Source organism: Chenopodium quinoa, unplaced genomic scaffold, assembly GCF_001683475.1.
Source record: "Chenopodium quinoa cultivar QQ74 unplaced genomic scaffold, ASM168347v1, whole genome shotgun sequence".
NCBI lineage: Eukaryota > Viridiplantae > Streptophyta > Magnoliopsida > Caryophyllales > Amaranthaceae > Chenopodium > Chenopodium quinoa.
The window spans coordinates 1,870,955-1,943,043 of NW_018745395.1; the positions used below are offsets into that span (position 1 = coordinate 1,870,955).

Genomic DNA, 72,089 nt, shown 5'->3' on the forward strand with positions numbered 1-72,089 from the left:
CCCACTTGATGGAAAAATTGCAAGAGGCAAAGACCTTCTTCCATTCATGGCGCCCCATCTTAGAGAAGCGTTTTTTCCTTCTCACAAAGCAATTTGGAGTGTATTTTTCAACATTGTCTGGAGGACTAATTAATTCTAGTCTTTCCATTAGCCACATCTTTAAAAAAATTCAATGCAAATAAATTAATATTATTATATAAAAATATGTTTTTAATTTCTGTAATTAAAAATTTTATTTTTCTACCTGTAATAAAATTGGAGAGCCCTTAAAAGGTGCTTTTGGATTTTTCTTTAATTCATCTAGACTAAGCATAGTCTCTCCAACGATTAGTGGCATTGGATTTCTCCTAGATTCAATCTGCTCCAAAACAGTTGATATGATTGCTTGACCCTCATTAGCTCTACCACTAGTAAGAAGATATTGATTAAGCATGCAAAAAAGAAAAACCCTTCTTCTATAAACATGAAAAGACTCAGAATAAGGTCTATCAAAATAATGGCGAGAAAATTCTTTCAAATTAACTATGCTACCATCTACTATATTTGTTAGATCCTTGTCTTTTAAATTAAAGAAGGGCTCAAAATTCTTATAATAATATTCATTTATTTTAGGGATTACTACAAGATCTAATGCAGGGAAGCCTAGGATAGCACCGAATTCTTCCGGCAAAGGGCTAATTTCATCACACCCTAATCTAAAACAATGAGTATCCACATCCCAATATTCTAAGGCGGTATAAATAAAGTCTACATCAAGATCTACGCCCTTGACACCATAAATACCCCATATGAAAAAAGTCTAATTCTTTTCTCTCCTTGGCAGTTAGAGACAGACACCATTCATGAGTGAAGTTAGTAAAACTCTTAGAGACTAAAGATATTATTATTATTATTTTTTCAAAAGCTAAGGTTATATTTAATCTGCTGAAATTATGAAGAAAATCGGCTAAGCATGGGGCTATTTATACATAAAATCGGCACAGTTTCAATCCAGAAAGGATTCGAAGTCAGCGCTCATAAGCACCAGATGCCAGAAACTGGCGCCTGACGCCAGAGCCTGGCACCAAACGCTAAGAGTTAGCGTCTGGTGCTAACCCAAAACGCGTGGCGCCAGATGGCGCTGACGTGTCTTATCAAACGAGTTTTTCCAATAGCCGCGTTTTTTGGCCTGACTTAAGTCTGAACAATGACTTTACGATCTTTTATTCTTTTTATACCCTTTTTCTAATTATATTTTTCCCTTTTTTCTTCTTAATTAATATATCAATCATATTAATTATATTTTTTTTTATTTGGATTTTATTTAGACTTAATTTTTAAATTTTTTGTACATCCAATATTTTTTTATTTTTATTTCTTATTTTTTTCATTATTCTTTTCGGGGGAGAAATTCAGATATCCTCCTTAATAATAAAAATGACGGAATTTTTGCGCAAAATTAGTAATTATCACAATTCTTTGCACACACAAACATGCACATAAAAATGAAAAAAAAATGAATAAATGCTACATAAAATAAACTCATAGTAATATTTAGATACAAATATGTCTAATAAATGAGTCTAATAAAGGCAAAGTTCTATACAAATTCAAAAAAATAAAAAGCACAAGCATAAACTACGGCGCCGGAGGACGCATATGATGAGAGATGCCCATCACATCATAAAACTGCGCAGTACAAGGAGTAACCTCTCCACCAGCTCCAGCTCCAGCTCTAGTCTCCTTAGTAGGTGGAAAACTCAGCTCAGGACCCGTCCACCCAAGATCAACCTGAGGCTGATGAGGCTGCGGAGGCTGCTGCAATGACGAGTCGAACTCGTACATCCCACCACCTCTGTGAGCCGAGGTAGCCTCTCCTTGGCCTACGGGTGCAGCGTGTGCTCCCTCAAATGAAGAGCCTGAGCCCTCCACCGCCTCGGTATGGGCATCCTCAGAACGACCACCCCGACCACCAGAACTAGTACGGCGAAGTCTCGAGCTAGACCTCGCCGGTTCTCTCCGCACCTCAGGTCTCGTCCGGGTACAAGAATGAATGGTCTGACCCTGCTAGAAGAAACTAAGTCAGAAATAATCAAAATGGAAGCAGTAATGCAAAAATAAGAAGGGAAACTACCTATTGAACGACGTCGTCACGACGACACGTAGCCACATTCCTCATCCAAACGAGCTGGCTCCGGAAGGCATATATGCACCGTGTCATCGCCGTGACCACCTCGCGAGAGAACTGTCAAGGAAATAAAGTCAATAATGATGCATAACATACATAAACAAAAATTGCAAATAAATAAAGCTTACCCGAGTCTGGTGACGAGGGATCGACAGCTCCACGAAGCGCTCACCCTCAGGATCTAGAGGAATCATCTCCTCGATCGGCCCGTATGTCCCTTGATAATGGATGGACATACGAGGTGGCACGAATTCAGTAGGTCCATCCCGACAAAACCAAATCAAAGTCAGTAAAACATTACTTGAGGGCTACTTAACGGAAGGTAAAAGATGAAAATCACCTCCTCAGCCAGTACAGGGACTGGAGCTAACAACGGCAGTATCTCCTCCTCATAGCACCGCCCAGGGATCTTATAAGATCGTCGAGGGGTACCAGCTCTCTCTGACATGCTCACCAACCTCGTGCCGTTGAACATGTGACGCGGTGGAGGAGCAAGAACGACAAAGGTGTCTGAGGAATGCTGAATAGCAACCCTCTCTCCAAGATATGCAACTTGTTGATCTTAAGTTTTGATGATGACTCAAGGAACCTAAGCAAACCCATAGGGGCTTTAACTTTTGTCTATTAGCTTTGATGTATTGACAGGTTTTATATGCAACGAAGCTCTAGAGTTAGAATGGAACATGGAACAAGTCTAAAGGATGAGCTATGGACGAGCATAGAAGACAATCAGAAGCCAAGTTCCTTTAGTGAGGAACTGAAGCTCCAGAGTCGAAGCTTCACTGTGTTCCAAGGAGTCTATTGTATCTTTATTATTTATTTTAGGCTTTTTGTATATATGTTAAGTACATTGTTAATTGATAGGATTTAATTGGATTTAATTTCAGTTTATAAAGATTTTATTTTTCCTTTCTTTAACAAAGATTTAATTTTATTTCGGAAAAATATCTTTTAAGTAAAAATATCTTATTTATTAAAAGATTTTCTATTCTGATTTTATCCTAACATTTTGGAAAATCTGACTTGGTAAAACTATTTTTTAAACAGCTTTTACTTGGTAAAGGAGGTTGATAAAATATAGGAACCACTTCCTTACTGTGTGCTTCAGCTTGCTGCCCAAGCATCCACGAACTGCACTTCCTTATTTCATGGAAGTTGGTATAGTGGGAGCTAAGGAAAACGTAAGGTTTTCAACTGCTTTCCTCCTGTATAAATAGGATTAGTTTTCTGTTTTGAAAAGTACACTTGAGCATTACGATTATTAGCTTTTCTAAAAGAGTCAAAAATCCACTTAAGTCCTTGAGTGTCTTTGTACTTAGCATCTTAGTAGTTTTATATTGAGTTGTATTGGGGTAGAGTTTGGGTAAACTCTAGAGTGTGAAATTGCTTTGAGTGATTCGAGAGCTCAACTGATTGAGGGATTAGTTGAGGGGGAACTTAAGTTCATAGAGGAACTTGAGTTTAGAAGTCTTAATTTGTAATATGTTGTTTGCCCTATTATTATTAAGAGTTGTGATAAAAATCCCTTGTGGTCGTGGTTTTTCTTCTTGATTAGGGCCAAGAAGTTTTCCACGTAAAATCTCTCTTGCACTTTAAAGTTTTGTTTAAGTTTCTTTAAGAATTCCGCGAAAATTACCCTAGTTCCTCAACAATACAATTCACCCCCCCTCTTGTATTGTTCATTCGAGTCAACAATTGGTATCAGAGCTGGTTCCTCGAAGAAATCAGGAAACCCTGACGAGTTAAGTTCCTGGAATCAAGATGAACAATCACGAGAAACTGGAAGAAGGTTACTCTACGTAGCGTCCTCCTATGTTCAATGGAAAATTCTACACCTATTGGAAGAACAGGATGGAGATTTTTATCAAAGCCGACAACTACCAGGTTTGGAGAGTGATCGAAGTTGGTGATTTCGAAATTACCAAAACTACTGGTGAAAATGAGGTAGTACCTAAACCCATGTCTGAATTTGATAAGGAAGATTTTGAGAAAATAGAAATTAATGCACTTGCTGTTAAATTACTTCATTGTGGACTTGGACCCAATGAACACAACCGTGTTATGGGTTGTAAAAATGCTAAAGAAATTTGGGATTTACTTCAAGTCACTCATGAAGGAACTAACGAAGTGAAACGCTCTAAGATTGACTTGTTTATGTCAAAATATGAACGGTTTGAAATGCAACCAAAAGAATCAATTCAGGAAATGTTAACTAGATTTACTAACATTACTAATGAGCTTGTTTCTCTTGGAAAGAAAATCCCTATTGATGAGTGTAGGAAATAATTTCAAGCCTTTAAAAATCCCACTAACTTGAACCCCACTGTGATCATACACTAAAGTACGGTGGCGTCAAAAAGGGAAGAAGATAGAGCAAAAGTGTCGCCAACAAGTTTTTGAGGAACTTGTAAACCATCACGAGGTGAAGGTTACACCCCTTAACGATCCAAGAGATCGTCAACTCCATAAGGTCATGAACCAAATAAAGGTCCGGGGATGATGGTACAAATCCAACCTAAAAGAGATTGAACCTGCCTTAATAATAGGCCTCTACTTTATTCTGCTCGTATTCATGTGCGCTTTCTGACAAACATACAATCAATAGGATTAACCCTAAACCTGTTTAATCTATGTTGGTTGAATTTAATGCACAAACAAACTATTATTGGTGATCACTTGAATTATAATCACAATTAACCCTAAACAAGATTATTAATTATCTTATTAAGCGTGATTACAAGTACCAAATTCCCTTTAAACATGCATAAAAAGGTGTGATCAAGCAATAAATAATAAATAGCATATCAAGAAACATAATAAATAATCAATATCATGAATAATAATTATAATAATAATATCATCATAAATTAAATAATTATAAATTATAACAATTATAATCATGTTAAAGCATAGCAAGATCCTAGGCATGATACTAACAAGATTAATAACAAACCCTAGCATGTCACTAAGCTATAAAAATCAAATCTTTAGCCCTAACATGAATTAATATTAGGAAGAGTATAAAAGGCATCATAGCAATCATATTTAATATTAAAAATACCCTAGACATGATACTAGGAATCATAATAACAATATAAACATGATGTCTACATCATAAAATCAATAAATCAATAAAGTACTTACTTGGATGCCTCGTACCTCTTTCTAATAACAAAATACACACGTTAGTAACTTCAAGGAAAATAATAAACAAAGCAATTAAATTAAATAATTGAAAGAGAGATTTGGGACCAAACCCTCAGAAATTAAAACCTTTCACGTCTAGGGCGAAGGCATCTTCGAATATGGCTAGGTGTATCAAGATCTTGCGAATGCGGAATTTTATATTAAAAAGCAAAGTTTTGAAAAGGAAAGAGAGAGAGAATAATCAAGAAAATCTTGATGAGAGTTGGTGAATGATTAAGAGAGAATTAGAGAATTAATGATTGCGAAAGAAAACTGATTGTTGATGAATCAAAACGGAGTTTTTAATACGATATTTATAGAGAAAATCAGCCAAAAAGATAAAATTAACAAAACAGAGTCTAGCGCACGCAAAACGAGGTTGGCGCCAGGCATTGGCTATTGGCGCCAGGCGCCAATGTCTAGCGTCAGGCGCCAATGGCTGGCGCCAGGTGCCAGGTCTGATTCCAGGCGCCAAGCCTGTTTTTAACGCGTTTTTGTTTTTATCATATTTTTGATCCGGAAGTCCAAATAAGGCATATAATATGTCGTTGGAAAGCTATTAAAGTCTACTTTACAACCCAATTAGAATCAGATTAAAATATTCTGTAGATTAAAAGATATAACCGAAATAGTGAGACGGTATTAGTTTTGGATAGAGTTTGATATCTTATTCATATCTTTTTCGTTATAGCTCGGAATTATTATTATAATATATCATTGGAAAGATAATTTAAAGATCTATCCAACCATATAAAATTTGGATAAATATTATAAGGAACGAAAATAAAATCTGAATATATTCCACTTCGTACAAAACAAGGATTCTTAATTAAAAGGAGTAGTTTTATTCAATTTCAAACTCTTTAAAACATAATTATCAATCCTAACTACATTAGGATTTAAAAGAACCTTCTAGAATATTCTAGAAGACTATAATCAATCCTAATATCTTTAGGAATGATAATTAATAATAGGCCCTCCTCTAGATCATTGGGCCGCATATAAAGCTCAAACCGGGTCCAGTTTAGTATTTTGGCCATAACTTCCTCAATATTCATTGGAATTGGGCTAATAATATATCGTTGGAAAGGTCTTTGCAAACCCCATCCAACTAAACCACTATTGGACCCATATCATGGACCAACCAAACTAGATTGGTTGTTTTCTTTAAAATAAAGTTTTCAAAAACAGAGAGAAGAAAAAAGAAATAAAACTTTCCGCAACACTAGACCTTCCACACTTTCGTTTCATTCGATTGATTCGACGCGAAAGGCACTCATCACCGGGTTTGGTTTTGGGGAGACACAAATGGGTGTCTACAATGAGCAGGTCAGAAAAGTTCTAAGAAGCCTCCCCCAAGATGAGAGATGGAGGCCAAGGTAACAGCCTTACAAGAAACAAAGGACTTCACAAAGTTCAATATTGAGCAACTTATTGGTTCCCTCATAACTCATGAGTTGCACCTAGGAACAAGCAACAGTGAAGGAAACCAAGGAAAAGGCTTGGCTCTCAAAGCTGGAGATCAAGAAGACTCTAAAGTCGATGAAGAAGAGGCTGTTATGCTGGTGAGAAGGTTCAAAAGAATGTTCAACCGAAACAACAAGTCAAGGAACTTCACCAAGAAACCCTCTACTTCAAAAGCTGACTCTGGTTGTCACAAATGTGGATCTCTAAAACACTTTATTCGTGAGTGTCCACTTTGGGATACAGAGAAAGGTAAAGGGAAGGAAAAGGAACAAATTAAGAGCAACTACAACTAAACTCCTTTCAATAAAACAGACATTAGGAAGGCTATGATTGCTGCCTGGGGAGATTCTGAAAGTGAGGATATAGAGAAACAACCTGAAAAAGAAACAGCTCATCTATGTCTGATGGCCAAACGTGATGAAAAGGCTTACAACGATGAGCTTGCTAAAGAGGTATTCCTTGATCCTAATGTGCTTAAAACTTATACTAAAGATGCCCTCGTTGATTTAGTATTTGAATTGGAAGATGACTGGACTCACACTAGTATTCGTCTAGGTGAAAGTCAAAGAGCTCTCAAAGTCTGCAAGGAACACAGTACGTGGATTGAGAATCAACGAACTGATGTTCAAAGTAGATTTTTTGAACTTTTTGACAAAAATGTTCTCTTAAAAGAAATGAATGAGAAACTAAAGTTTAAGAATATCATGGTTAATGTGGAACTTACTCAATACAAACTTGCTAATGTTGAAGTGTCTCCAAGTTCCTCCTTTGAATCTTTGCCTAAATTTAATGAGGATTTTGAAAAATTAAAATATGATCTTGACGAGTTAAGAATTTAAAAGGCAAAATTAGAGAAGGAACTTGAGCTTCGAAAAGAAAGAAGCATTAGCTAGTTTGGAATTCCTAAGTGGATAGAGAATGCTCAAACCAAAAGAACTGAAGGTTTAGGATTCATACATTCTAAGCATAAGGGCAAGAAAAAATATGTAGACCTGCCTAGTTATAAAGTATGTACCTTCTGTGGTAAAACTGGTCATCTTGTTGCCACGTGTTACAAGAAGGAACAGTCTGTTAGTAAGAATGTTAGGCAAGTTTGGGTAAAGAAATCTGATATTGCTTCAACGTCCAAGGAACCCAAGGAAACCTGGGTTCCTGAATCTAACCAATAAGTTATTTTGCAGGTCCTAGTGAGGGGGAACAACACGTGGTACCTCGACAGTGGTTTTTCAAAGCATATGACAGGAGATAAATCAAAGTTTCTCTCACTAGAGGCCTATCCAGGAGGAACTGTGACCTTTGGAGACAACAAAAAGGGTGAAGTAATTGCTAAAGGAAAAGTAGGAAGGTCTAGCTCTTATTCAATAGAAAATGTACTTTTGGTTGAGGGTTTGATGCACAATTTTCTAAGCATATCACAATTTTGTGATAAAGGAAACTTTGTAAGATTTACCTCTGATTCATGCAACATCATTAATGATAAAACATGAAGGGTTGTTCTTGTAGGAACTAGAAAAGGGAACACATACATTGTGGATCTAAATTCTGTTCCAAGGAACAGCCTTACCTGCTTGAGTGTCATTAATGATGATCCCTTATTATGGCATAAACGTTTTGGACATGCTAGCTTCTCACTCATGGATAAACTTAGAGCAAGGAACTTGGTTATAGGGCTTCCCTCAGTCAAGTTCCTCATGCAACATATCTGTGATGCATGTGTAACAGACAAGCAAGTCAGGTCTTCTTTTAAAAGCAAAAACATGGTCAACACCACAAAGCCATTGGAGCTAATTCATATGGATTTGTGTGGTCCCATGCGTGTTCAAAGTAGAAGTGGAAAGAAATATGTTTTAGCTATTATTGATGATTTTTCTAGATTTACTTGGGTGATTTTTCTGTCTAGCAAGGATGAAACTTTTGATGAATTTGTGTCCTTTTCCAAAAGAGTACAGAAGTCAAGTGGAAATCAAATTATCCACATTCGATCAGATCATGGAACTGAGTTTGAGAATTCAAGTTTCGATGACTTTTGCAAAGAAAATGGCATGGATCATAACTTTTCAGCCTCAAGAACCCCTCAACAGAACGGAGTAGTTGAAAGGAAGAACAGGACTCTAGAAGACATGGCAAGAACTATGCTCATAGCAAGTGGTCTTCCATGAAACTTCTGGGCTGAAGCTATTAATACTGTATGTTATATTATTAATAGAGTTATGATGAGACCAATCATCAATAAGACTCCTTATGAACTGTTTAAGGGCAGGAAACCCAATATTTCTCACTTTCGAGCTTTTGGATGCAGGTGTTTTGTTCATAATAATGGAAAAAGGAACATAGGAAAATTTCATGAAAGAAGTGATGAAGTTGTGTTCCTTGGCTATGCATCAAATAGCAAAGCTTACAGAGTTTACAATAAAAATACATTGTGTGTAGAAGAAAGCATTCATGTGATATTTGATGAATCTAATATGTTTATGAATGTGCAGGAACAAGACAATAATGATTATGAAATTGGCATGATTAGAGACAGGGAAGAAGATGAAGAAACCTCCAAGCAAACCAAGGAAGTAAGAGAGGAACCTGAGCAGGAACATAAAGAAAATGCTGAAGTTCCTAATCAAGAAAACCTGGAGGAACAAGATCATGGAGAACCTGGCAACAAGGAAAATGGAGAAGAAACTGAAGAAGAAGTGCCTCAAATAGGAGTTCCTGCCAGAGAATTTCAACCAAAGCCATTCAGATATCGAGGCTCTCATCTAACAGACCTTATTATAAGTGATATTAGTAGAGGAACTCAGACCAGATCACAGTTGAGGAACTTCTGTGCCTTTCAAGCCTTCCTATCCATTATTGAGCCAAGGAATCATGATGAAGCACTAAAGGATGCTAACTGGATAATTTCCATGCAAATTGAACTCAATGAGTTCAAAAGGAACAAGGTCTGGCATCTTGAAGAGAAACCTAAATACAAAAAGGTTATAGGGCTCAAGTTGGTATTCAGGAACAAGCTGGATGAATATGGAACAATTGTGAGAAACAAAGCAAGACTTGTTGTGAAGGGCTATAATCAGCAAGAAGGTATTGACTTTGAAGAAACTTTTGCTCCTGTTGCTAGATTAGAAGCTATTAGAATCTTAATTGCTTTTGCCTCTTTTATGGGTTTCAAACTATATCAAATGGATGTTAAGTGTGCTTTCCTAAATGGTTTTCTTGAAGAAGAGGTGTTCGTGGAACAACCTCCTGGTTTTGAAAATCCCTAATTTCCTAATCATGTCTTTAAGCTTGATAAAGCTCTTTATGGGCTGAAACAAGCACCTAGAGCTTGGTATGAGAGGCTCTCTAAGTTCCTTCTTCAAAATGATTTTAAAAGAGGTAAATTAGATAAAACTTTATTTTTAAAATCTAAAGGAACTGACTTACTAGTTGTTCAAATATATGTTGATGATATTATTTTTGGAGCAACTAACGAAAACTTGTGCAAGTACTTTGCTGAGCTAATGAGTGGTGAATTTGAGATGAGCATGATGGGGGAACTCAACTTATTTCTTGGACTACAAATCAAACAAACTGAAAGAGGTATTGCAATTCACCAACAAAAATATGTCAAGGAACTGTTGAAGAAATATAACCTTGACCAAGCAAAGACCAATCATACTCCAATGGGAACATGCACAAGGTTAGATGAAGATCTACAAGGAACTAGTGTAGATCAAACCAAATACAGAGGTATGATTGGATCCCTTTTATAATTGACTGCTAGCAGACCTGATATTGCATTTAGTGTTGGCTTATGTGCAAGGTTTCAATCTAATCCTAAGGAGTCACACCTTAGAGCAGTAAAAAGGATCCTACGATATCTCAAAGGAACTGACCATCTTTGTCTCTTCTATCCTAGAAGTGATACTTTTGATTTAAAAGGTTTTGCAGATGCTGACTATGCAGGAGATTTAGTGAATAGGAAGAATACTTCAGGAATGATTCAGTTTCTCGGGCCATGCCTAGTTTCTTGGGGATCCAAGAAACAGAATACAGTGGCCTTGTCAATTGCTGAAGCTGAATATGTGGCAGCTGCTGCCTGCTGTTCTCAAGTACTTTGGATAAAACAACAACTAAGAGATTATGGTATGAAGTATAATTGCATTCCTATTTATTGTGATAATACTAGTGCCATATGCATTTCAAAAGATCCAGTTCATCATTCTCGTGTGAAACATATTCACATACGGCATCATTTCCTTAAAGATAATGTGGAAAAAGGCTTAATTAAGTTAGATTTTTGTGAAACTAAAAATCAAATTGCTGACATTCTTACTAAGCCTTTGAGTAGGGACAAATTTGAAAAGATGCGCATGGAACTTGGTATGATACAATTGAGTTAAGAAGACCTCAAGTTCCCCCAAGGTATAAGTCAATCATGCATGCACTATATATATCTTACACAATATGAATATGTGAAAACATAGTCCTAAGCATTAGAATGTATGGCATTACATATGGGATTGTGGCTGTATGTGAAGAAATCAAATTGCATTTGGCATGTCTATGTTATAACAAACTATGTTGATTTGTTTCTAGTTCCTCCAAAATAATCTATAAGATTTTGTTCTATCTTTTGAGAATTATTTAACTAATCAGTTGATTAATTTTATCTCTTAAAATCTTATCTTTTATTTTTTGAATTATTCCTCATTGCTTATCTTTTAAAATTCAAATTCATCTCTCAAAAATTGTTGATTAAATACCCATGACTGTTTGCATTCAATTCAAAGTTTCTGATAATTTACCTAGACCTTTCATGTCAAATCACATTAATTCTTTAAACTGACCAAGTTAAAAGTAATTTCTCTATCCTTTATCAAACGACACCTGCACTATTCAATTAACCTTCCACATTCTTCCACCGACCCTTTTATCCCTTAAAATTCCACCTCTATAAAATGACACCAAACCCTACACACTGTTCCTCACCTCCTCACTCTGTAAAATACACCCTACATTTTACCGATTCAGCAAATTCACCCATGGATGTTTCACCAAAACCTCAAGTTACCCCTCAAAAAGATTCACCCATGGATATCGAGCAAGAGAATCAAACAAAACCCTCTGTTGAAAAACCAAAGAACTTGCCTGCTGAGTCAAAGAAACGAAAGCTGGAGGAACTTGAGGATCAGGGCTGGGAGGAATTAGGAGAAAGAATTCAGTTGGAAAAGTCTCCATTTCAAAAGAAAGTCGAAGCAAGCTCTGAACGCTTCATTCATGGTTTCTGCATCAACTTGCCATGGTGTGAAGTAAGTAAGTATTCTGAATTACTTGAAATCTTAGAGGCTCAAAATTGGGTGCAACTGTTTAGTGAAAGTTACAATAATGTGCTTGCTCATGCTCCTTTGAAAGAATTCTGTGCAAATTTTAAGAATTATGATGGTGTTTGTGTATCAAGAGTTAAAAATAAGAAAATTAGTTTTGATGCTGATTATTTATGTGCTATCTTTGGAACTCCGAATGAGGGGTTTGATAAATATTTTAAAGGAGCTACTGATAAAAGTGTAGGTGATGTGCCCATAAAAGATATTGTGGAATCAATTGGTGGAAAGGTGTCTAAAGTTCAAACTAATCATAATCTGTTCTCTCCCATTCAAAAACTGTTGTTTATCTTTGTGCATTTAGTCATTGTTCCAAGAACTCAGCACAAGCATGAGGCTAAACACCTTGATGCTATGCTGATGTACTGCCTTGAAAACAAAATCCAAATCAATTTCCCTTCCATCATGATAAAACACCTCGTCCACTGTCTTGCAAACCATTTGAAGGTTGGATATGCAAATCTGATCATTACTCTCATTGAGAGCTTTGGTATTTCTATGGAGAACTGTGAACATATCAAACTACAAACCAATCATTTTGTTCAACCCAAAACCCTTGAAAGTAGAAACTTGCATGTTGTTGATGGTATTACCCAATTCCTTCCTAAACAAACTCCTAAGGCTAAGGAAGGAGTTAAGGTTCTGACTGAGGAAGAGGAGTTGGACAAATGGCTGGAAGAAGAGGAAAGTGAGGGAGAGGAAGAAAATAAGGAAAAAGAATAATGTTCTGAAAAGAAGGGCAGGAAAGGTAATGCTTCTGGTGGTAGGAAAAGGAAGAGCATTAGGTTGGTTGTTAAGCCAAAAGCGAAAGTTGAGGCTCCAGCTGCTTTTGTGGATCTCAGTGAAGAGAAAGCCTTTGTTCAGGGGGAACAGGGCATATTTATGCAAGAATCTATCACTCGTTCTGCTCCAGTAAGTGTAGATACAGGACTTGCTGCCTTTGGTTCTGTGAGTTCCACCTTGGAACTGAAGGCACTCAAAGATGCTGTCAAGCTGTTGTCTGATGCTCAACCAACTCTGCTCCTGAGGATTGGAGCTCTTGAGAAACTAGTAGGAGACCTGGTGCATGCTTCTAAGGAACTCACCTCAGCAATGAAGGAAAGCACTTCAATTCTCTCTCGAGGCCAGGCTGAGTTATTGAAGAAGCTGGAAGAGATTGTTGTTGAAGAACAAGTTGCTGAGGAAACAGAAGAAGAGAATAAGACCCCAGCCACTACAGCCTAATCCTATTTTCTGCCTATCTCATATATCAAACTATCTTTTGATCTTGGTCTGTATTAAACTTGGTTTATTTTGCTTCTTTTGGTATGTAAACAATTAAACAGGGTATTTTCTTTTGTTTTTGATGTTCTGGAGGAACATCAGTTTGTTTATATGGATGTTGCTTGCTTGCTTTATGACTATTTGCATACTATTTCTGCCTATATGTGCTTTGTTCTATGCTTTGGACACAAACCGATAAAATGGTGCTATGTTTAGATATGTATATTTGTGTGCATTAATTTTGATGAACGCCAAAAGGGGGAAAAGAAGGCAAACTCAAACTCAATTGTTGACAAGCTCTCCATCCATTTACAATAGAAGGTATAACTATAAATTTCATTCAGTTCCTTGTTTAAATTTAGCTAGTTCATTTTTGTTTTAAGTTTTTCGTTTTCTGATTGTCTTTCAAATTTTTTATTTTGTTAGTTTGCTTAGGTTTGTCATTCATCAAAAAGGGGGAATATTGTTGATCTTAAGTTTTGATGATGACTCAAGGAACCTAAGCAAACCCATAGGGGCTTTAACTTTTGTCTATTAGCTTTAATGTATTGACAGGTTTTATATGCAACGAAGTTCTAGAGTTAGAATGGAACATGGAACAAGTCTAAAGGATGAGCTATGGACGAGCATAGAAGACAATCAGAAGCCAAGTTCCTTTAGTGAGGAACTGAAGCTCCAGAGTCGAAGCTTCACTGTGTTCCAAGGAGTCTATTGTATCTTTATTATTTATTTTAGGCTTCTTGTATATATGTTAAGTACATTGTTAATTGATAAGATTTAAGTGGATTTAATTTCAGTTTATAAAGATTTTATTTTTCCTTTCTTTAACAAAGATTTAATTTTATTTCGGAAAAATATCTTTTAAGTAAAAATATCTTATTTATTAAAAGATTTTCTGTTCTGATTTTATCCTAACATTTTGGAAAATCTGACTTGGTAAAACTATTTTGTTAACGGCTTTTACTTGGTAAAGGAGGTTGAGAAAATATAGGAACCACTTCCTTACTGTGCGCTTCAGCTTGCTGCCCAAGCATCCACGAACTGCACTTCCTTATTTCATGGAAGTTGTGGTATAGTGGGAGCTAAGGAAAACGTAAGGTTTTCAACTGCTTTCCTCCTGTATAAATAGGATTAGTTTTCTGTTTTGAAAAGTACACTTGAGCATTACGATTCTTAGCTTTTCTAAAAGAGTCAAAAATCCACTTAAGTCCTTGAGTGTCTTTGTACTTAGCATCTTAGTAGTTTTATATTGAGTTGTATTGGGGTAGAGTTTGGGTAAACTCTAGAGTGTGAAATTGCTTTGAGTGAAGCAAGGAGAAAGAGAGAGATTCGAGAGCTCAACTGATTGAGGGATCAGTTGAGGGGGAACTTAAGTTCGTAGAGGAACTTGAGTTTAGAAGTCTTAATTTGTAATAGGTTGTTTACCCTATTATTATTAAGAGTTGTGATTAAAATCCCTTGTGGTCGTGGTTTTTCTTCTTGATTAGGGCCAAGAAGTTTTCCACGTAAAATCTCTCTTGCACTTTAAAGTTTTGTTTAAGTTTCTTTAAGAATTCCGGAAAAATTACCCTAGTTCCTCAACAATACAATTCACCCCCCCCCCTCTTGTATTGTTCATTCGAGTCAACACAACTGCTCCATATGTCCCTAAAAAATAGTGACGCTCAGCAGTATACTACGCAGCTAACCCAACTTAGAACTTTTCGAGTCTCATCCACTCATTCTAAATCATTGCCGAAATAAATTTCAGGAATTAAATTAGAAATCCTCCCCAGTGGAGTCGCCAAAAACTGTAGGAAATATTTCAAGCATTATCCCAAACTTGAACCCCACTGTGATTATACACTAAAGTACGGTGGCGTCCAAAGGAAAATAAGCTAGAGCAAAAGAGTCGCCAACAAGTTTTAGGAACTTGTAAACCGTTCACAGGGTGAAGGTTACACCCCTTAACGATCCAGGAGATCGTCAACTCCAATAGGTCTGGAACCATGATTGGTAGTTTGAGGATGAAGGTACAAATCCAACCTAAAAGAGATTGAACCTGCCCTAATAATAGGCCTCTAATTTATTCTGATCGTATTCATGTGCGCTTTATGACTAACATGCAATCAATAGGATTGACCCTAAACCTGTTTATCTATGTTGGTTAAATATAATGCACAAATAAACTATTATTGGCGATCACTTGAATTATAATCATATTAACCCTAAACAAGATTATTAATTATCTTATTAAGCGTGATTACAAGTACCAAAATTCCCTTTAAACATGCATAAAAGGTGTGATCAAGCAATAACAATAAGCAAGCAACATAATAATCATCAAAATAATAGTAACAATTATAAAAATAAATCATGATAGTAATAATAATCATGTTAAAGCATAACAATAGCAAGATCCTAGGCATGATACTAACAAGATTAACAACAAACCCTAGCATGTCACTAAACAATAAAAATCAAAGCTTTAACCCTAACATGATACTAACATGCTATTAGGAAAGAAAATATGAAGCATCATATAAATCATAATTGATATAAGCCAATCACCTTAAATATCATACTAAAGAAAGGATCCTAACATGATACTAGGAACATCCTAAACATGATATTAGGAATCAATAAAACATCCTAACATGATACTAGGAATCAAAATAACAATCTAAGCATGATTTCTATATCATAAAATCAATAAATCAATTAAAACACTTACTTGGATGCCTCGTATCTCTTTCTAATAACAAAATACACATGTTAGTAACTTCAAGGAAAATAATAATTAAAACAATTAAATTAAATAATTGAAAGAGAGATTAGACTAAATTTGGGACCAAACCCTCAGAAATTAAGACCTTTCACGTCTAGGGCGAAGGCAACTTCGAACAATGCTAGGTATGTCTAGTGCTAATGTATGAGGAATTGTGTTTGTAAAAAGGGTTGGTTTAGAAAAAGAGAGAGAATCAAGAATTCTTGATGGGAGTTGATGAGAATAAGAATTGATGAGAATTGATGATTGAAAACAGAATTTTAAGAGGCTATTTATAGAGAAAATCAGTCGAATGGATAAAAAAACGAATCAAAATTTCAACGAGAATAAAACTCGATTAGCGCCAGACGCTGGTCATTAGCGCCAGGCGCCAAGCCTTAGCGCCAGGCGCTAATGCTTAGCGTCAGGCGCTAATAATCAGTCTCATGTGTTTTTGTTTTTATCATATCTTTTGATTCGGAAGTCCAAATAAGGCATATAATATGTAGTTGGAAAGCTCTTGAGGTCTACAATCCAATCCAATTGAAATCAAATTAAAATCTTTTGTAGATAAAACGATATGGCCGAAATAGTGGAAGGGTGTTAATTTTGGATAGATTTCCATGTCTCATTCATATCTTTTTTGTTATAACTCGGATTTAATATTATAATATATCATTAGAAAGATAATTTAAAGATCTATCCAAATAAATAAAATTTGGATAAAGATTATGAAGCATGAAAATAAAATCTGAATATATTCCACTTCGTACAAAACAAGGATTCTTAAAAAGATTAGTTTTATTCAATTTCAAACTCGCTCTTTGAAACATAATTATCAATCCTAACTCCTTTAGGATTTAAAAGAACCTTCTAGAGTATTATAGAAGACTATAATCAATCATAATAGCTTTAGGAATGATAATTAATGATAGGCCCTCCTCTAGATCATTGGGCCGCATATAAAAACCAAATCGGGCCCAGTTTAGTATTTTGGCCATAACTTCCACATTACTCATCGGAATTGGGCTTATAATATATCATTGGAAAGGTCTTTTCAACCCCATCCAATTCCACCATCTTTGGAAAGGTCTTTTGAACCCCACTGTGATCATACACTTAAGCATGGTGGCGTCCAAATGGAAAGAAGCTAGAGCAAAAGAGTCGCCAACAAGTTTTAGGAACTTGTAAACCGTTCACAGGGTGAAGGTTATACCCCTTAACGATCCAGGAGATCGTTAACTCCAATGGGTCTGGAACCAAGACTGGAAGTTCGGGGATGAAGGTACAAATCCAATCTAAAAGAGAAAGAACCTACCCTAATAATAGGCCTCTACTTTATTCTTTTCGTATTCATGTGCGCTTTTTGACTAACATGCAATCAATAGATTTACCCTAAACCTGTTTAATCTATGTTGGTTGAATATTAATGCCCAAATAAAACTATTATTGGCGACCACTTGAATTATAATCATATTAACCCTAAACAAGATTATTAATTATCTTATTAAGCGTGATTACAAGTACCAATTCCATTTAAACATGCATAAAAGGCGTGATCAAGCAATAACAATAAATATATATCAAGCAACATAATAATCATTATAATCATAATAATAAAAATTATAAAGATAACAATCATAATTAAAATAATCATGTTAAAGCATAATAATAGCAAGATCCTAGGCATGATACTAACAAGAGTAATAACAAACCCTAGCATGTCACTAAACATAAAGATCAAATATTTAGCCCTGACATGATATTAACATGATATTAAAAAAGAAAATAGGAAGCATCATAGAAATCATTATTGATATAAGAAACTCAATTATTACCCTAAACATGATACTAGGAAGCAATAAAACATCCTAACATGATACTAGGAATTAATAAAATAATTTTAACATGATTTCTATATCAAAATATCAATTAAACAATTAAAGCACTTACTTGGATGCCTCGTATCTCTTTCTAATAACAAAATACACACGTTAGTAAATTCAAGGAAAATATAAAATTTAATAATTAAATTAAATTAAACAATTGAAATATAGATTTGAGACCAAACCCTCAGAAATATCAGACCATTCACGTCTAGGGCGAAGGCAACTTCGAACTTGGCTTGGTGTGTCTTGATCTAATGTGTGAGGAATTGTGTTTGTAAAAGGCTAGGCTAGAAAGAGGTAGATAAAATCAAAAAATTCTTGATGAGAGTTGATTGTTTGAAAAGGAGGAGATATGACTTTTATTTATAGAGAAAAAAGAGGGTCAAAGAATAAGAAAAGAATTTGAATTCGAATCGAAATAAAACTCGATGGACAGCAGTTTTTGCGGATTTTGTTTTTATCATATCTTTTGATCCAGAAGTCCAAATAAGGCATATAATATGTCGTTGAAAAGCTCTTGAAGTATAATTTCCAACCCAATTAAAATCAGATTAAAATATGTTGTATATAAAAATATATGGCCAAAATAGTGGGACATTGTCAGTTTTGGATAGAGTTTCATATTTCATTCATATATTTTTAGTTATAGCTTGGAATTAATATTATAATATATCATTGGAAATATAATTTCAAGATCTATCCAGCCATATAAAATTTGGATAAAGATTGTAAGGAAGGAAAATAAAATCTGACTTTCTTTGAACATCTTTAAAATCGAATAGAATTAGGATTTAAAAAAAAGGAAATTTTTTATAAAAGGAAAGTTTTTATTTAACTCAAATTCTTTAATCTTATCTTTTCAAAAATGATAATTAAGATCTTTCATAAACTTATAGAAGCTTCTAATTAATCCTAATTAGTTTAGGAATAGGATTGAACCTTTGGACCCTTCACATGATCATTGGGCCGTAAGTAAAAATCGGTTTTAGCCCAGTTTAGTATTTTGGCCATAACTTCCTCATTATTCATCGGGATTGGGCTTATAATATATCGTTGGAAAGGTCTTTTCAAGCTCCATCCAACTACACCATTATTGGACCCATATCATGGACCAAACTAAACTGGAATGCACGTTTTTCAAAAATAGGGTAAGAAAGGAAATATTTTCAAAAACAGAAAGAAGAGATATTTTAATAAAAACATCCTCATCACTAGACTTTTCACACTTTCATCTCGTTCGATAATCAAATGACATGAAAGGTATTCATCACTAGGTTTGGTTTTGGGGAGACACAAATGGGTGTCTACACCATCTCATCAATGACAATTGATGCCCCTGGTGTAATTCTGAGGTTGAGACATTCAATCACGCTTTTGTGGGGTGTGTTCGTGTTCAGGAACTTTGGGAAGATTGCTCATGTGCTGAAATGACAAATTGGGATGAGTTTGAGTCCATCTGTGATCTTGTTGTGAGCTGGAAAAAGTTAGACCCCAAGGTTGTGCAACGTGGGATGTATCTTGCGTGGTGCATCTGGGGGGAGAGGAGTGGCAAAATATTCCAGAACAGAACTACCCCAAACACGATCATTGCTGCTCGAGTTGCTAGGTTTGTTGAGGAACAAGAGAACTATACTAAACCTATCTATGGTTATGTGGGTCTGACTGCCTCGCCAAGCCCTGATTACTGGTCAGCCCCCCTGTTAATATGGTTAAGTTGAATGCCGATGCTTGTCTTTTGGATGAGGGGTGGGTGGGACTCAGGGCTGTTTCTAGAGACCACGAGGGAAAGGTTCTTGTTGCTGCTACAAGAAGGTATCGTGCCCACTAGACGCCTGAAGTTGCAGGGGCCAAAGCGCTGTAATTTGCTCTCAAACTTGGCAGAAGATACATCTTCAACGAGGTTATTCTTGAGTCAGACTGCAAGGTGGTTATTGAAAGGCTTTCGAAGAACGCTCACTCACTAGACAACTACATAATTTGTTTAGCGTTGATTACGCATCGAACGAGTTTCCCACTAACCTCCCCCAATAATGAAGTTACTGACACGGGAGCTAACCGTGCCAGCATCAAATAACCACTCGTAAGCGACGGAATTCCTGCGCATAATAATAATAAAAAAACTGTAATCCAATAGAAGTTATGGTTGAATATAAAACCCCATAACTCCCCGTCATATGTTTATACTTAAGGTATATACGTTCCAAGAGTTTTGGTGCGTAATCTCTTTCACTTTACGTTTTTTACAATTTATTAACTTGGTGATGACTCACAAAACATAACAACATCAAACATCATGATTACTCAAACAACTAAACACTTAAATTTAAATCTTGAATAATTAGTGACCACATAACATTTAATGTTGAATCCTTTTTAAATCTACCTCGGTGTCAATGACACCTTAAACGCTTAATGCGCCAAAAATCATATCCCTCGGTGTTAAAAACACCTTAAGTGCACTAAGGCACCAACATACATTTTATTCCCCGTGTACATAAACACATACATAACTCCTTTCTCATGCTTAAAGCACCAATAAAAATTCTATGAAATATAATAAAATTCTCTTTTAATATTCCAAGCCAAATTAAATTAAACATTTAGTTTAATTAAACATGTTTTCTATCATACCATAAATAAAAGTGTGGTTCATATACAATATTCCAAACTATTTTTTTCCAACCATTAATTCATCACAAATAATTCATGCTTCATAATTCAATCATCAATAACAACCAAATCATAATTTAATTTCCATTCCAAATCTAGCATAATACTACTTGTAATCAATTAAACACATTTAGCATGCTACTACATCAATAAAATTATGCTAAGTACGCGAACATACCTTGTATACGATCTTAAAATAGCCACGACTAATAAGATTCACTCATTTCGAAGTCTCCTACAATTTAAAATCAAGAAGAGTATTAAAATCTTCTCTACACAAATTTTCAGCAATATATACTATTATTAAACCCCTTATAATTTAATTAAAATAAGCTGAAATTATATTTAAAACATTATACATACTTTAATCCCAATTAATGGGTAATTAAAATTCCTTAAAGAAACTTGATTTTTAATGCACAATCAAAAATTCCAACATTATATTTTAATGAAAACCTATTGTAATTAGGCCTTAAAACACTTAAATCAAAGGTTTGACCCATCCTATATTATAATACTTCAATAATTAACAATTTATGAATCTAGGGTTTCAAAAGTGGGGCTTCTTAATTAGAATTAAAATCTGAAAATTAAATTACATGCTACTTATAAACAAACATAATAATTTATTCACAAAACTCATATTAATAATTAGATCTAGGATTAAATAAATTTTTAAAAAACAATAGATTAATTTTTTTTTGTTTGTATATCCGGCCAGCAGCCACGGCACCACAGCCGGATGCCGCCGTGCTGCTGGTGGCGCCGCTGCTGCTACCGGCGCTGCTGGTGGTGGCCGGTGATGGTGAAGGCCGAAAAAAGGGAAGGGGAAAAGGCAAGAAAAAGAAAAGAAAAAAAAGGAGAAGGGAGAAAAAGTTTACCTTGGGTTTTCTCCACTCTAGGCAAAGTTTGATTTGCCTCAAGTGTTGAATATTTATACCCTTTCTCTAGAAACCCTTCTTCCTAAAATTTCCCTTTTACACTTTCCTAATCCCTTTCCTAATAAAACTTTACTAAAATAAAACTTTCTTAAATTAATTTCCAATTTAAATAAAATAATTAATTAATTAAATAAACTTTCCTTTTATGAAATAATTCTAAATTTATTAAAATAAATAAATAAAATACTATAAATAAAACATTTCAATTTATTTAAATACTTCCTTAAATACTTATTTTAAACAAAATACGTATAAAAATACAGAGTATTACAATACTACTTTGAATTAATTATTCAAAGCCTAGCATGTTCCTACATCATCAAATAAATAACAAGTACGCGAACGTCCCTTGAATACGATCTCAAAATCGCCACAACTACAAGAAATCACTCACTTAGAAATCTCCTACAATCCAAAATTACGAAGAGGCATTAATACTTATTCCATACAAATTTCCAGCAATGTATATACTCTTTAAATCACTCATAACTCCTTTAAAACAAGCTAAATTTTAATTTAAAATCCTTACATAAATACCCAATTAAATGGGTAGTAAAAAATCCTTTCAAGAAACTCAATTATGGCTTATATAAATACAAAAATTCCATCTTTGTTAAATTATCAAAACTTGCTATAAATGTGTTCTAAAACACCTATTTCAATAATTTAAATCACCCATAATCAATTTCCATCAATATATAATAATTTAGAAACCTAGGGTTTTCAATTTGGGGCTTTCTAATTCAAAATAAAATCTGAAAATTTATATACATCATACTTATAATCAAACATCATAAAATCATCACAAAACCTAAAATTAATAATTATATTAAGTAATAAAATATAAAGAATATTTTTTTTTCGAATGAACACCACCGGTGCGCGCACCAACCACCATGGTTGGCTTCTCCCACGCCGCCTGATGGTTGCAGCTGTCGGCGTTTGCTGGTGGTGGTGGCCGTTGATCGGCGGGCTGTCGTGGTGGTGGGCGGTTGTGGTGGTTAAATAAAATAAAAAATAAAAATAAAGGGGAAAGAGAAAAATAAGAGAGAGAAAGAGAGAGAGAGAGAGAGAGAGAGAGAGAGAGAGAGAGAGAGAGAGGGAGAGAGAGAAAATAAGAGGAAGAGAGAGATACCTTGAGGTATTTTCCACCTTGGACAAAGTTTGATTTTGCTAATATTCCAACTACTATTTTGACTTTCCTTTAAATGTCATTGATTTTAAAAATTACCTTTCATAAAATCATATGCCCCAATATCTTTAAATTATAAAATAAAGTATTTACAAAATTATTAAATAAATAAATTGGATCTTTAATAAAACTCTTTAAATTAATAAAACCTCATAATAATTTGATTTCAACTTATTTAAATAATTTAAGAAATACTATTTAAATTAAATATACGTAGAAATACGAGGTATTACAATATCGACTTGTATGTATACAATAACTTAACGTGGTTAAGAATCTGTTTCATTCAGCTTAGCTTCAGTTTAGTTCAGTTCAATTCAATTATTTTCTTTTGCTAACTTAATTCAATTCAACCCCAATCAGTTCAGTTCCAATCAATTCAATTCAGTTTAATTCAATTATTTTCAGTAAATCAGAACAACCCCTAAATGTGATATAAATTAAACCTGATTCGACCTTATGAAATCCGACTTAAATACTTGAATTGACACTTCTAATGTCAACCAAATACAAATAAATGAACTATATATGATTCACTAGTGACTTGCCTTTGAAAAAGAGACAATTAAAATTTAAAATATCACCAACTTAGAATTAAGTCCACCCTTTAATTAAAAATCCAAAAAGTTTGTTCCATTACAATTTACAAACCTAGCTAATCATTGTGCGCAAAATTCCAATTAAAAGGCTGAGAGAGAGCGAGAAGGTGGAATAGATGCCATGCATATTTACATTTGTAAAGAAGATATTGCCATTTCAATCATTTTCTCTAGACGATCCTTCTCCTTTTCACCGGCCTAAGAAACAACATATAAACCAAGTGAGACAAGAGAGATATTGCAAATTATGAAAGAAACAAGAAAAATAAAGAGAATTTCAAAGATTAAAAGTTTTGAAAAAAAATAATAATAAAAAAAGTTAAAAAAAAAATAGTAGAAGCATTCATATTGGGATTTTAAAAAATAAATAAATAAATAAAAACAAGCATTCATATTGAACCATTTGACGTATTGTTTCCAACTTTCCATGCTATAGCTCTTCGAAATTAACACATTTATAGAAAATTCGTGTATCTATATATCTATATCTATCTATACTATATACTAAAATAATCATCAAATGGGACACTTGGCATAATTTTGTGAAAAAATTTCCCTCCAAAATGCAATTCATTTATTTTCCTTAAAAAATTTAAATTCTTTTAATAAATTTTATTTGTGCAACACATATTAATTTAAGAATTTTAAAGATAGACATTAATAAATTCAAATTGAAAAAAAAATAAAATAATTACATAAGTCATTTTATTTCAATTAACTCTATTTAATGTAAATCAACTATAATTATTAAGAAATCTTAATTTATAAATTTGTGCATAGCACAGGGCCAAAAACTAGTATGTCTACTAACTATTACTAAAATAGAAGTTGTTGATGTCATTATTGCCCACGTGTCGCTTTTTCAATAAAATAAATTCCCGCCTAAATGCAATGACGATGTCATTTTTTTAATTTTTAATTTTTTTTTCTTGTAGAGCTATCATGTTTAACATTTTGAAATTTAAATATTAGAATCTCTACATTACAACTAAAGCATATCAATTTATCGTAGATAATTGAAACAATTTTTAATAGCACACTACTAAATGACCTCCTATATTGAATAATGAATTAGACAACGTTAAACGGATACTATATCATAATTTTGATGAAAATAAAAAAAAAATTAAATTACAAAATATACGTAATTCTTATTTATATTCATGTATAATAGCGATTTATTTTTAAAATGTACAAATTAAAAATAGGTTTTATATAAACCGTGCATTGTACGGTTTCCACCCTAGTATACTAAAATAACAACCGCTGATATCATCACTGTCTACGTCTCACTTTTTTATTTAATTTTTTTTCCTCCAAAATGCAAGGATGATGTCATTTTTTTTTCCTTTTTTAACTACTCTATTTAACATCGCTTTAAAAATTATATTTCATTTGAATTTTTAAATTTTAAATTTTAAATTTTGGGTTTTCTACACATGTTATGATATTTATTTACGAGTTGTTAACAATAGTTAATAATATAATTTTATTGAAATTTCCTAATCAAATATAAAAATTTGCACTTTTGAAATTTGTGTTTTCATATTTAATTAGAAATTAGTTAAGAAAACTGAAGAAGTAGTTATTTTCTTTCGCTATGTGTTAAATGTCTATAGTTCAATTCTTATTTTAAAACCGTGCATCGCATGGGGTTAAGCTAGTATATAAATGTAATTAAACCAAATAAAAAAAATAATAATAAAAAAAAAAAAAGAATCATGTTTATTTTCTTACATAAACTATAAACATCAATAAATAGCTGGCATAAATGAAATGTGATGATATTTTGGTATATATAAAATACCAAGTAGTGAAATTGTGATGGTGACATACACTTATCAGTAGTGTGGATTGTGGAATATGTGCATGTAATGCTGAAAAAATGCAGTGATTACGGAGTAATGTCAAACTTTTTTATGTTATATGGATTATGGTCTAATAGAGTATTATTGGTTGATCGCTAGAAACTCCCTAAATCACAAAATCAATAAAAGTAGGTTTAAAGTGGAATATAATCAATACAAAAAACTCTCTAGTGAGAGAAAGTTTTTAGTGAGAGGAAATTCTCTCTGTTTCTTAAGTTGATAAGTTTTAGTTTCCTTTGCTTTTCTTTGTCAGTCATTTCTTTTCTTTAGTTCTTGACCTTTCTTTCCAAATTTCATCATGAGTGACCGTATCTATCCCAACACCTTTGTCTATCCTCATCGGATTGGGGGGTTTCCGTTTCCTCCTCCGGTGTTTGAAACTAGTGATATTAATTGGGACTACTGTATTATTGGGCGTTTTTGGGACGCTCGTGAATTTTCTGTCGAGTTAGTGCAACGTTTAGTTTCCAGGTACTGACATATCCGGCTTCCCGTGGTGGTGTACCAGTACGATAGGGACTTTATTTTCTTCTGTGGAAATGAGGAGGACGTTGTTGACTTAGATAATCAAGGATGGGTTCATCTTAAGGGAAGTATCATGGTAATTCAGCGTCTACGGGGGCACTCAGTTCCGGAGAATCTTAAACTCAACCTAGCTGATATGTGGGTGTCTGTTGTCGGACTTCCTATTCGCTACTCTACCCCGAGAGTAGCAGCCTCGGTATTAGCTCATGTTGGTGATATTGATATGGAGGAAGAACTATGAGGTAACTTTCCTATTCCTCGCCCTAGAATTAAATTGTTAGTGAATCTTTCTTTGCCTTTAATAGCAGGTTGTTACTTTCCTACCTATGACAATCGAGCTACATGGGTTCGCTTTAAGTACGAGGGTATCTATAGATTTTGCAAAAAGTGCGGGTTTGTCGGACACGGTCAGGATACGTGTGCTAAGGAACAAGATGAAGTGACCTTCCACTTGGAGCGTCGTTTTCGTAAACTCCACGAAAGCGGCGCACGTGTTTTATTTGGCCCTACGGATGTTCCTTTATACTCAAATACTATTCGTGGTGTTCATCCAAACCCGGAGATTTGGTCTACGGAGCTTGTTTTTGGGGAGCATGATGATGAGAATACTTCAGATTACTCGGGGGATTCCCATCCATCGGATGGAGATTTGTTTGGTCCTGGAAATTTGGAGTCTCCATCTTCAAGACCTATGCCTACTCGGTCCTTGCCGGATCTTTTTCCTCGGGTAATTCCAGGTACTTACAGGAATGAGCAAGATGAGGTTTGGAGGAGGAATTTGGGGATCAACCGCGCAATCAGAACGGAGTTTGAAGCTCCGGCGGCGCGTGAGGAACCTGCTAGAATGACACGTGCGTAGTTGCCTCTTACTTTTTCCCAAGCGGCAGACTATCAAGGGGGGTGGCAGCATGATCCGCCACCTGTTAATCATGCACAACATATTTGCTCCTCTAGGTGTAATTTGACAGCACGTGCAACCTTGCCCTTACCTCATCAAATATTTCATCCTCATCAGATGGAAACAGCTGGGGACATGACACATGGCAATGGTGTTACCTTCTTTGAGTTATCCTTTTCTTACTCCAGCTCGGACTCGAACTATCAGGAATACTCTCCTCAAGGGAATTCTTGGCCCCCATCACAATTTAATATTCCACATGTGGGATTTAATCAGTCTGGCCCACCTTTAATGGACTTAAACTTGACTCAAGCCCATCAAGCTCCTCAGCCTTATTTGGCTACTGCCACAGCAACTGGGACTGGGTCTCATATTGACTTCCGTTTAAAGGCCCAAGTTTTTTATGTTCAATCTGGCTGTGCTCTTCCTCATTTAAATGAGACGAGCATGTTTCCTCTGCTAAACTCGGATCCATATGCTATCTATAAAAGCTCGGTTATGACGCCTAGTATGGCGATTCCGTTACGGCGGTTTTCTCGTCCGCCTTTAGGGCTGTCAGGTCCTCTGTTCCCCGACCCCTTTGGAGCTGGACCTAGTAATTGGGCGGATCCTTCGCCGATACCGCCGGGTATGATGCCGGTTTCGACCCCTTCTCCATCTCCGTCTTTAGCCGTGTCTTTTCCGACTCATACCTCTTCTGATTCGGGCTATCAGGATGATTCATCAGCAGAGGGATTTACTTTCTCCAATGTTTCCCACCATTCTCCTGAGGCTGATATTGAAAATGTTTTTGGGGATCATATTGCGAGTTCTAATAGAGTGGTTCCCATGGATTGTTCCCCACCCATATCGCTGTGCTCCTCGCCGGCATCTTCTCCAGCATCGTCTTCTGCCACTCCTTCTGATAGGAGGTTGTCTGACAAGAGTAAGGGTAAAAACCTCTAACTTCTAAATTGACTAGGAAAGGGGATCAAATGTGTAACTGGGTGAAGGATGCGTGTCCTTGTAAACGGAGATCAGCTTCAACAAATGACCCAGGTCAGCGGCTTCAAATCTCGAATGCAGGTTCGGTGTGTCTGTCTTTTTTGAAGCCTTTCAAGAAGCGTAGGTGTAGTACTGGTTCTTCTGGTGATCTTATCCTGATGGTGCTGAGGGTATGGTGGCTCCCCATAAAGAGTCACCAAGGCATCAGTGAATATAGCAGCTTGGAACTGGAGGGGGCTTGATACGGCGGACTCCCCTAAAGTTCCTTATGTGGTTTCAGTAGTCCGCTCTTTTGCTGTAGATATAATGTTCTTAATGTAGACGTTTGTTTCTGTAGACATGGCTGCTAAAGAATTAGCGGTAGTAGGGTTTGATGGTTTTTGTGGTTCGGATGCTTTAGGCCTTAGTGGGGGGGTTGGTTGTTTTTTGGTTTGCCCCAGTGGTAGTTGTTCCTATTTCTATCTCTCCTCATGTTATATTTTGTAAAGTGGAGGTTCCTGGTAAAGAAATAAAATATATTATATTTGTGTATGGCTCGCCTCATCCTACGGATAGATATTTGGTTTGGGATGAAATTTCTACTATTTTACAATCAACCCCAACAGCTGTTCTTTTAGGGGATTTTAATCAGGTTGAATATTTAAGTGATAAAATAGGGGAATCATTGGATATTCCTGGCCGACATTTATTTCAGGACTGGAAAATTAATTCTCAGCTTTTGGATATCCCATTCTCTGGACCTTTGATCACTTGGACAAATGGACAATTACAGAATCCTACCTATGAAAGAATTGATAAGGGTTTTGCTACTGGTTTGTGGTTGGACTCTCATCCTGATGCGGTTATCTTTCACCAGCCGATCTTGTTCTCGGACCATGCAACAATTATTTTACGAGGAGATGGTGGTTATATTCCACGAAAGCGTCCTTATAAAATTGAGAATTGGTGTTTGGGTATGTATGAGGTGTCAGGTCTGGTCACGTCCAAATGGAAGGATTTTCGTCCTGGTTCTCAAATGCTTTTAGTTTCAAGGAAATTAGAAGATCTGAAACGCTCCCTTCTGTCATGGTGTGTTAGTCATAAGAAACAGTGGGGTATTGATTGGAAGGACTTACAAGCCTCTATTGATGTTGGCTCTTTTCCATTATGTGATTCCTCTAATCGAGAATCGTTTCTAAGACTTTGTCAGCAGAAAATAGTTCAGGCTCAAACTGCCTTTCTTTTTTGGAAACAACAATGTAAGACTAGGTGGGATGCGTTAGGGGATACTCATTCCCGTCTGCTTTTTCGATCGGTTCAGACTCGTCGTCGGAGGAATAAAATTATGAGTCTTAGGGATGAAAAGGGTGTTTGGGTTTCAGACCATGCGGGTATCTCCTCTACTTTGGAGAGTCATTTTTCAGGAATTTACAATTGCTATAATTCCTCTCCTCCACCGGCTATCTGTGATTGGGACAGACTGGGTATCCTATCTTTATCGGCTTTGGATTGTCAATTCCTTTTGGAGCCTTTTTCTGCCTCTGAGATTATAAGAGTTATGTTGAGGCTGTTCAGTACTTCTTTGCTCATGGTTATTTACTAAAAGAATGGAACCGCACCTTTTTTGTTCTTCTGCCGAAAGTGGAAAACCCAGAATTTCCTTCTCATTTTCGTCCGATTGGTCTCTGTAATGTGGTGTATAAATGCGCTGCATTGCTAAATGCATGACAAATAGACTTTGTCGTGTTTTGCCTTTCTTGATTTCAGAGTCTCGGTCAGCTTTTGTTCCAGCTTTTGTTCCAGGTCGGCTAATGTCAAATAACAGTCTCTTGGCTCATTAATTGTTATCTTATATGTCCACCTCATCGTCTAAGCTGTGTTATGCGGCTTTGAAATTGGATATGAATAAGGCTTATGACAGAGTAAATTGGAATTTTCTGTGGGATATACTTCTCCAATTTGGGTTCCCTCCTTACTTGATCCATCTTCTGCAACAATGTGTTACAACGGTGTCTTACCAAATCTTGGTGAATGGCTCTCCAACGCAGACTTTTAGGCCTCAATGTAGTCTCCGTCAGGGTAATCCGCTATCGCCTTACTTGTTTGTCATGTGCATGGAAGTTTTTTCTTCTATGTTTAGAAGGGATGAGGGTATGGGATTATTCCAAGGTTTGCAGGTTTCTCGTCGTGCTCCTTCTATATCTCATCTGTTCTTTGCGGATGATGCCTTGTTATTTTTCAAGGTTTCCCCTTCGGTTTGTGACCACATCCTCTCGGTCACTAATGAATTTTGCTCGGTTTCTGGTCAGATCATTAGTTTACAGAAATCCTTTGTTCGCTTTAGCCCCAATACTCCAGATGATTATAGGGATTTTTTGTCTTCTGCACTTCCAATGCAATCTCGGTCCTCTATTGGTGACTACTTAGGTATGCCAGTTGATTTGGGGCGGAGTAAATGTAAAGACTTTCAGTTTATGGTAGACAAGGTGGTTAAGCGTCTTGCGTCTTACGCTACGTTTCAGTTGTCAGCGGCAGCAAAGTTGGTTATCATTAATTCAATTGTGGTTGCTTCTTTCAACCATATTCTCTCAGTTTTTAAAGTGTCTGCTTCAATTTGTGATCGTATTGACTCCCTCCTTTCTCGTTTTTTGTGGAGATCAGCCAAGGACTCTAAAGGTATAGCTTTGGCTTCCTCATCGATGACTCATCTACCTAAGGGTTCAGGTGACCTTGGGATTCGCCAGTTCCGAGCCTTTAATTTGGCCTTGTTGGGTAAACAGGCTTGGCGTCTAATGCATAACCCTCAACTTCTTGTTTCTCGTATGTATAAGGCTAGGTTTCTTATGCTTCTTAATCCTCGGCCTAGTCTTTCTTGTTCCCGTCCTTCGTGGGGCAGTCGGGGTTTGCTGGATGGGGGTTTAGTCATTTCTACAAGAAGTGCCTGGAAGATTGGTCGGGGAGATCAGGTTAGTATTTTGGGGGATTGTTGGCTTCCTGGCGTTGATGTTTGTTTTAATCCAGATGTTCCTGAGGCTAATAGGCCTTCCATGGTGTCGGATTTAATGTTACAGGACTCTTGTTCCTGGGACTCTTCCTTAATTAGGCATCTTTTTCCGCAGCATGTAGCTTCAGCTATTTTGGGTCTTGATCGGTCGAGACAGAAGATTGATGATTTAGTTTACTGGAAATTTACTCGTGACGGTTCCTTTTTTACGAAGTCGGCTTATTCAAGTTTATTGGATCAGCATACAAATTTATCTACTGCAACTGTTCCTGGTTCTTAGTGGAAGCGTTTGTGGGGTTTGCCTATCCTCCCAAAATGGAAGTTATTTTCTTGGAAACTTCTTCATAATGCTATGCCGATTTCTGCTTTGCTTGTGCTAAAAGGTCTACCCATTGATCCTGTATGTGTGCTTTGTGGTGTGGCTTCTGAATCCAAGGAACATTTGTTCCGGGAATGCCAGTTCACGGCTTTGCTTTGGGATGCCTTGTCGTGGGCTCATCGTTTAAGATTGGGAGTTGCTACTCCTTTTCATGTTTGGTTTGCAACCTTTGTGTCTGATGCTGCAAAGGTTAAGGATTGGGGTCTTTTAGATGATTTCTTTTGTCTATGTTGGGCGATTTGGCTGACTAGGAATAACGTCAAATTCCGCTCTGAGGTTTTTTCTCCTACTTCTGTTCTTGAGATAGCTTCTAGTTGGAGTGTCCGGAGTAGGGAGGCTCGGTTGTTGAATTTACCCCCTTTATTCACTCCTTTACTGGATTCTGGTCGTCCATCTAGTTTTGTTCTCCAGGGTATAGTAGTATGCAGGATATTTATGAGATATCCTTGGTTTTTGATGGCTCTTGGGAGCATCGGAGTCTATCTGCGGGTGCTGGTTGGTGCTTTCAGGAGCCTGTTTCTTCCCAGGTGGTTGCTGGTGGGGCGAGAGCTTGTATGGCTTCTTCGGCTCTACATTCTGAGTTGCTTGCTTGCTTTTGGGGGCTTCAACATGCGTCTCAGTTAGGGATTACACCGGTTTTGTTGTTTACAGACTGTGCGGCCATTCCTGACATGCTTTTAGATTTGGGTCCTAAAGATATTTCGGTTGCTTGGATTCTTGCTGCTATCCGGGATATATCTTCGGTGTTTACTACGTGTCATATCAGGAAGGTTCCTAGAGGCTCTGTTGCTGCTGCTCATGCCTTGGCAGGAGCTGCTCGGCGTAGGGAGTTACTTTGTTATTCCTTTTAATTGTCGTTTGTTGTTTTGTTGTTAGTCTTCTTTGTCAAAAAAAAAAAAAAAAAGATCAAGTTGAGTATATTTCACAAAATCTTTTTATAATTTTTACTTTAATTTATCAATCGTGATTAAAGACGTTAATAGTCAAATTTATGCATTAACAACCGTAATATTTAGATTGTTGCAAGTAAAATGTTTAAAACAACAAAGATATGTAGCTAGGTTGTAAAGTTGATTATATATCAAGCACATAAAAAAAGAATAGGAAGTAGTTCGTATTTAACGGTGTGAGACAGACTTTAATTGTATAACATATGACCATACAATTATACCATCACTAATGTACCGAATCCCCAATGTACGTTATTGAATTGACACCCATGGACCATGGTGATCATGGGAAGTATACACGTGATGATTTAGAATTTTCATGTATAACCAATTCGAGTTGTCAATTAACGAACTATCCTTTGGTGGAAAAAGTTCCACTTCACTCTTTCTAACTTTCTACAATAATCTTCACAAACAGCCTTTCCAAAAAAAAAAAATTAAAATTATCTTCATAAACAGCTTATCTATACACAATATGTCTACATATTTATGGGTTGGGTAGTACCATAAAAATGGGACCAATTAATCCATGGATTGATTTTGTTTGTTTTTTTTACTACACTTTCTATATTTAGAACATTGGTCCAAACCTAAAGCAAAATCCAAATACATGTAGACAAATATTGAAGGGACTAATACTTATAACAAACAGAGACTGCAGCTTGATAAGTCTTATTACGAGTACTAAAAATAAAACAATTATTGCCAATTTTAGGTTTAAAATAATTTTTTTTGGGTTATAGAGTACTTGAAGTTTTTGTACAAGAATATGACTGTTTGATAAAATTCAAATCAGTCAATGTCTAAGGTTTACATTCTATGTTTTAATTTAATTATATAAATTATTAAAAGCTCAAAACACATAAAAGATACTACAATATCAATAAAATCATGAATATAAAGATTATAAACACGTCTAATACAATGAATATAATCCCAGATCAACCTAAATATATGTTGGTTCTAAAAATTATCAACGTCTTATCAAATCCACTAGGTCTATTGGATTTGGGGCTAAAAAATTATCCAAACTAATCAATTTTAGAAATAAATATAACATTTTACTCGCTTATTTACATATGTTTATAATGCATAATTTAGTACTTGTTCTCTTCAGCTTATTTTCAATTCAGTTCAGTTCAGCTTCAATGAGGGTGTTTGTTTAGGGGGATAAAAGGGGTGGGACAAGGATAAAAAATAGGGATAGAAGAAATGTAGTGTTTGTTTAGAGGGATTAGAATTAGAATGGGGTTAGGGAAAGGGATAAAATCACCCACTTATCCCTCCATTTCTATAACTAGGGGGGTGAGGTATAAGAGGAAGGGATAAAAATGAGTTTTAAAAGATAAAATTACCCTTAATGAAATTGAAAGAGTAAGAAAAGAGTAGAAGTTAGTAAAGGTATTTTATAAATTTATTACTTATCCCTAATTTGTTTCCCATACTTACCAAACATGGAATAAAAATTATTTATCCTTGTCCCACCATCAATCCCCTATCTTTATCCTCATTTCTTATCCCTCTTATTCTCATCCCTCCAACCAAACGCTCCGAAAAAATTCAGTTCAGTTCAATTCTTATCTTAATTTCTTTTTCTCATAAAATATTCAGTTCAGCTTTAACAAGTTCAATTCAGTTCAGTTCAATTCTGTTCAGTTCAATCAATCAGAGCAATCGAACAGACCCTTAGTGGAAATTATGATCATCCCCGTTATATAAAGGGATGAAACATGCATTGTAATTCAATTTAATTTCTACACTTTCTATATGCTTTACAATTCTATATGCCTACATCTTTTAAAAGGACATATACGTAGTATATGTAATAAATGTAAAAGGTTCACATGTCCAATGAATATAGGTCGGGCTAGAGTCTAAATTTATTGTACCCGATCCATAATAGACATTTAGACTTAAATCTACCCTAGACCAATACGGCAATACATAGGGTCTTCAATTAGAGTGAATCTAATGGATTTGGATCGAATATACCATTCATTGTAATCAGTAGCATGATGCTACACTTATGCTTTCAAGTGATAGATATATGGAGATAGATATAGCAATAGAAAAGAACACAAACAAAGGCTAACCTCAACATAAATGGTCTTCAAAATTCTTCCGCCAACGACAGTGATATTAGCTGTGATAACCCTGAGCTTTAGACATTCAAATAATTCACACAACTTCACCATTATCCCATTTCTATTACTGCAGCTCAAGCTTACTATAATAGTCCTTCCTCCAGCGTATGAAACCCCTACCTATGCAAAAATAAACAAATTAATTCATTAATCTTAGCATTTCAGCTCAGCTCAATTTCTAATTTCCTTCCATCATAAACAATTCAGTTCAATTAGTTCTCACCAGTTCAGTTCAATTCATTTTAGTTTACTTTATTTCAGCTCAGTTCATTTCACTAAATCAGAACAAGCTCTTAGGCTTTGTTTGGATACAAAGAAATTGAAGGAAAAGAAGAGAAGAGAAAGGGAACGGAAGGAGACAAATTTTCCTGTTTCGATAAAAGATTGAGGGAAGGAGAGGGAGGGATCCATTTTCCTCTCTCTTTACTGCGCATAATCCCTCCATTATTAGAGAGATTTGGAGAGAAAATCAAGCTCTCCTCCCCCTCCCTTTCTTTTCCCTTCCGTTTCTCCTTTTTCCCTCCCCTTCATTTCCTTCCTCTTCGCTACCCAAATAAAGCTTTAGTTAAAATATACTCCGTACTATTATATATCACCTCATTTCATTTTATTACTCGTCTCATTTTTAATTGTAAGGTATCTTAATTAATTATGCGGTCTCGGATCATTTCTGTCTTTGAATTAGATCCCTGCTATACTGATCTGTCTTTAATATTCGGTTTAATTTTAATTCAATCGAGTTGGGTTTCACACTCACCCACCTATTTTCTACTCTCAACACTTCTATTAACATGAAATTCTATGCAATCGGGTCAAGTAAAATAGGATAAACAGAATCATAAATATCTTTTTTCTTGAACAAGCTACACTCCAACCAAATCTCTGATAAATGTTTAGATTTAAACAACAATCACATGAACAACTCAACTCTATCTCCAGATCTAGTTATCTTAATTTCAACTGGGGAAAAAAATTGACTCAATTTTTATCCTGAAAACTACCATATATGATGTGTGTATGAAATTCCCAAACTTGACATTACTTCCAAATTGACTAACATAGTAACATTCTGTCCTAAACTCTACAAATTGTTAGCTAATTAATTTATTTTTTTCTCCGACTTATCTCAATCAATTTCATTAAAAATAATTTAAGTTCAACACATATTTGTGCAAACCATTTAGAATTGAACAAAATTACAAGAGATTGATTGAGAACAAGTACTTACTTTTAAGTCGTCTAAAAGAAATGATCTGCATCCAGTTTTATTGGAATCATAGCATCGTTTGTGATGATCATTATTACTGTTGTTGGTTAGCAAAGTAGACAATTCTTGTTCAAGCACAATTGTAGAACACCAAGATGAGCTTTCATTGCTGTTGTTCTGTCTCCTGAGCTCTAGTTTTGATATATCTTCTTTGATTCGTCTCTCCTCCTCTTGTAGTTCCTTTATATAGTCAATTGCATCCTTGATTGTTGATGCTTTGTCCATCTAAATATGCATTTGCAAATTGCCATGTAAATATAACGCGCATTTGCAAATAATTTAAGTTTGTTACAAGTATGACAACTAGTTTGGAACAGAGGGAGTTGCAAAAGTTAAATTGGGGGTAATTAACATTTATATTTTTATAATTAATTGAAATACAACTTCAAAATTGTCACCAAGTGTATAATTTTTTAAGCTAAAACTTGGAAAGAGTTTAAAAATCATTTAAAATTTAAATAAAAATGAGCTTAATAGTAAAATATTTTATTGTCTATTATACACTCAAATCTTTCAATTTATATAGACCCTTTTAAAATTCCCAAATACAAGCACGATTTTAGGGATGGAAGGGATGGCAAAACTTGGGTACACTTCCAAAAGTTTAGCAATCAGTGGAAATGTTGGATAAAATCTTGAAAACATACATCTACTGAAGGAATTAATAGGTACACAGATTCTTCTGAGCTACACCTAATTAACTAATAAAAGCAGTCTCAAGCTAAGAAAGAATATTGTACCTTGCTAATGTTAGGAACAATTGCTCGGAGACCATAAATACGGTCGTTTAATTGCTTCCGGCGATTTCTTTCGGACACGACATTTTTAGATTCATCCATGTACATCTTCGAGTAAGCACTACCATCAGGCGAGCTTGAGCTCATGTTGTTGTTGTCGTTGTTGTTGTTGTAGCATAATGTTATAGGCCCTATAACATTTCCATATTCCCAACTACAGTCGATAATATAGCTTAATTTAATATCAATCATATACTACGACATGTGAAAGGAATTCAAATGCTCAAACACAAGCTGCGAATATCTGTGTATTAAAAATCCTAGATACGCCACTGAAAAAGTTGTTGAACACATTACTAACAAAGACAATAGAGAATAATTAGATGTAGTTACGCACCTTTGAAGTTCTTGAGTGTGGATGTACTTGTTGGTCTCCCAATAAAAATCGTATTCTTCAACAAAATTATCCATTCCAACCTTATTTTTTTAAGTGAAACTTGTTGTATGTGTATTTTAATGGTTTACTCACTTTATTAGCACTCGTGGTTGTGACTGATTTCTTTTTATATGGAGCGGATATGCTGCTTTCATAATTTAGACAAACACGTCCAACATTTATTGCTTTCTTACCCCACATTTTCTTTTACAACGTGATCTATTTGCTTTTTATATTACTTGTATAAACTTAATTAATCAACATTATCGAGGCCTTCCAAAAGGAGGTTAGTTATGTATGATTAAATGCATAACGAGGGGCATGGGTGTCATTTCACGTAAATGCATTTATGAATTTAGAGTAGTACCATTGGGTGATCAATTGTATCACTGGATGATTAAATGGTATCATTGAACATTTCAGTGGTACTATTTATGTATGTAGTGGTACTATATATTCATTTAGTGGTACTCACTACGTGTAGAAATAATATCATTACGGTAGAAATAGTATCACTACATAGTCAATGGTACTATTTTAACTTTTAATGACACATTTAAAAAGTGACCCCACTTACCCATCTCTCTCCTCCTTTCTCTCACCCCCATGTACTTTTTAATATTTTAATATTTGTTATGCATTTGCAAATGCATAACTAACCTCCCTCACTACTTCCTTCAACATTATCTATGATGCTAATCTTATAAATTCTTAAATGGACGTGGTTCACACTAATTTATTGTGGACCACTAACATTAGAGAAAGTATGGTTGTTTTATTAACAAAAAAAAAAAGGGTCACTATAATTTTAAAAAAGGTCACTATGTTGAAATAAAAATCATTTTGGTAATATATAGGCCTAAGTGGTTATTTTTGTAATGAAATATTTTATATACTAATCAATATGAATAATAAAGACCACTATGCTAAAATTAGGTAATAGCGTCGTATTTCAAGTTTACAATATTATTAAACATTGTAGTAGTTTTAATAAAGGTTACTATGTTAAAAATAAGGTTACTATGTTAAAAATAATGGTCACTATATTCAATATAATGTCAGTTGCGTGTGTATAGACCTCGGGTCCACAATAATATTATTGTGGACCAGGTCCACGCAAGTGTTTTTGTGCTAATCTATCTTATACGAAGTAATACTTAAGTAGCTCTATATCGGGTTTTTAAACTTCAGCCTATTTTGGATGATAACAAGAAGTAAAATAAAGACTTGTTCTCATTAGATTATTTTTCAGTTTAGTTCATCCCTAATAAGTTTATGTCTAATGATATTGCTAATGATTTAAAGCCAAATTTCATACTTTTAAACTTATATTACAACGACAATAATAATAATAATAATAATAATAATAATTATTATTATTATTATTATTATTTATTATATGTTTTTAAAATGTTTTGGGGTTTCATGTTTTTAATACTACCTCCGGTCCAAATTACTCGCAACTTTGGGGTATTATTTGTGAGGTATAAAATATTCCAAAGTTGCGAGTGATTTGGATCGGAGGTAGTATATTTTTCATAAATATTTTAATTATATAGTATATTTTTCATAAATATTTTAATCATATAGTATATTTTTCATAAATATTTTAATATGTATATTTGTATATACACATATATATAGTAATATAAATAATCAAAGATCATTAATCCGTAGTTAAAAATCACTAATTAATAAGTTCAGTTTAGTTCAGTTCAACTCATTTAATTTCACTCAATGAGAACATGCCCTAATTAGGGTATATGGTATATCGATTCATCATGTGTTTAGTATGAAAGTGTGACAGGATTAAAAATTTGAGACTCATGGCCAAAAATCCAGAAAACTCTATATACAAAACTTTACTTAAAATTTTAGACCTTTTATCCAATTTACTCCCGCCTTGTTTTAATAAGTGTTTAATCAAACATACATGTCGAGACACTACGACGAGTTTGAGCATAATTTATATATCTAATTACTACTACTACTCAATATGTTAGTAAAATTATACTCCGTAGGAAATTGATACTCCCTCCATTTTTTTAAGTGTCCTATACTATTTGAGACTTTGACACATAGTTTTAGGCAATAGAATAAAATGCTTATATATAAGTGGGTATGGTTAGGAATAAAAATTTGAAAAAGTAAGAGAGAAAAATATGAATGAGAACCACTAAGAATATTGTGAGAGGGAGAAAATATTATAAATGATAGTTGAGTTAAAAAGAAGATAGAGAAATAATATATAACGTGAGTGGGGTTTCCACTTTTGGTAATGAAGCACCTTGAAAAACGGTCATTTTGTAGAAGTGAGACACTTAAAAAAATAGAGACGGTATTATAAAATAATACATTATAACAAATCTAGCAATGTGTTGTACAATAACACTTATTTTTATATGATTTGGGTATTTTATACCCAGCCAAGTGGCCAAATCGGAGATTGCCACGTGTCACTGGAAGGGGCTCCACCTTGGACCTTCCAGATGGTGACACGTGTCAGGTAGATATCACCGTTGATTTGGGGTGTTTGATGATCCAAAGTGGACCAATAGGAGAGTGACTCGTGTCACCCTAATAGGCGCCCAAATGGCCTCTTGGGATGAGTGACACGTGTCACTCAGATATCGCTTCTGAAATGGCGGCCTTCAAAGGCCCAAACTTTGAGGCGCCGTTTTGCGGCATGCCCTAATCCTTAGATCATCAAACCCTAGGGAGGGCACACTTCCCCAAAAGACCCTATAAATAGGGAGAATTCCCTCATTCATGGGGACGTTACGTAACACGAGACAACACGTCACATCAACCTTTATTACAGAGCTGTCGTTCTCAAAAAACAGACAGCACAATACCCGAGCTTGGAATCCGAGCAGATAACTTTACTTCTGCACGTTTTACTCCGAATACTTTACTAACTTAATCTTCGGAGGCGGACCACCGACCATCCGGCGGTCCGTTTTTTTTGCAGGTACAGGCGACCTTGCTGGATCCAGTCTTAGTGTTGTAACTCTCCCGAGGGACAAAAAACCCCGAAAAATTGTTAGTAAATTAATCAAGTCAAAATCATTATGTGAACAGAAAAAAAAAATTATATATAATACCATCATAGCAATAGTGTGACATGTCAAACATAATACCTCTATTGTTTGAGACCCGTTTTAAATTATTTACAACGATTTCACATGTTTGAGCTCTCATCGGTCATTTCTCTCTACTTAACATTTATTAGCCCCTCCGTGTTTTAACAAGTGTTACAGTTTAACTTTTTCCACTATTCACATAATGGTTTTGACTTAATTAATTCAATAATATATTAAAAAACAAATGATATCGTATATTCGTATAATACATTATTGGATTTGTTATAATGTATACTTTCATAATATGATTTTTTTTTATAATTTTATTAACATATGATTAGATAAATTAATGGTCAAAGTCATGTATTGGAAAGCGTGTTTGGTCAAACTGTAACATTTTATTAAAACACGGAAGGAGTATCATTTCCCCATCACTTTACCTATATTCTTGTGCTTGAGTGTATGAATAGAAAATGTCTAATCGTTGTAATTAATTTAAAAAGGATGTAGTACTAAATTTTACAAAGGAAAGTCATTAGTAAATAATACTACCTGATTGTCTTACATTATACAAGTATCATTTTCTTTTAAACCAATTTGTTGTACTTGTGTTTTATACGAAGTATTGCTTTTGGTATATATATACTCCTTTCGTCCCTGAATATCTAGGACGTTGAACTTTTTTTACTATTTATGTATTATTTTTTACCATACTTTTTTACTAACATAATAAAATCATATTTTATCATAAATGTTGTTAAGTAGGTGTTAATACATAGTATGAAGTTTCATTATATAATTTTAAAAGCAATTTACATTAATATTTAAATTAATAAAAATATAGTCAAATTAGTACATTGATATGTGTGCAAAGTTGATTGTATCAAATATTATACAACACAGAGAGTACATATGCTAATTGGTAGACGAGAAGAAATTTTATTAGTTGTGCATTTGTATGCACAAAAACACCGTAGCACACATATAACTTGCCTATACAAACTAGTAAAAGTGTAAAACAAAACACTTCTATTCCTGCCTTTTTGGTTTGACATGGCTGTGTACAGTGTACCTCCTGGACTACAGTACTAAACAATCTAACATTGGTCACTTTCCATTTCCACCAAGCTTTGTTCCGACCATACCATATCTCATATTCGAAATTTCCTATGTCCCTTATTTTATTCCATTTAACTTTACAAGTTCTCCAATACTTGTGCTCAAACGTTTATATCTGTAATTGTATATGCATAAAATTTAAAAAAATAATTAATATTAATAAAATATATAATAGACGATTCTAATAAAAACTCACATGAATATATTATCACTTAGAGATTAATGAAAATTCATGATAAAAGTTTTATAAGTTTGACCCATACATTAGCAATGGGGTAAAAAAAATAAGGGATGTTGGGATTGGTGTACACAGTCGGACCAACAACTGTGCAAAGGTAGCATATATCCAAACTCAACTTAATAATAACTCAACTTAATACATGTCAAGAATAGATTCGAGTCCTTCGACTAGAGTTAATCGAACCCGATTAAAATTTCATCTTACATGGATACTACAATTTGACACCTCAGTAGACTAAATCGAACCCAACTCAGTGACTTAAATTGACACCTCATTGTATAGGTATATGATAAGATGGCCTCTTTGCAATAGTTGAGAGAAATGTGGTGTTGTGAAACATTTAAGTATTTTACATACGAGTACATACAATGTATCTATTATGAAATAAAGAAAATTTTCCTAACTTTTGTACGACTTCGTGTCATTTTGTCATTATTCAAAGACCATCAATTATTATTATAGTTAAATATAATCACTATAATTGATAGAGTATAGAACATGTTAGTAACTAATTTAACAAAAAATTTAATTTGATGGTTGAGACCCATAAATATTGTTTATAATCCATTATGCCCCCTTACACGAGAGCTTGATAGGCTGAATTGTGGATGCGTTCCACTTTGAAAGGAAGGGTGGATGAGATTCGAATCTATGACACTTTTGTGTCACGGTGACTCTTGATACAATGTTAATAGATCAATTCAACCTATAAATTAAGCTGATGATTAAGGTCCATAACTATATTTTATATTTGGGCGGTAATAATTGCTTAATACTTGTAAGAATGTAAGATACTTGTAGTAGTTACTCCCTCTGTCACTACTTTTTTGCCCTATTTGACTATGCACAGTCTTCTAAACGCGTCTTAAAGCGTATCCTTATATTTGTACACGCAAAAATTATAAAAATATGATACTAATAATATTTATAATGAGACGAATCTAATAAGACCACTAGCTCATGATTGTATTATATTTAACTGTTGTGTTTGGTAACTAGCTTATTTGAGCAAAGTTAACTTATTTGACCAACATTAGCTTATTAACTATTAAATAAACTAATTCAAAGTGTTTGGTGGGTAGCTTATTTAAAGAGCTTATTTCACTAAATAAGCTCTTTTTCAAAAAGCTCAAATTCTTATGGTGAAATGACACTTAAACCCCCATTTAATTAAAAATCCTATATGAACTACCTACTCCACAATTAGTTTATTGGTCATTTCATATAATCAATCAGCTTTAAGTAATTAACTATTTATCAAACACTTTTCTACAATAAGCTGATAAAATAAGTTAGTCAAATCATTTAACACAATTAGCTAGTTAAAATCAGCTAACATAATTAGTTTCAGCTTTCAGTTTTCAGTTTTTCCCTAAACACAGGCATTGATTAACGGTAAATTATGGTCAAAATTTTTAAAATTTGACCAAAAATTGGCAATGTAACAAAAATAAAGGGATAAAGGGAATGTCTTATAATCATGACCCTCAAGAATTGAGAGGCTAATTTAAATTTTTCTATTAAGTTTGACTTATAACTACGTGCTCCCTCTCTCCTTATTTTTTTGCCTATTTTACTGTACAGGTTTTCAAGAAGCATCTTAAAACGTTTATATTTTCATTTTTATAAAAGTAAAAATTATAAAAATGTGATATTAAATCAAATCACTCATGACTTTATAATTTTTTTTATAGATTAACAGTAATTTATAGTTAAAATTTTTAAATTTTAATCCAAAATTGGTTATAGGGCAAAAATAAAAGGAAGGAGGAGTACTTATTTCTACATTGACTTAGAATATTCAGTCTGCAAGTCAATAAACACGCGTCGAGATATTTTCTAGACAGGAAATTGATGACCACCCAAAAATCAAAACTATGAGATCCCACACATTTGGAATCAAGCACGTTTAACTAGTTATTTTTGTGTGGAGTACAGCAACTACAGTCCTGCAGACTACAGTAAGAAGATAAGGGGTGTGCGTGTGCCATGAGAATGACGTAACTTTATGTAATGTGACATGTCCCAACAATGGAATTGACACGTGACTGACCTCAACTCATGTGAAGTGATAAATTATTGCAAAAAACATGCATCCAACAATTAAAAACGAGAACCTTTTAATTTCATACAAAACCATGCATTTTTTTTTCTCCATAGACCATAGTATAAGCAAAGTGCATCTCAGCGTATAGTTGATGATTTGATATGTATTTACAAAGCATATAGGAAGGAAAAAAATTGTAAATTTGGCAAAAAAATTTCTACTTTATAGTAGTACATTATAATGTACCATTAAGTCATTACGTATCATTATTCATGTATAATGTATCATTAAAGTATAAGTTGTCTTAATAATTCTTTCTGCATAGTATTATGCATGTAGTGATACTTTTTACCATCCTATAGGTTAAATATTTTTTTTTCCCTAACACACTTAACACATGTCACCTAAAAATGTATGTAGTGGTACATTTTTTCATCCCTATATGTTTGCTAACAAATGCTCCCTCCGTTTTTAAATACTTGCTCCATTTCTCTTGGACACGTATGCCGGTACTAATCTTTGATCACTAATATTTTTAATTATCAATAAATATAAATTCTAACATTTGAAAATTAATAATCCATTCATTGAGATGATTCCAACAAGTACCCACAAGAATATATTTTTTCTTATGTATAAATCACAGACATTAGTCAAAGTAGGACAAATGAATAGTGCAAAAAATAGAAATGGAGCAAGTATTTAAAAACGGAGGGAGTAGCAGCTATGAACTAGGGTGCGTTCTATTCACCTGATTTTTACTTATCTGAACTGAACGTATCTTAACTTATAACTCCTTATTAGAACTTATTTTAGTTATAAATTAAACTTGGTAGCCCTATCAACCCTCACCACAAGTTATCTGAACTTATTTTTACTGAACTTCTCTTGTCTGAACTTATTAACCTTTATCTGAACTTAATAACCTTGAAATAAGTGGAAATAAGGTGAACAGAATAGGGCCTAACAGCTAACCCTTTACGAAGTTAATACTATGAAAACATGATTTGATATATTAAGTAAGCTACAAATCACCAGGGTCGTCCCAACTATTATGGAGGTCATGTGTAATTGAGATACGATAAGGTCTTATTTTTTTTTTAAAAAAAAAGAAATGTATAATAATCTTGCATTTTTTTTAATAAGTGCTCCACTATGATTTATCACGGAGATTTAGAACAAAGAAATACTTAATTTTTTTAATTACTAGATAAATCCTTTTAATTTCGTATTTTTTAAATCAAATATATTTGTTATTTTATTCGTTGTACGTTGTATATCATATATATAAAAAAAAGTCAGAGTTAAAACCCTAGCAACTCCTCCTTATTCTTTTCCTAATCTCTTCTCAATTCCGCCTCTAATGTTGCTCTCCCTCTCTCCTCCTCTATCTGCATCTATCTCTCCTCGCTCCTCCATGATACTCTCTTTCTCTCTCCTCCATGATACTCTTTTTCTCTTTTCTTTCTGTCGGTTTTTTTCGTCTCATCTATTCCTAAGTTTGACTCGACTTACGTCGCTCGATTTCGACACTCTAAGCTCGGAATATGTAGACACCTGATTGTGTCTCCCCAAAACCCAAACCCAATGATGAATACCTTTCACGTCATTGATTATCGAACGAAGAGAAAGTGTGAAAAGTCTTGTGATGTGGTTGTTTTAATAAAAATACTTTCTTTATGTTTTCAAAAATGCACTCTGTTTATAAAAATGTCCAATGATACTTAGTTTGGTTTATGATAAGGGTCCAATAATGGTTTAGTTGAATTGGGCTCGAAAAGATATTTCCAACGACATATTATAAGCCCAATTCCGATGAATAATGAAGAAGTTATGACCAAAATACTAAGTTGGGCCCGAAACAAGTTTTATATACGGCCCAATGATCTAGTGGAGGGACCATTAATTATTATTCCTAAATTCATTAGGATTGACTTTAATCTTCTAGAATAATCCAGAAGGTTCTTTTGTGTTCTAGTGGAATTAGGATTAATATTATGTTTATAGAAAATAAGGAATTTAATTAATTTGGATTAAAACAAGTGTTTTAAAAAGATTAGATCTGATTTTAAAAGATAAGTACATACTTTAATTAATCAAACTTATTTAGATCAAGGATTCCGTACGATTTTAGAAAACACGTGAACCATCGCGAAACGACGAAGCTGTCACGCCATGACAGAGTTGTCGCGCCGCGTTGGACCCTGTAGCGCCGCGACAGAGGTAGTTTTATTCTTGATTGGATTCGGTCATTTTTCTAATCATTTTCGGACTATTTTTCTTATAATTAAGGTCGTATTTCTCTGTTTTTAATCATCAACAATCATCTAATTATATTATCTTCTCTCTTTTTAGCAATAGCTTGTTCTTTCTCCCTCTTTCTAGCCTAGCCTTTTTACAAAATTAATACCGCATTCACGAGTTCTAGACACTCCTAGCCAAGCTCAAAGTTGCCTTCGCCCTAGACGTGAAAGGTTGATAATTTCTAAGGGTTTGATCCTAAATCCCTATTTCAATTATTTAAATTAATTGTTTAATTTAATGTTTTCCTTGAAGTTACTAACATGTGTATTGTTTTTATAAAAAGAGATACGAAGCATCAAAGTAAGTAATTAGATTTCTACTTAATTATTCTTTTGATATAGAAATCATGTTTCTTATATTATATTAATTCCTAGTATCATGTTAGGATGCTCTTATTGCTTTTTAGTATCATGCTTAGGTTGCTTCCTATTTCTTCTGTCATGTTAGTATCATGTTAGGACTAAATCTTTGATATTTATTGTTTAGTGACATGCTAGAATTTTTTATTAATCATGTTAGTATCATGCCTAGGATCTTGCTAATGTTATTATAATGCTTTATTGAGATTGTTATTATTATGATGATGATGATTTGTTGTATCAATAATATTATGTTGCTTGATATATATATATATATGTATATATATATATATATATATGTATATATATATATATATATATATATACATATATATATATATATATATATATATATATATATATATATAGACACACACACACACACACACACATATATATATTGTTATTGCTTGATCACGCTCTGTCTTGCAGGACTAAAGGTAATTTGTATTTGTAATCACGCTTAATAAGATAATTGATAATTTTATTTAAGCTAATGTGATTTTAATTTAAGTGATCACCAGTAATAGTTTTGTTTGTGCATTAATATGCAACCAACATAAATCAAACATGTTTAAGATTAATATATTGATTGTATGTTAGTTAAAAAGTGCACAAGAATATGAAAAGAATAAAGTAAAGGTCTATTTTTAGGGAAGGTTCATTACTTTTTAGGTTGGATTTGTACCTTCATCCTCAAATATCCAGTTATGGTTCAGGACCACTATGGATTTAGCGATCTCATGGATCGTGAAGGGGTGTAACATTCACCCTGTGAATGGTTTACAAGTTCCTAAAACTTGTTGGCGACTCTTTTGCTCTAGCTTCATTCCCTTTGAAGTCCACCATACTTAAGTGTATGATCACAGTGGGGCTCAAGTGTGGGATGCTTGAAATATTCCCTACGTATTTTGGCGACTCCACTGGGGAGGACTTCTATTTTAATTCCTAAAATTTATTTTAGCAATAATTTAGAATGAGTCGATGAGACTCGAAAAGTTCTAAGTATTCATGTGCGTAATTTTGATTGACATTATTGGCATAAGCATAATAAGGTCCGCATTGGATAGACCATTCGTAATGCATAAAAAACATAGAATTTTTACACGTAGGAAATTTGGGAAATATCTTTCACAACTAGAATCGAAAAAACACTGCGAAAACTGCAAAATTCTAAGAATAAAGAGAGCTGTTGAGGCATGTAGGAACTGTCGCTGAGAAAATAGTTCTCATCGCAGTGCGATGGCTCTGTCGTGGTGCGATGGCAATGTGGTGGCGCAAAAGGGCTATCGTCTTGTAATGGTCTCTGTTATCTCGCGCCAAGTTATTCCAATATCGAACCAGAACTCCGACTTCTTGCTTTGACCGAATCTAGTACTGTTTGCTTGATACTTCTTGATTGAGTTTTTCTCATTTTTTTGTACCCATATGTAATCTAAATATGACCATAAACCTCTAGGAATTCACACTCCATCTACTCAATCGATGCTCATTACAACGAAGGGTACATCCAAGTTTGTTGATTCACCAAACCATAGAAGCATGTCTAACTTGTGGGGTCCCATCCATACGCGCCAACCCTTCCAAAGGTAAGGCTTCCACGCGATGCATCCGGAATCATAACCATGGAACCTCTTTGACTAACCCTTATCCTTGAACTTTAGAGAACTAGAGCCATGGTTAGGTTGCAAACTCATTGCATCATATTGTGCTTACATGACTATGTGTGCATCTTTTGCTTGTGCATAATCTATGAGTGATTTTTGGTTTGACTTGTGATTATAAATATGCTTAAAAAACTAACAAATGACTAAAGGAATTTGCTTAATTAATTAATTAATTAATTTGAGCTAATAAATATGTCTAAAATGGAGTCATAGTTCCTTTGAGTTAACCTGGATTCTTATTCCCGTATACTACATAAGCGTCAAATTTTTTTGGTCATAACTGGATTTCTAGATATAATTACGTGTCACACAACCTATAGATCTGTAGCCCCAAGTTTTATATTTCATTTGGCGTTGATTTCGTCTAATTCAGAGTCACAAATCAAAAGTTATGACTAAAATACTACAGCCTGTCCAATTTAGTGCACATACGTGAGGTCTTAACTTAGTCTTTGTTTGAGTCTAGTCACATAGTCTAGTCCCATGGTCATGACACGAGTCTTGAACATATCACTTACACTCATGAATAGTCACACACTTTGTACATACTCTTTTCAAGCCATGACCATGTCTTAGGTTCATGCATGAGTTGCTCTTTCTGTCATTTGAGTTGGGGGTCCACTTTATTCCTAATTTTTCCATATCTCTCCAGTGACATAATCTTTCCAAGCTCCACATGCTTTCTCCATACATGTAATTCCCCCCAATCTTCCATGATCTCTTCCCATCTATGCATGTTGAATTGAGTTTGAGTCAAATAATTAATAATAAACATCCATAACTTCCCTTTCCACAACACTTGGTCAAGGAGGGAAGAGCGTTTAATCAAGGACAACACTTTCATTCAAGTACTACTCTTTGATAAACCGATTCGACAAAAGAAAAAAGCTAAGAAGAAAATGGCAGCTCAGGTTGAAGTCAATGAGCTTAGGCAAAACCTTGCTAGTCTAACTGAGATGATGAAGACCATTGTTATTCAAGTCAATGACCCTGCAAAACAACAACAGATGGAGCGAATAGGAAAGCTTGAGCAAGCTCTCCAATGACTACAAGATGTAATTCCCCCCAATCGGTGGATAAAGAGCTTCTTCCACAGAAGTTCAATGCCAATGACATCCCTAGATTCAAGCCAACTGACCATCATTACTTCCACTTAGGATCTTTTGAAACAATAATGAATATTAAATGGATTGATAGGAAGGTTTTCCACTCACTGTTTTCATTATCTATAGAAATCGTTTGTCAATAATGGTTCTTTTCCCTTGAATAAGAGAATACCTTTTCTTGGGATGCCATAATAAACACTTTCATAGATAGATACAAGTGCAACGTTCAGGTTGAAACTCACAATAGAGAACTTGAAATGTCGAAGCAAAAGGAGAACGAAGGATTTACTTCTTTCTTCAACAAGTGGAGGGAGACATCCGCTAAGATGGTTGAAGTCCCTAATGAAAAAGAGTCTGTAAGGATGTTCATCAAGAACCTCCAAGAGAAGTATTCAAAACATTTGAAATATCAACACAACTTGAATACTTTTAAGGTTGTCTATGACATAGGAATTAATATTAAAGATTACCTTGCAAAGCTAAAAGCTGCTAACAACTTCAACAGTATCTGGAAAGGAAAAAATAACGACAGTCCTTTTTTTTTCCGAAAATACCTACTCTAATAAAAATATTAGTACCTTTGACCTCAATGAAGTCTTAGATATGGATAATCAAGGGCCCAAAAAGCAACTAAGGAAAAAGTTCACCCCTATTGGGATGAGCTATGATATCACTTTCGATCAACTCCATGCCAAGGGACTCATTACTCCCATTAGACATATTCAAGATCCCATACTTGAAAAGATGTGGCCTAATTGCAACCCAGACGCACACTGCAAGTACCATCAAGGTAGGGGTCATACTACTGAGAAATGTTGGAAGCTAAAAGAGGCCATCCAATATTTAATTGATAATAACAATCTTCTCATGCCTCCAGCTGTTAAGAAGACTGATATATCGTGTAATGTGCATATTTTTAGAGTCTTTTTAGGTAGTTTTGAAGTCTAGATTAGTTGTTCATGGCTTATTTTGGCTTGATTTGGTTTAGTTGTGATCATACGATGCTTTTATGGGTATATTCGTTGTTTTTGATGTATTTAAGGATTTAGTGAAGATTTTTAGAAGTTTTACGGAGTTGCGGATCGTGATCATAGCTTGCAATTCACCTAGAAAGCCAAAGTTTGAAGTTGAATTCACTTAGGGGTAATTTCCAGCCAAACACGCCCATGTCACTAAGAGACATGGGCGTGTCAGTGTGTTTTGAGGAGGCAAAAAGTTAGAAGTTGAAGTTTCATATGAGGCACGCCCATGTTCATTTGAGGCACGCCCATGTCGAGTCGAGTGTTTCAAGCTAGCAGGTATGTGCTAAGGGAAGCATGGCCGTGTTAAACGTGGGCATGCCCATGCCTCGTCGAGTAAAAATGGCCTAGCAAGACACGCCCCATGTCAGAATTTGACATGCCCATGACTCGCTGGAGATTGAAGAAAAATTGATTTTTGACTTTAGGAACGGGCATGTCTTGTGTGACATGCCCATGCCTGGACGAATTTTGTCGGTTTTAACCCAATTTATTTCCTTAATTAATCCCATATTTTAGACTTCTTATAAATACTCTTGAGGATTATATTTTCATTACCTATCATCTTAGAACCCTAGTTTTCTCTCTAGACTTAATATTCATTGTAATTCAAGATTATGCACTCAAGTTTCTTCATTTATCTCTCATAATTCAAGATTTGGTATTTTCTTATTCTTTTAATTCCTTTTATTATCAATTATGTTTTCTTTAATTCTTGTTATTGTTTTCATTAATATGTGTGAGTAGTTTCCCTATTCCAAGATCTAGCGGAAACCGAATATGATTGATGCATGAATTAATTCTTTAAATTCTCTAATGATAATTGCAATTGATTTGCTTAATTGATTGTGCTCATGCCAATACTAGATTAGGGATAATTGGTATTGTTATTAATCCATTGTTTTAATTGCAACGGGAGTTGAGTTTTGACGGATTTGATTAAATCAATTAAGGGTTTGAAGTTCATCACGGGAGTAGTTGAATGGATAATTAGGAAGTTAGAGTAATGTGCTTAAGGTCATTAATTTACATGATTCCAAGGAAGTAGGCTTTATTGTGATTAGAGAAGCCATTGATAACTCAAGAGAGACCATTGGTACTATTCAGGGATTACCTTTCCTCTTTAATCAATTGAATTATGTGTTAGGGGTAGAACTACTATTTTATTAATTGTATTCGTGATGATGCTTGATCTTGGATTTTTTAGCATTTATTTGTCATATTGTTTAGATTTAATCGTTTTAATTAGTTCTTTAGATATTGATTCTTACTTATTTGAATTGGTTACTTGCTTAGTAATTGCTTGAGTCGATTTAATTAGTTGAACCATAGTTTCTTGAGATCCGACCCTTGCTTTCCTGTCTACATAGTAGTGGTATAGTTAGGTTTATTTTTGTTAGGCACACGACACACCTATCAAATTTTGGTGTTGTTTCCCGGGACTAACGGTTTTATATTAGTTATTTGTGATTCGTTTTTACTAAGCTTTATCTGTTGCTTCGGCTATTGTATCTTGTGTTTTTTATTTCTTTGCTTTTAGTTCTTTGTTTCATGCAAACTCGACGTTCAGGGTCAGGCGATTTAATTCCACTTGATTCTTAAATTGAAGCAACTGCAAGGAGATGAGGAGGTAGAAGAAGAAGGAGAATCAAAACCATAGAAACATGGTTGATCTAGGAACAAAGTCTCTTTTGGAGTATGGTATTCCTGATACCACAACCGCACTCCTCTCCAGCATTTTCAGACCACCTGTTACTGCTCAAAACTTTGAATTAAAACTAAAGTTCATTCAATTCATCTCCAATGATTCATTTGCAGGCACACCTCATGATTGCCCAGTCATTCACATTGATAGTTTCTTGGAGAAGTGAAATACTATGAAGCTAAATGGTGTTACAGATGATGCTATTAGACTTCGCCTTTTTTCCTTCTCACTACGGGATAGGGCAAAGGAATGGTTGAGAGATGAAGGTACTGGCTCTTTTGACACATGGGACAAACTGGTTAAAGCTTTTCTAGTCAAGTTCTTGGGACAGGAAAAGACTGCAAGGTTGAGAAACGAGCTATCTAATTTCGGGCAGTCAGATGATGAGTCCCTATATGAAGCATGGAGGAGGTTCAATCGATTACAGAGACAATGCCCTCACCATGGTATTCCTGAATGGATGTTGATCCAAACCTTCTGCAATGGTTTAACTCATGAATTCTGAATTTATATTGATGCTGCATCTGGGGGTTCTCTCTTGACTAAGAAACCAACTGAGGCAAAGGAGCTAATTCAGAAGATGGTGCCCAATGACAATTGTCATCCTGGGGGCCGACATAGTGTGAAAAAGGAGGAAAATTTGAAGTTGATACTCTAACTCTTTTGACTAGTTCTATGCAGGCATTGACAAGCAAGTTTGACAAGTTCCAAGCGACATCTTTTGGCTCATCTGCTGAAACTTGTCAAATGTGTAATGTACAAGGTCACATTGCACCTGATTGTCTACAAAATTCAAATGAGATGTCGATCGAGGAAGCCAATGCATTCTACACTTTGAATCCCAACCATATAACCCTCATTCAAACACATATAATGAAGGTTGGAAACATCATCCAAATTTCTCTTACAAGAATACCCAAGCTCAACAAAATCCACCTCCACTACCACCTTGAAACAACAATTATAATGCACCACCTGGTTTCCAAGCAAGACAACCTCTAGTCCAACAACCTATGCAACCACCTCCACAAAAATCCAACCTTGAGTTGATGATGGAGAACTTCGTTACCACAACAAACAACAACATCCAACAACTACAAGCTCATGAAAAATCAAATAAGTCAACTTGCTCATCAAGTTGGCCAATCTTTAAAGACTCCGGGAGCCTTTTCGGGTCAATAGAGCAACCACCAAAGGGGCATATGAATGTTGTGACTTTGAGGAGTGGAAAGAAGTTGGAAGATCCTCCCATGAAGGAGCCATCAAAGGAGGTTTTTGAAGAGGTAGTCACAGATGAGAAGGTGGTCGATAGTAGTGCGATTAAGAAAGAGCCAAAGGCATCAACTCCACCACCACTTGTTCCATATGTGCCACAAGTTCCTTTCCCGTAAAGGTTGGCTCAAGCTAAGTTAGAGAAAAAGTATGGAAAATTTCTTGATATTCTGAAAAAATGCTTCACATCAACATTCCATTCCTAGATGCAATATCCGAGATGCCATCTTATGCAAAATATTTAAAGGATATGTTCTCTAACAAGAAGAAGCTAGAGGAGAATGCTACAGTTGCGTTGAATTCAGAGTGTAGTGCAATTTTGCAAAATACACTTCCTAAGAAACTAGGCGATCTAAGTAGCTACTCCATTCCAGTGAAGCTTGAGGATTTACAGATTAACAAGGCACTATGTGATCTTGGTGCAAACGTGAGTCTTATGCCGCTCTCTATTTGCAAGAAACTTCAAATGGGTGAACTTAAGCCTACGCGCATGTCTCTACAACTTGCAGATAGGTTGGTTAAATTTCCCTTGGGTATACTTAAAGATGTTCCTCTTAGTGTGGGAAAATTCTTTATCCCATGTGATTTTGTTGTGATGGATATGGAAGAGGATGCACATGTCCCCATTATTCTTGGTAGACCATTCTTAGCCACTGCAGGTGCAATCATTGATATGAAGAATGGTAAAATCACTTTTGAGGTGGGCGATGAGAAAATGGAATATTCACTCTTGAATGCTAAGGGTACTCCTTCCATGGGAGAGACTATTTTTCAAGTGGATGTCCTTGATGACTTAGAACGTGAGAAACTTCCCTTGACTAAAACATATGATGCACTTGAAACAGTGTTGGTGGGGAGTGCCAATGAGGAAGATTGGGAGACAAGGGAGTACACACGGCTACTTGAGGAAGGAAAATTCAATCCAACCGACGCTCTAGTGAAGGAAGTCCTTAGTGCATCGAGTGTAGGAAAGAGTACTACGCCTCCCGAGGTAGAGTTGAAACCCTTTCCCTCTACTCTTAAATATGCATATCTTGGTCCTAATAATACATATCCTGTTATTGTTAATGCTGAGCTTAATGACATGAATTTAGAGCAATTGTTCACTGTTTTGAGAAAATATAAATGTGTTATTGGGTACACCATTGATGATATTAAGGGTATTAATTCCTCATTTTTTATGCATAAGATAATTCTCGAGGACGATCATAACTCCTCCATAGAACCTTAAAGACGACTTAATCTAAATATGATGGAGGTAGTTAAAAAGAGGTTCTTAAATTGCTTGCTGTAGGTATAATCTACCCTATCTCAGGTAGTAAGTGGGTTAGCCCTGTACAAGTAGTTCCAAAGAAAGGGGGTTTGACCGTTGTCAAGAATGACAAGGGTGAGCCAATCGCTGCTAGAACTGTTACAGGTTGACAAATGTGTATTGATTATAGGAGGTTGAATAAGGCCACCTGAAAGGATCATTTTTCCCTCCCCTTTATTGATCAAATGCTTGAACGTTTGGCTAAGAATTCCTTTTTCTGGTACTTGGAAGGATATTCTGGTTTCTTTCAAATTCCCATTCGTCCATGTGATCAGGAAAAGACTACTTTCATATGTCCTTATGGCATCTTCGCCTATCAAAGAATGCCATTTGGATTATGTAATGCTCCAGCCATGTTCCAATGTTGTATGATGGCAATTTTCTCAGGTCTTATTGAAAATTCAATGGAAGTCTTTATGGACGACTTTTCTGTCTATGGAACATCTTTTGATGTATGTCTTGAAAATTTGGAAAAGGTGCTCCATAGATGTAAGGAAGTCAATATAATTTCGAACTGGGAAAATTGTCATTTTATGGTACAACAAGGAGTTGTTCTAGGCCATGTGGTATCACATAAGGGTATTGAGGTCGATAAACCAAAAATAGAGGTAATTGAGCGACTAATCCCTCCTAATTTTATAAAAGGATTTAGGAATTTTCTTGGTCATGCAGGATTTTAAAGACGATTTATTAAAGATTTTTCGAAAATTGATATGTCTATTTTATATAGTGTTTCACCCCGTCCCTTGGTCTTAATTAGTAGTGTTTTTGGATCTTTAGAGCCACTTTTATTACTAATTGGTGTTTTTTGGTGTTTTCGTAGTTTTTGTTGAGTTTTGTAGGAAATTGCATCTTTAGAGATTTTTCTCGGGATTATTATGGAACAACTACGAGAATTGGAAGGCACGACCGCTTGCATTGGACACCGAGTATTCAAGACCCGAAGTGGAGATTCGAGTTGGGCCAAGAATGAAGCCCAATCCAAGTCCATCCTATAGTCGGGCCCGATCGGGCGAGCTTTAGCTTGATCGGGCGGCTGCCTAGAACAAGGGTGCGAAGAAAAAGGCGGGCCCGATCGGGCGGCCTTTCGCTCGATCGGGCGCGCGTTTATGAGGAGCTCTGTTCAGCGAGTTATTTAGTTTTAATTAGGAGTAATTATGAGTTTTGTATAAATACGATTTAATGCTTTATGTTTTTGTACTTCCTTCTCTTAGACTTTCTCTCTCTACTTAGTTTTTAGATTATTTTCTCTCTCTACAACTTTGTTCTTAATTCAACTCTTTAATTCCGATTACTTTGGTAACGATTTCTTCCACTTAAATCTCAGTTAATTATTTTATTTCTTTCATCATGACTTATTTAATTGCTTTGTTTAGTTTAGATTTAATTATGTCTGAGTAGTTTTCTTTCTAGGGTTTATGAGAATCCATAAATAATATGAAGGGGTAATTTATTGTTGTTGATTGTCAATGCTTGATTAATTTCCTATTGATTGATTTAATGCTCTGCAACCAGATTAGCGCTGGTCTTTTATGTATGAGTTTAGCAATATTAATTCGAGATTCGAGAGATGAGAATTGATATTTAGGCTTAGTTTTAATAGGCAGACTAATTTATAAATGGTTAAGTCGAGATTTGAGAGATGAGATTTAATACCGGTATGTTAACTCTGTGATTGTAATACGTAGCGAAAGCCCTTTATGATTTGGTTAATTGATGCATTGATGATTGATTATTATGTTTTACCCTGGAATAATATTTATTGGTGAACTTATGCCCTAGGTCCTTTATTCATTGATTTCTCTTTACCCTTAATCTTCGTAGTTTAATTTCCCTTCGATAATAATAATTTGTTACTTAATAATTTAGATTGCTTTAATTAATTAGGAATAGAAAGACCAGTTTCCCTGTGCATTCGACCCTACTTCCCTATCTATTTTATTTAGTGGTTTTAGGAATTACTTTTGATTAGGTGATACGACTTTAGCCTGTCAAAAATCGCTCGACCTCTAACTGAGCTTTTGGCCAAGGATGCCCCATTTGTATTTACTGATGCTTGTCTGGAAGCTTTTAATAGGTTGAAGGAAGCTTTGATCTCCGCCCCTGTTATGCAACCCCCGGATTGGACCCTACCATTTGAGATTATGTGTGATACCAATGACTATGTGGCAGGGCCCGTCTTGGGGCAACGGAAGGATAGAAAACTTTATGCAATTTATTACTCTAGTAAAACTATTGATTCTACTCAAATGAATTATGCCATAACTGAAAAAGAGATGCTAGCAGTAATTTAAGCAATAGACAAGTTTCATTCCTATCTTGTTGGTTCGAAGGTGATAATTCACACATATCACGTTGCATTGAAATGCATGTTTGATGACTAAAAGCCATGCCAGGTCGCGTTTGATTCGACGAGTCCTTCAATTGCAAGATTATGACATCGAGATAAGGGACACGAAAGGGATTGAGAATGTCGTTGCTGACCATCTTTCTCGCATCCTCCTTGAAAAGGGAGATGGGGATGACCTCCCCATTGATGATTCTTTCCCCGACGAACATTTATTAGCACTTTCTCAAATTGAATCACCTTGGTATGCTGATTTAGCCAATTTCTTGTCCACAGGTACATTGCCTCATGGTTACTCATCTTAACAAAAGAAGAAACTCTTTTACGAGGAAAATAGACATTTTAGGAGGATCCATTCCTATACAAATGGTGTGCGGATGCAATTATTAGAAGATGTGTCCCGGAAGGTGAGGTAAACCATATTATTCCTCATTGCCATGATCTACCGTGTGGTGGACATGCAGGTCCTACAAAAATAGTTGCAAAGATCCTACAATGCGGTTTTTATTGGCCAAAGTTGTTCAAGGTCGTCTATGCATATGTTAAGGCATGTAACTGTTGTCAACGGACTGGGACTATTTCGAGGAAGCACGAGATGCCACTCAATAACATACTCGAGGTCGAGTTGTTTGACGTGTAAGGGATAGATTTCATGGGACCATTCCCGTCTTCCTATGGTAATTGATATATTCTAGTAGCCGTTGAATATGTTCAAAGTGGGTAGAAGCAATAGCTACTCCAACCAATGATGCTCGTGTGGTAAGTAAGTTCTTTAAGAAAGTCATTTTTCCTCGTTTTGGTTTACCACGTGTGTTAATTAGTGATAGGGGAACACATTTATTGGAGAATCGATTTGAAGCAATGTTAAAGAAGTATGGAGTGCAACACAAGGTTGGAATTGGCTATCATCCACAAACTAGCGGTCAAGTTAAGGTGTCCAACCGAGAAATAAAATTTATATGGAGAAAACAGTCGCTAGGACAAAGAAGGATTGGTCGGTTAAGACCGACGATGCATTATGGGCTTACCGAAAGGCATTCAAAACGCCAATTGGTACCACTCCATATAGATTGGTGTATGGAAAGGCATGTCACTTACCCGTTGAGCTAGAACACCGAGCATTTTGGGCCATCAAGAGTTTAAATTTTGATGCTCAAGCATCGGGTGAAAAGAGATTGATGCAGTTAAATGAGCTCGATGAGATCCGTCTTGAAGCCTATGAAAGTTCAAAACTGTACAAAGAAAAGACCAAAAGGTGGCATGATAAAGGTCTTGTGAGAAGGGAATTCAAGGAAGGAGATCAAGTCCTTTTATTCAACTCAAGATTGAAACTATTTTCCGATAAACTTTGTTCTAGGTGGTCGGGCCCATCCAAGATTTGCAAAGTCTACCCCTATGGTACTATTGAATTATGGAACAAAAATGATGGTACTTTTAAGGTGAATGGCAAGAGATTAAAACACTAAAGAGTTGGTGATCCAATTGATGAGAGAGTAGACATCACGCTCTCAAATCCGGCAAAGGAAATTTGAAAAAAAAAAGGGTGGTCGAGCTTATGACCATATAAACAAGCGCTAAATGGGAGGCAACCCATTTTTTTTTTTTTTAATTTTATTTTCTTTTTGTTTTAGTTTATTAACTCTTTTATTATTATTATTATTATTATTATTATTATTATTATTATTATTATTATTATTATTATTATTATTATGTTTTCTAAAAAAAAAGAAAAAACAAAAAGAAAAGAAAAAAAACGAGCTTAAAGTGTGAATATCCCAGGCAGGCACATCCATGCCTCTAAGCAACATGCCTGTGTCATCTTGGGAAATTTTAAGGCTAAATTTTCTGATCTTGGGCATGCCCATGCCTAAGGGTGGCATGCCCATGTCTCACAACTTGAAGGGAAATCCAAGATAGCAAACTAAAGGCTCCATATTCTCACATATATTAAAGGGTTTTTCTAAGTTATGCCCCCAAACTTCTTCGTTTTCTAAGATGTGCCCATGCTTTTTTAAACGTTTAAGTTGTGCCCTCAACCTCACAATTTTTTATTAACAATAACCTTGAGATTAACAATAACATTTTTTTTTTATTATTTTATTTTCTGATTTTTTTTTAAAAGTGTTAAACCAATTAGAATAGGACATGTGTCAAATAAATAACGTCACAACACCATTATCGATAAAATAACTTAACTTTTATTAACGGATATGACTGTCAAAGGGTATTGTTGATAAAATATTGTGAAGTGGAAGGCACGGCTTATAACTTTGAAAAAGCATGGGTACACCTTAGAAATACAATAACTTGGGGGCATAGCTTAGAAAAACCCTATATTTTTTTTCTCTCCCCTCTTCCACCATCACACATACTCTCCTCTTCTTTCTCAATCCCGTATAACCCTCTCATACCCCTTAAAACTCATCAATTTTTCACATTTTACTCATCAATTCTTCAAGAATTTGATCCCACTACTATTACTATACTTATCTACCAAAAATTCCCCATCTAAGCTCACTATGAAACCCCACACTCATCAAAATTCGAAAACCCTAAATTTGTCAACGAATTTAGGGGTTTCCTTTTGGGTTTAATTGAAGCAATTTGGTGAAGTGGGAAGCATCTCAAGAGGATCAAGGCTACACAATCGTTGTCAATTGTGGGTATTCTTAATACCCACTACAACTTTGGTATAATCTCTCCACTCACTTTCGCTCTCTTCAAGTTTTATGAATATTACTTGTGAAATTATTTGGTAAACTTGTTAGATTGTGATTCTTGTGGGTGAACCTTGATTGTTGCTCTTATTAGTGTAGATTTTGGGTCAACTTTATTGAGTAATTTGGAAATTTGTGCTCTAATTAGGTATGTAGATGATACTTTCTTGATAATTATGAATGTGGTTAAATTTGGAAATTTTGTTAGGCATCCCCCACACCTCGAAGGTGATCCATTACTGGTGGGAGGCGGCCCGGTACATATGGAGGAAGATGCCCCCGTAAATCAAGGTGCTCAAGGTAATCAACAACTACCGGCTTTGGAGGAGCAGATAGTGGATTTAAGGACTGATATCACTACTATGAGGTCCAATCACTACTACAAAAAGCGTGTTTTTTGGACGCTTTTTAGGCCTTTTTCCGATGTTAAAAAGCGTCGAAAAAATATTTCTCGACGCTGCTAAAAAGTCAAAAATACGTGAGTCGAGAATTTCAAGACACAAAAAAGCGTCAAGAAGCTCGACGCTTTTTTGTGTCCTGACTAATATACGAAGTGTCGAAAATTATGTATTTCGCGCATTATCCCAAATGTGTGTAGTTTTTTAGCGACGTTTTTACATATCCACATAATCAAATTTAGCGACGCATTTTGTTGTCTTGCGTTTATTCGTGTCAACCTATGGTATGGCGGGAAACTCTTCAAATATGAAAATGTGCAAAATATGTAGACATTAAAAAGCGTCTAGAATTTTTTTTTAAGCTTTTTTTTTCTTTTATTAAATTATTACCATCATACATACATTATAGTTATTTAAATTTATCAATAAATTAAATTAATAACATACAAATAAAAAAAACAATTATTAATCAACAATAATAAGAGTACGTAGTTAATTACCAAATTTATAAAAAGAAAACATCAACACAATTAAAAACAAATTAAAAAAAAAAACGTCGCACATTATAGTAGCTTGTCCCTAAATAAATACATCACTAATATTAGACTAAAAATCAAAATACATAGATGATGGCCTTATAGACAATATAGTCACTTGTTTTGATGCTCAAGTGTCCCGGCCTATTCTCTTGTTGTACCTACATTGCCTTTTCCAATCTTCAAAAACAAAAATACAAATTATAAATTAGTACATTAAACAATATATGCTCAAGCTTCATAATCGATTTGAGACAATAACACGGACATTATACTTTAATCTAGGCAATTAATTATGTACAATGCACATATATAAATCTGTAAAGTAGGCCTATAAATTTTTAAGCTTTCTTGCTGTCCATTAGAAAGCTTAAGAGAGTTTGTCTAATAATGGGAATAGTTTTATGATGAATTCAAAACTGAACCTTGCCAAGAGTTTAGTATCATTATGCATTTAAAGCATTTCCACACTAACTGATCATACAGCCATTGCGGCACGCGCACGTGCACACACACACACACACACAATCTTTACAGCAAATGAAGTTGAAAAAGACCATTAAACAGCTGATAGAGAACCTAGCATAAGAGCAATTAGTAACATCATTGAACCATAAAACAGAAATTATCTACTATCAATAGCCTATGCCTTGTGCGCGTCTTTTGTTAGGCACTTATTGTGCAGGTGGTTGTTGTGTAAGATTTCAGAGGAAAATTACAACATGTGCAGGCGCTACAGGGAAGAGGTTCACAAATAAGTAAATGACGTCTCGTTGCAAAAGATAAAAATGATTATATCATTTCAAAATTGTCAGATCACTTTGATGTCCATGTATCTCAATAACTCTTCAATATTCTATAGTTGATAATTACAGCAACTTCCTAATAAGTCTATTTTAATCTTTCATTACCGATTCAACAGATTTCATTATACAAAAATTGAATCATTAATAAACTAACACTCCCATTATGAAACACCCTTTCCCCTTTAAATCACTGAATAATTAGCCGTAATTAAGCACCCCCGGCCCATTCATATAGAATTGAACTATTTCCATAAATTGTAGCCTCTAACCCGAAAATGGGGAGCCACTATGACAAGTTCTGATGATCAGATCTGAATTCAGTTATGAAAATCAGCTCTGAACTTCAGATCTGAATTTGGGTCACTTCCTTTTTCCCATTTTCTTTCAAACAAACAGTTAGAGCATCCTACAAATTTTTTCCAAGGTTATCACTTTAACAATGTTACATGCAATTTTACTTAGAGTTTAACAAACACATAGCAAGTAGCAATGTTCTAGCAAAAGTAGCATAGAAACAGCAGGAGCAAAGCAGAATTTCTGAATTCAAACTCCCAAAAAACAGGTCTGAATTCAGTTCTGGATTCAATTCTGGATTCAGTTCAAAATTCAAACTCCCAAAAAATCAGGTTTGAATTCAGTTCTGAATTCAATTCTGGATTCAGTTCTAGATTTCAGTTCTGATTTCAGTTATAAAGAGAAATGTGACTTTGTTACCTGATGTTTTGCCTTTCCTAAGAATTCAGATGCTTTGTTTAAAAGACCCGGAGATGCATTCCCTTGACGAACTGCACCTACAATCTGAGAAAATTGTCCAACAAGCGCTTTAAGAAGAAGATTGTTGGACAATTTAAGTCAAAGTATATTAAAAAAAGGTCCTACAGGCAAGTGAGGTTGGGCCATAGGTGAGCTTAGCTTTGTCGAAGTAGAATCCTAGAGCTTTATAGGTAACTTATAAATTCATAAAAAGGGTTCAAGTCTAGTAACACAAGATAGGACACAATCACAACCACGAACACACACAAGATAGGATACAAACACGACCATGAATATAGCCGGGCAGCAGTACAGTTAACAAAGAAAGGCAATAGCAAGTCTGCAACAACACCTTAATGCATGAAGCAGCAACATAAAACAATAACAGCAGTAACATCAAACAAGAACAAAAACAGAACAACAATTAATAATAATAGGGGGTTCTAGAACTTCCATTTCTTGTAAATACACAAAACTAACATGTATTATGTAAAGTGGTAAAAAAAACTTACATGTATCCTGTAGCGTAGTACAGCCAATGACTACACCTTTAGCTTCTTAAAGGTATTTCTTTCGACGATGAATGTTTGGCCACATATCCATGTCAAGAACATGGCTAATAGTGTGTGAGGCCACCTGAGCTAGAGATACAATTAACAAAAGAGAAAAAGATCAAAGAATGTTGACTTTTACCTAAAAAATCGTAATGCATACGGAACCAAAAACAATTAAACAAAATAAAAAAAATTATTGAAAAGAGGCTATCAAACAACTCAAAAGTCATCATAATCGTGCTTCAAATGCAGAACAATAAGCTAAATTTTTCAGAATAGACATAAAATAGAAGCACAATGAAACATAATAATACTTTGTATACATGAAAAATCCTTGAAATATCTACTGTCTATGAATCAAATATTTTAAAACAATACAGACAAAGCAATTACTAACAGGAAGGTCAAATTCATTAGGAAGGTAAAAAACAGAACAAAAAAAAAGTAAGCCATTTCTTTGCAAAGGTCAAACAAACTGTACTTCACACTCTAGCTGAAAATATTTTGCAAGACACCCACATAAACTGCTGCTAGAAGAGGAGTCAACCCAATGGATCCAATTACAGGTGTAAGTGGAGCACCAAACAAAATCAATGAAAAGAAACCAACTCCTGTAATGAGAAGAACAGACATAACGCATGTGAAAATTTGGTTTGTTTTATTTGAGCTAGATGTCAGCAGCTTGTAATGTCAAGAGTACAATTTTTACAATAAAATAATTTCTCTCTTGTTTATATACTATTGAAACATGGAAATAACTACGTCGTACAAAACTATAGCTGATAGAGTGATAGAGTGGGAAGAAATTAACCTTTAACCCAATGAATTACAGTAAGTTTTTTTTTTCTCAACTTTGAAGCATAAAGAGTTATCAAGAGCTTGTTTTCTTAAAGCTAAGTTGAATTAATTTAATAAAATTAGCTCTTTTGACAAAAGGTTAGTAAAATTTTGCTAATAATAATTGCACAACAATAAAATGCTAGATACAAAATAGTGTAAAAAAGAAAGACTCGGAACAAAATAATGAACAACAACCAGGTTCTCATATCAAAGACCAAACTTCTCACACAAAACAATAGTTATTATCACCTGATTCACAAATGTGCGAGATATACATCTATCCTTGTCAATTATCCATTCAATTACAATACATAAGCTAAATAGTCACAACATAGACTTACATTCATGATATTCTATATATACAAGCACTCTAAGACAAGGCCCACACCAAAATTGTTTCAGCATACAGCTTAAGCAAAACATCTTCCAATTCAGTTTAAGAGTGTAAATTTTAATCAAAGTTCAAATTTTTCTAACTCGTAAATTAAGAGCATAATTTCTAAAGTAAAATGATTTATCTATTATTTATAAAATATTGAAACATGGACCAAACCACAAACAAAACTATAGCTAACAGAGGGATATGAAGAAATTAACCTTGGACCATGAAATACTTGTGACTTTGATGAAATCTCAGCAAATAAGAGTAATTTATAAAAATATATTCCTATTAAAATTAAAAAAGACAAGATGAACGACTTGATCAAAAACCAGCAGTAGCTCCCATCATCCATTCATTAGGAAGCACGCGGTCAACAAACAATGATTTGAGCATAAATGTCATAGCATATTTCCCAAATAACTACTTATTCAATTATTAATTTGATTCTCGTGGCCCTTAATTAAAAAATTCATATGTACCTGGAGATTTCCTTTGTTGATCGCCATTGTTACTTGGATGGGCTAATGTTGATGCCTCACATTGTAGAATCTGCAAGATTCATGACAGTTATTCAGTGATTTCAACAAGATCTAGAACCTAGGGTTTTGAAACGAGTAACATTTGGCAATTGCAACTTACAAGTATCAATTAAAGTCACACAAAAAAATGAAAGAATTACTATTAGGAGTTTAAAAACAACAAAGAGTGATGTAAAAATGCACCTTGTGAGGAGAACAAGAGCAATAGCTGTCGCAAATCCATCTTCAAAGCAAATAACCAGATCTGAGAGAAAGAAAATAATTTTGGCAAGATATATAAATTATTGTGATAGAATTTTAGAAACGCAAAGAGAAAGAGGATCTGAATTCGAAATATAAGCCATGACTCCATGAATCTCTGCGTATAATTCCAATCAAATGAAGAAAAAAAAATACAGAATAGTTAGGGTTAAGAATATGATGAGTGGGGGGTTTTGTGGGTATAATGATCGTGTTGTTCACCTGATTGAGTACACGTGCGGGGCACGTGTCAGTGATCTCGACGCTAAAAGTAGTCTAAAATTACTTCCGACACTATAAGGCGTCGAGAAGACGCGGGATTATAATTTGTTGTTGACGCCCTTGCCTTAGCGTCGAGGCAATAGCTTCGAAAAAAGGCTCCTTTTGTAGTAGTGAATGTCGAGGGCCTAAGGAGAGATTTTGAGGAGACGAGGATGGGGTACAACAATCTAGTGCAATCTCAAGACAGCATGGCCACCTCCTTTGATGAAATGAGAAGTCAATTCATCACTATACAGATAGCATTTCATAACATGGGTGACATGATGCGTCGTTATTTTGAGGGCGGTCCTAGCTCTGCCTCGAGGTATGATCCCTCTTCCGGCCAGTAGGGCCTAGTTTTCTCTTTCCCTTGCAAGTTTTGATCGATATACGTTCACATTGAGAACTATGTAAAGTTTTGCTTGGGGGAGGGATTACTATATGCTTTGTATATATTACTTTGTTTGCTTTTGGCTTTTCTAGTGTCCTGCTATGCATTTATATGGTTTTGCCTCAATGATGATATGTGATAAATGTGAAAATTTTATGAAAAAAAATAATGAAAAACTCTTTTTTGAAAACCCATTAATTGAATGAATTGGAGTTGAACTTATTTGTGGCAAGAATGGTCTCCCCGGTCGACTGATATGAATAGTTTGAGTATCCATGTGAGATTTTTCGAGCCATTTCGACTGACACATCTTATTTTAGTCGCTTTCCTTTTATGTGTGATAGATTTCCTTCATGTAATTTGATTCTTGGGTTTTCTTTGCGACTATTTGAGACTTTTTAATGCAATATGGAAGAATGATTGAATTTCCTTTTAGTTAATTAGAGCCTCAACTTCTTAGGTTTGTGATTTGTGCTCTACCTTTTTTTTTTTTTTACATCAACTCTTAGGGAGAACCAATTTGAGCCTTGATTCCCTTCTTGGATGCCTTATATTATATGCCTTAGTGCCTTTTTGTAGGTTTATTTTGATGGAGAATCATTGTACAATTTATGCCCCTTTGAGTTGTGGTACTTTCAATTTGAAAAAAAAAGAGAAGAAAGAAAAGAAGTTGAAAAGAAAGAAGCGAAAAAAATACTTGTTTACGCTTTAGAAAAAAAAGTGAAAAGTTGTGTTGTGAAAAAATAATACAAAAAAAATGAAAATTCATGAAATTTGAGCTAAAAAGTGATGAAAAAGAAGGGTAATGTTTGTCATGAAATAGAGTTTGCCTTCGAAAGAAAAAAAAAAAGAAGTAGGAGAACTGAATTGTGTGAATAAGGGGCTTGTTTATGTGTTGTTTGGAGGATATAAGGTTGGTTTGAACCCGACATTTGGCTATGTAGTGGGATTAGGATTTTTGTTATTTTTTTTAGCACCAAATTCCCAAATAACGTCTTCTAACCTTGTATAACCAAGCCTACCCATATTTAGGAATTCATGACCTCTATTTTGCATCATCATTTGACAAAGTGGAGAAAGTCTATTAGCAAGTCTTAAGAGGATAATTCCATGAAGTCAACCGGCATTTATGCTTAGGTTGTGTGATTACTTACTTATTCTAACCGTTGTAAACACATGAGTGGCTTATTTATTTTACTTTGCGCAACTAAAGTGAGATGCTATTCATATACGACTGAATTGGTTAGGGGAGATGTGTGGCGAGATTGGTTGTCAACTCCGGGTGCTTGAAGCTTTTGGTGGTTTTACAATTGATGGTTTGCATTTCTTGTTTTTCACTTGGTTTTGATTGGTAGAACATGTATTCTTGGTTGAGAGGTTATCTTGTTTCCCTTAGTGCTTCATGGTCGAATGCTTGAGGACAAGCATTAGGCTAGCTTGGGGGAATTTGATATATCGTGTAATGTGCATATTTTTAGAGTCTTTTTAGGTAGTTTTCGAGTCTATATTAGTTGTTCATGGCTTATTTTGGCTTGATTTGGTTTAGTTGTGATCATACGATGCTTTTATGGGTATATTCGTTGTTTTTGATGTATTTCAGGATTTAACGAAGATTTTTGGAATTTTTACGGAGTTGCGGATCGTGGTCAATATCTTGCAATTCACCTTGAAAGCCAAAGTTTGAAGTTGAATTCACTTAGGGGTAATTTCCAGCCAAACACGCCCATGTCACTCAGAGACATGGGCGTGTCAGTGTGTTTTGAGGAGGCAGAAAGTTAGAAGTTGAAGTTTCATATGAGGCACGCCCATGTTCATTTGAGGCACGCCCATGTCGAGTCGAGTGTTTCAAGCTAGCAGGTATGTGTTAAGGGAAGCATGGTCGTGTTGAATGTAGGCATGCCCATGCCTCGTCGAGTAAAAATGGCCTAGCGAGACACGACCCATGTCAGAATTTGACATGCCCATGTCTCGCTGGAGATTGAAGAAAAATTGATTTTTGACTTTAGGCACGGGCATGTCTTGTGTGACATGCCCATGCCTGGACGAATTTTGTCGGTTTTAACCCAATTTATTTCCTTAATTAATCCCATCTTTTAGACTTCTTATAAATACTCTTGAGGATTATATTTTCATTATCTATCGTATTAGAACCCTAGTTTTCTCTCTAGAATTTATTTTCATTGTAATTCAAGATTATGCACTCAAGTTTCTTCATTTATCTCTCATAATTGAAGATTTGGTACTTTCTTATTCTTTTTAATTCCCTTTATTATCAATTAGGTTTTCTTTAATTCTTGTTATTGTTTTCATTAATATGTGTGAGTAGTTTCCCTATTCCAAGATCTAGCGGAACCTGAATATAATTGATGCACGGATTAATTCTTTAAATTCTCTAATGATAATTGCAATTGATTTGCTTAATTGATTGTGCTCATGCCAATACTAGATTAGGGATAATTGGTATTGTTGTTAATCCAATTTTGTAATCGCAACAGGAGTTGGGTTTTGACGGATTTAAATAAATCAATTAAGGGCTTGAAGTTCATCACGGGAGTAGTTGAATGGATGATTAGGAAGTTATAGTAATGTGCTTAAGGTCTTTAATTTACATGATTCCACGAAAGTAGGCTTGATTGTGATTAGAGAAGCCATTGATAACTTGAGAGAGACCATTGGTACCATTCAGGGATTACTTTTCCTCTTTAATCAATTGAATTATGTGTTAGGGGTAAAACGACTATTGCATTAATTGTATTCGTGGTGATGCTTGATCTTGGATGTTTTTAGCATTGATTTGCCATATTGTTTAGATTTAATCGTTTTAATTAGTTCTTTAGATATTAATTCTTAATTATTTGAATTGGTTACTTGCTTAGTAATTGCTTGAGTCGATTTAATTAGTTGAACCATAGTCTCTTGGGATCCGACCTTGCTTGCCTGTCTACATAGTAGTAGGTTTATTTTTGTTAGGCACGCAACACACCTATCATAGACCGAGTGAGTGTGATGATAAAGCACAAGACCCAAGGCGGGCTTTAACGACAAGATTTCATGACCTCTTTTTTTTATTCCTCCTTTCCCCAACAAAGTCTAGCATAGGCACCTTTTACTTTTCTTAGATTTATAGATTTTATCCTTTTCCATATTAATAAAATGAGAATTTAATTCTTTGCATATGATCATCATATTGCATTTAAAAAAAATTTCATGCTGGACTAAGCATAAGGTATACTAGTGATTTAAGGCACCCTTGTAGCCATATCAGATCACTCTCACCCTTTAAAAATATAAATCCTTTCTTGATAAACCACTTTGAGCCTCATATCACGATAAATCTTTCTTTCTTCAACCCACATCTACCTAACCTTGAGACGGGATGGTGTACAACTTATAAAGACAAAAAGCTTGAGTAATTTTACAAAAAAAAAAAATAGCAATAAAAGTGTACAAAAGGGCAAGTGTTCCAATGTCCTTGATATGAACACGTCTCAGATTACGTCTCTTATTTAGTGCTCGGCACCATGCATGAGAAACATGAATGCCAAGTGAGTGATAGACTGCATGATCGGGATTGCCCACACATATAAAAAAAATATGATAAAGCAAAAAAAAAGATAGCAGAAATATAAACAAAAGAGAGTTAAATAGTGAGAAACTTCGAGCATACAAATATAAAGATTCAAATGCAAGGTTGCACACCTTGGGGGACTTATCTAGGGTCTGGAGCCTTTTATCCCCTTCTTCTTCAAACTTTAACCTAACCACGTGACAACCCTTAAAATACCTCTTTGAGATATACACACACTTGTGCGAGGTTCGGCTAGAGCTACATTTAGACAGATTTCTAACAGATACGGAGGCAATCTCACATCGAGGTGCGGCCGTAATAAAAATGCATTGACATTCATATTTATATTCAAACATGATCATATCAAGGGATCTCTAATGTTCATTCCTATCCATTTAGAGCTAGACTTGGGGGCTTGATCCTTACATCATTAGCTTACCCAGCCTAAAAGCCACCATCATTTGACTCTTTTCAAAATACTTTGCCACACTTAGCTCTTGCGGCCTAACCGTAGTGTCACTTTCACACACACCACAGATACATGACCAAATGATCCTTCCCCTAGTGTAGACACACAAATGTATCTCCCTAAAACCAAACCCAGTGATGAATACCATTCACGACATTTGATTATCGAGCGTAGTGAAAGTGTGAAAAGTCTAGTGATGCGGTTGTATTTATTAAAATATCTCTCTTTCTATTTTTGAAGTTATTTGTTTATATACTCTATTTATGAAAATAGCCAGTCTAATTTAGTTTGGTCCATAATAAGGTTCCAATAATAGTGTAGTTGGATTGGGCTCGAAAAGAGGTTTTCAACGATATATTATAAGCCCAATTCCGATGAATAATGAGGAAGTTATGGCTAAAATACTAAATTTGGCTCGAAATGAATTTTATATGCGGCCCAATGATCTAGTGGAGGGCATATTAATTATTATTCCTAAATTTATTAGAATTGACTTTAATCTTCTAGAATAATCTAAAAGGTTCTTTTAAATTCTAATGGAATTAGGATTGATAATTATATTTTAAAGAGTTTTATTTGGAATAAAATAAGTGTTTTATGATAATACGGATCTTAAAAATGATAAACACGGAGTCTAATAACTTAATTATATTAGGAAAAGAATTCTGTACAAATAACGTTTTTATCTTTTAATGAGCGCCGAACGATGGAGTCTGTCGCCAGACGAGAGAGTCTGTCTCCTGGCGCTTGTGCCTGTCGCCTGGCGTTGGTCCTTATCGTATGGCGACAGGAGGTCTTTTATTTAGAATGGAACTCGATCTATTTTATTTCGATTTTTGGACTTTTTTCTCTATAAATAGAGGTTATATCTCACGTTTTTAAGATCATCAACAACCTAGAATTCTCTATTTAATCTCTCTAAAAGCTAGAAGCTTATTCTCTCTCTATTCTTTTTCTAAACCTTCCCTTTTACAAAATTCCACATTCACAAGTTCTAGACAGACCTAGACAAGTTCAAAGTTACCTTCGCCCTAGACGTGAAAGGTTGATAATTTCTGAGGGTTTGGTCCCAAATCCCTATTTCAATTATTTAATTTAATTGTTTGATTTATTATTTAACTTGAAGTTAGTAACGCGTGTATTTTGTTATTAGAAAGAGATACGAGGCATCAAAGTAAGTAATTTAATTGTTATTCTTTTGATATAGAAATCATGCTTTGATTATTTTAATTCCTAGTACATGTTAAAATGTCTTTATGATTTCTAGTATCATGTTTAGGGTAATAACTAAGATTTCTAATCACGTATGCTTATATGATGCTTCCTATTCTTTCTAATATCATGTTAGTATCATGTTAGGGATGAAGCTTTGATCTTTAATGTTCAGTGACATGCTAGGGTTTGTTATTAATCTTGTTAGTATCATGCCTAGGATCTTGCTAATGTTATTATGCTTTATTGAGATTGATATGAATATTATTATGATGATTTGATTGTTATTGTTACTTAATGTATATTATTGTTATTGCTTGATCATGCCTTTTATGCATGCTTAAAGGGTATTTGTACTTGTAATCACGCTTAATAAGATAATTAATAATCTTGGTTAGGCTAATATGGTTATAATTCATGTGATCGCCAATAATAGATTTGTTTGTGCATTAATATTCAACTAACATAGATTAAACATGTTTAGGATTAACCTATTGATTGTATGTATGTTAGTCAGAAAACGTACATGAATATGAGAAGAATAAAGTAGAGGCCTATTTTTAGTGCAAGTTCAATCTCTTTTAGGTTGGATTTGTACCTTCATCCCAAAATATCTAGTCATGGTTCCAGACCACTATGGAGTTAGCGATCTCATGGATCATGAAGGGGTGTAACCTTCACCCTGTGAACGGTTTACAAGTTCCTAAAACTTGTTGGCGACTATTTTACTCTAGCTTCCTTCCCTTTGGATGCCACCATGCTTAAGTGTATGATTACAGTGGGGCTCAAGTGTGGGATGGCTTGAAATATTCCCTATAGTTTTTTGGCGACTCCACTAGGGAGGATTTCTATTTTAATTCCTAAAATTTATTTTGGCAATGATTAAGAATGAGTGGATGAGACTCGAAAAATTCTAAGTATTTCATGTGGGTATTTTTGATTGACATTATTGGCATAAGCATAAAAAGGTTCTCATTGGAAAGATCATCCGTAATGAGTAAAAAACTTAGGATTTTTATACGTAGGAATCTGGGGAAATATCTTTCACAATTAAAGTCAAAATAATGCTACGAAAAAACTAGAAAATTCAAGAATAGAAATTGTCGAGGCATGTAGGAATTAACGCTGAGAAAACAGCGTCAACGCCAAACAATGGCGTCGTCGCCTGGCGATAAGGTTGTCGTCTGGCGACAGTGCCAGCACCTGGCAACGACGCTATTTTCTCACGACGATAGTGCCAAAATGAGTGGATAAGACTTGAAAAGTTCTAAGTATTCATGTGCGTAATTTTGATTGACATTATTGGCATAAGCATAAAAAAGGTCCGCATTGGAAAGACCATCCGTAGTACGTCAGAAACATAGAATTTTTACACGTAGGAAATTAAGGAAATATTTTTCACAACTAGAATGAAAATAATGCTGCGAAAAACTGGAAAATTCAAGCATAGAAAGCTTCTGAGGATTGTAGAAACTGGCGCTGAGAAAACAGTGCCATCGCAATACAATGGCTCTGTCGCCTGGCAACAGTAATTTTCGTCTAGTGACAGAGTCATAGTCTGGCGACGGGCACTGTAGTCTCGCACAGAGTTCTTCCAACACCGAGCCAGAAATCTACCTTCTCGTTTCGACTAGTTCTAGTACTGTTTGCTCGATTTTACTTCCTAATTGAATTTTTTCCCTCTTTTCTGAACCCATATGTGTTCTACATATGGTCATAACCCTATGGAGATTCACGCTCCATCTATCCAATTGAACGCTCCTGGAAACGACGGGTACATCCGAGTTTGTGAAATCACCAAACCGCGGAAGCAAGTTTAACTTGCGGGGTCCAATCCATACACGCCAACCCTTCCAAAGGTAAGGCTTCTGTGCGATGCATCCGGTTTCATAACCATGGACCCTCTTTGACTAACCCATACCCTTGAACTTTAGAGAATTAGAGCCATGGTTAGGTTGCAAACTCATTGCACCATATTGTGCTTACTTGACTACTTGTGCATTCCTTGCTTGTGCATAACCTAAATGTGTTTACACTAACCGTTTGTTTGACTTGTGAATGAGTTAAATAAACTAATTAATGACTAAAGGACTTTTCTTAATCAATTAATTAATATAAATAATTAAAGTCTAAATAAATTGATCAAACCTAACTTAGTACGACTATAGGCTTGTCCCTTTAGAGTAAAATACTA

At 34.8% G+C, this 72,089-nt stretch overlaps 2 protein-coding genes and 2 long non-coding RNA genes across 6 annotated transcripts; 2 read left to right on the forward strand and 2 right to left on the reverse strand.

Moving 5' to 3' along the window:
• Positions 1-23,319: 23,319 nt before the first annotated feature.
• On the reverse strand, positions 23,320-36,769 carry LOC110712914 (transcription factor bHLH35-like). Its single transcript, XM_021891380.1, has 5 exons — positions 36,610-36,769; positions 36,216-36,426; positions 35,437-35,700; positions 34,158-34,328; positions 23,320-23,675 (listed from the first exon to the last, which is right to left on the reverse strand). Exons 1-5 carry the CDS (start codon positions 36,681-36,683, stop codon positions 23,607-23,609), a joined length of 789 nt encoding a protein of 262 aa, XP_021747072.1. The 5' UTR covers positions 36,684-36,769; the 3' UTR covers positions 23,320-23,606.
• A 20,419-nt stretch (positions 36,770-57,188) lies between these two features.
• On the forward strand, positions 57,189-57,695 carry LOC110712997. Its single transcript, XM_021891455.1, has one exon. The coding sequence runs from the start codon at positions 57,189-57,191 to the stop codon at positions 57,693-57,695; it is 507 nt and encodes a 168-aa protein (XP_021747147.1).
• An 819-nt stretch (positions 57,696-58,514) lies between these two features.
• On the forward strand, positions 58,515-59,622 carry LOC110712899. The gene is made up of 2 exons (XR_002509722.1): positions 58,515-58,919; positions 59,155-59,622. It is a non-coding gene; the product is annotated as an uncharacterized LOC110712899 (long non-coding RNA).
• A 193-nt stretch (positions 59,623-59,815) lies between these two features.
• On the reverse strand, positions 59,816-64,178 carry LOC110712898. 3 transcript variants are annotated; one of them, XR_002509719.1, is made up of 5 exons: positions 63,938-64,178; positions 63,695-63,764; positions 61,952-62,604; positions 61,401-61,507; positions 59,816-60,060 (listed from the first exon to the last, which is right to left on the reverse strand). It is a non-coding gene; the product is annotated as an uncharacterized LOC110712898 (long non-coding RNA). The 3 variants fall into 3 exon arrangements; XR_002509720.1 differs by having other exon boundaries at positions 61,401-61,484; positions 63,938-64,177; XR_002509721.1 differs by lacking the exon at positions 61,401-61,507 and having other exon boundaries at positions 63,938-64,174.
• Between the last annotated feature and the right edge of the window lie 7,911 nt (positions 64,179-72,089).

Bases quoted from the DNA above. Each gene is read 5' to 3' on its own strand.
- LOC110712914 (XM_021891380.1), bottom strand. From the start codon at position 36,683: ATGGATAATTTTGTTGAAGAATACGATTTTTATTGGGAGACCAACAAG. The intron at 35,701-36,215 runs GTACAATATTCT...ATGCATATTTAG, and splicing joins TTGTTCCTAACATTAGCAAG to ATGGACAAAGCATCAACAAT. The intron at 34,329-35,436 runs GTAAGTACTTGT...ATTTTTGCATAG, and splicing joins TTCTTTTAGACGACTTAAAA to GTAGGGGTTTCATACGCTGG.
- LOC110712997 (XM_021891455.1), top strand. From the start codon at position 57,189: ATGGAGAAAACAGTCGCTAGGACAAAGAAGGATTGGTCGGTTAAGACC.